This window comes from Amblyomma mixtum, chromosome 3 (assembly GCF_055824585.1).
Source record: "Amblyomma mixtum isolate Tamu chromosome 3, ASM5582458v1, whole genome shotgun sequence".
Lineage (NCBI taxonomy): Eukaryota > Metazoa > Arthropoda > Arachnida > Ixodida > Ixodidae > Amblyomma > Amblyomma mixtum.
This window is the reverse complement of record NC_143014.1, coordinates 252,816,660-252,877,607: the sequence shown is the minus strand read 5'-3', so window position 1 is coordinate 252,877,607 and position 60,948 is coordinate 252,816,660. Positions and strand designations below refer to the sequence as shown.

At 47.3% G+C, this 60,948-nt stretch overlaps 1 long non-coding RNA gene and 1 other non-coding gene across 2 annotated transcripts; both read left to right on the top strand.

Moving 5' to 3' along the window:
- The first annotated feature begins 7,855 nt into the window (after window positions 1-7,855).
- On the top strand, window positions 7,856-11,460 carry LOC149354381 (uncharacterized). Its single transcript, XR_016289655.1, has 2 exons — window positions 7,856-7,952; window positions 11,283-11,460. It is a non-coding gene; the product is annotated as an uncharacterized LOC149354381 (long non-coding RNA).
- Window positions 11,461-12,244: 784 nt separating this feature from the next.
- TRNAT-GGU (transfer RNA threonine (anticodon GGU)) lies at window positions 12,245-12,318 on the top strand. The gene has a single exon. It is a non-coding gene; the product is annotated as a tRNA-Thr (tRNA).
- Window positions 12,319-60,948: the final 48,630 nt, after the last annotated feature.

The window sequence follows — 60,948 nt, the reverse complement described above, 5'->3', positions numbered from 1 at the left end:
ATGTGCTCATCAGGTTGTAAAAAAAATCTTTCTTTGCTAGAATGAATTTAGAGCTTCATATGAGATCCTGAGCAAGTTTTTCGGTGTCGAATGTCGGGTCGTATGCTCTCATAAATGTGGCCCACATACCGTCGAAAGTCGAATTACACACACTGCTGGATAGCACAACCCTCTGAGTTTTATGCTGAATGAGTGTGCACGCATCTGCTTTAGGCTGAGTCGTGAACAATGCTGCCATGCATGTTCACATGATCACATCCAAGCTTAGTGTTCAACGTGCCTGTTGATGCTGCTCTTGTTGTTGAATGTTGTAATCCACCTCCATTTCGTATGTTTGGGTAGCTGGTTGTGTCAACAGTGCGTCTGCTGCAGCAGTGAGGACAAGAAAAATCCTGCAGTATTTTGTTTTTGGGCATGAATAATATTTATCTTCATAGCATGTTTTTGTGTGGCTGGCCCTGCCTCGAATGTTTTCTGATACAGCAGTGAGGATGGGAAATTATACTAAAAAGTTGAGTTCTTGACCCTGAATGCAAATTTTAGTGTCATAATGCGTTCATAATGGTGTCCGACCCAATTACTTTTGATTCATAACTCCAAGAGCCACTCAGAGAGGTTACAGAAATTGAGAGGGCAGAAGTGCCTACAGTAGATCGGCAGGAGAGGATGTATCGGGAGGGGGTGTCACCCTCCTCGCTTAGCCTGAAAGTTAACATAGGAAAACCGTGCTGTACCCTTTTTGCTCAACAAAAAAAGTGCAAGAAATAAATGTTCCAAATAAGACAGCCGCGCTGCCCCACTCCTTAAGAATTATCTATAAATCCACCCTTTGTAGCATGGCAACATAGCATGTCTCACATCGACAGGTCTAGTTTAGTGCATAACATATGTGATCCTAGCTGTTCAGACTCCTCGTAGAAGTTTAGGCGCACTCAGTTGCTGCAGTATGTTTCACAGCGGTGTGCACTATTCAACGTGTGTTTCATGTTTAACTTGCAGAGCTGCATGCAGCTCTAGGCACGAATTTTCTAAGCTTGGTGAAATACTAGCTTAATGTCACTGCATAGTACCACATTTTACTTGCGATCGCCAATACTGACAATGAAGGTCAATTTATTGCACCTAATGAATGCATTGGATTATTTTTTCTCAACATAACCCAGTAGTGAACGTTGTCAATGTCAACCTGTGAGCACGACCAAGAACAGACGCTCAAGTAGTTAATGAAAGAACGCCTACGCCGCAGCTCTAATGTTACGGCGCAGACTGCTGCTGCCACCCTGTTTGTAAATAGCAACTATGACGCCGTTGCTAAGCTGCGCTCGGACCAGATGGCCTCCCTATTGAGAAAAACCACGTGATTACCTCTACACGTTTCTCCCAGGGCGTTGTATTGGCAAGGCCTCACCTGAATGTTTCGCGACGTGCTCAGATAGGCTGTTTTCATTGGTCCCACCCATTAGCATCACTGGAGTAAGAGAACACGATACGCGATATACATGCAGACGAGCAAAAGAAAACTATCTTTTTTTCTTGATTTTCATATGGAGGATCTTATCTTAATGCCGTTTTAAAAAATGAGCCTGCCATGCTGCTGTTCGTTCATCTGCAGTTATCCTGTCCTGTCTATTGCAAAGGGGGGCAAATTAGACATGGAAGATTTGTTTGGTGTGGTGTCATGCGATTTTTGAGGCGCGTTTCTCGGTTCTCTCATCCCTGAGAAAAATTTTTTATAGCGCGGCACTATCGTGGAAGTATTGGTGCCACACCTTCCGTCAAAAAAAAAAAATGCTACAGTTTTCTTCTCTTCGACTTTCACATCACATCCTGTCTGTCTTGTGTGTTTGATCAAGATGTTTCAAAATAAGATTGTTGCTTGCTAGGCACAATGTTTTCCACCCTGAAACAACTGCTCACTCTATAGCATATTGGGACCGGGGTATGCAACTTCATCCTTCTCACCTGCGTATACTGCTGCTCATCCTTTTCCTGGGTGCGGGGCTACCGCTTGTGGTTGGAGTAAACCGTCTCTGTTATTTTGTTTATAATTTGAAGTTTATTCAAGATTCCCCTCAAATGTCAATTACAATGCACAAAGTTTGCCGTTTTCGATTGCCGTTTGCCGTTTTTGATGCGATTGAATTTTTCTAATTTGTAATGTTCCAAAGCATGGGCGTGCTATATCCTCAATCATTACTTGCACTGGTTGCCAATTTATTTTCGCAGCTATTTTTTGGAGCAAGAAGGCTGGTCTTACTGGTGCGCTTAGTGTTTTGAACGAAATTTCGGTTGGAGATGTAGCTGAGTGTGAAGGCAGGGGAAGGATGACAGAACTGATGTTCTCGCGTCTTTGTGCTGAGGGCTTGCATTATCAGTGACAAGTGAAATGTGAACAATGCAATTACGACATGAACAGGAAAACGAGATCATAGTCGGGAGACGATCAATACTAGCGTAGGTTGATATCATTTTGAAGGCGGGAAGTATGCCCTTCAGATGTGTTAATGAATTTCGTTTGCATTTTTTGTTGGAGGAATTGCTTGTGTTTTTGCGTTTTCATTTCTAGTTCTCATGTTCGCATTTCATTGGTTGCGAATATTACGGTGCCAACTGTGCCCGCAGTTGCAGTGTCCTCTAGGACAGACCACGTCAACTTGCAAAGAGCAACGTTGGCGCGCGCCTCTTCGTCTGAGCCTGTGTTCCGTGTGCGCAGGTTTCCAAGTTGCTTGTCCCGGTTTTTGTCCAGCATATGCCCGACCGGAGAGGTCAACCGCTACCGCAGTGTGCCTCCCACCACAGGCCTGTGGCCTTTGCTCGTCGTCCTCTTCTGCTACGCCCACCTCAGCGTGCAGATGAAGGGTAAGCATGTTTATGCCCAGGCAACCGTTATTCTGAGTGCCAGGTGAAGCGTAGGACTGCGTGGTTTTATGTTACTTAGCACGCACTACGGCAATCTCAGGGACTACTACCTTAAGACCGTTTCAATGGAAGTTTATATCACTGTAAGCACTGGCACCATGACCAAGACGGCTGTGCTACCCACATTCTTGTGCCAGGAGCGGCGTATTTCAAGAATTAGACCAAGTGACACCATTAGGCCAGACCTTAACAGGGAGAGGCAAGGCTAGAAAGAAACAAGGATAGTGGCGCTCTCGTGTAACTGGCTGAATGTTACGATGCGAAGGTCTTCATTGTGTACTGTTGCTGTGGTGCTACTACGAGAGTCGACCCCTGGGTTACGCTCACTGGACGAAACGCTGGGCCACGTATTGCAAAACCATATCTTCCAGGGGCACTCGATCAGACGCCGCCGAGAAGTACAACTTCCGCCACAGAGTTTGTAGTGGAAATGGAGAGCGAGGGTGGCAAAAACTGCTTCTGGATGGGCGGTTGTGATTTCTCCTGCTTATTCTAGTAACGTTGGTTGCAAACAAATGATTCCTTGCATACTGTGCAATCATGAAACGGTTTTCTTTTATTAATATGGTATGCTTTCAACTGCAAAATTTTGTCACTTTTCTTTGCCTTTTTTTCCCCTCTTCCCTTATAAGCCATGGTGCTTGCTAGAGGGTATTGAAAATAAAGGTGAATAAATTCAGTCCTTACTCTGTGCTTTCGTTTCCACGTGTAGACAAGCAGATCAAAAGCATGAACGAGCGAATCCAGAGACTCCAGGCAGAGAACTCTGAGCAGAGCCACTCCATCGCCGCTCTGCAGGACAGCCTGGCACAGTACGGATTTTTTGGCTTCTGGCTTTCTTTCTGGGCATTCTTTTTGTGCAGTGGATTATTTTCACTTCCTTTTCATGTATGAGTTTTCACTTTCCTCTTCATTCTTTGTAGGGAGTGTGCGAATATTGAAATTTCTGGATACGGAGCAAGAACTGCTTCAGATATCTGATATCTGTTCAGTATGAAACAATATTTCACAAAAGACATACAGGCAAACGTCATTGCCCTAATTCTTTTTTTTTTTCAAAATATTGGATTGTCTTTGCAACTGAAGTAAATCAAACACTACGGATTCAGGACAACATGGAAAAAGAAAACAAAAGCACGTAAATATACACTACTTGATTAGGGATTACACACTTGACACTACTTGATTAGAACAGTATGAAACCTACAATGTGGTCATGCAAAAGGAGTAACAAAACGAAATCCTTAAATTGGCACATCACTGTCAACTAAACATATCATTAGTGCTAATAAAACCTCATTATTCACATTTGAAGGGGCCAGAAGAAATGTCATAGGAAGGAATGCACGGCAAACAGCCGCCGTCGCCACGGGCTAAAGGCAAAGTTTAGAAACCGCAGCTATGAAACGGCCAGGCTGCTTTTCTGTCAAGTGAGAGGGGGACTTCCAATTGTGGCTGTGCCTGCTGTAACACGCAGTTCGGAGGTGCGAGGGATGCAATGCAGCGTGATATATAGGCCGCCGCAGTGGCTCAGTAGTCAAGGCTGCTGACCCAAAAGACGCAGGTTCGATCCTGGCTGCGGCGGTCGGATTTTGATGGAGGTGAAATTGTGGGGGCCCATGTACTGTGATGTCTGCAACACGTTAAAGATCTTCAGGTGGTCGAAATTTCTGCAGCCCTTCACTACGGTATTTATACCCTGAGTTTCTTTGGAATGTACCCCCATACATATTCATATGCGAACTTTCGACTATTCGCACACCCTTAATTCTTAGGCATTTCCAGCTGTAATCATACCTCATTAATGTGGACGCTGGTTCCCTACCAAAACTGTGTATAAAGCGAGTCGTCTGTTGAAGAACGGAGCGTTCAATGATATCAACCAGATGTTTTGTGTATATCTGCCGTTACAAAGGCATGAATATATGCCAGTTTTTTAAAGAAACACTGGTGAAATCGCAGCTCATGAATTAATTTTTCATTGACTGTTTAAAAAAAAATCTGCTAAAAGGCAATCGCATAATATTGCTCATTGGTAGTGTACAATACCTGAATCCTTTAGATCTGGAGCAAGCAGTTAAGGAAACCTGCCTATTTATAACCTCTGTTTTGTTACGGCACTTGTAAGAAATCACATAGCTATGATGGGGTGCATCTGATGGTAGCAACGAGAGTAGCATTAGCATCGGCATCAGAGGCTCCTGGTTAAGCGAGGTGTAGTCTGAAGAAAAATGCAATGTATGAGTTTAGCTTTCATGCTCTGTTTTGCTTCTGGACGTAGAGGTGGGGGAGGGGGGTCTCAACGCTTCCTTTCTTTTTCTTAAATGAGTTCCTTCTATTTTTTTCATAGACTGCAGGCACGGAACAAGTTCCTGGAGGACAAGGCCACCTCCCTGGAGAAAGTGCACGATCACTACGACGCAGTCATCCGCCAGAACATCTCGCTCCAGATCAAGGCAAGCTATTTAAAGCAGTTTGTTACGCACTGACAGCAAGAGGCGATGATTTGCAGCAACGTGCTGTTGCGTGAAGCCTTTGAGCACTGGGCTGGCAGCTTCCAAACCACTGTCACTTAGTTCGTCTCTCGGGTTCTGGATTTGCAGAAAATTTCACCTATCGCGTGGAAGTAGCTTGTGAGTCTGGCCAATAGCAGAAGACTTTTCAGTGTGTCTATTTTGTGAGTGAGGTTTTTCTCTAGCATGGTGTCCACAAAAAAAGTTGCCAACAGTCTCCATGCTGCTGACGCTTGCTTCTTCATGAGCATACTAGAGGAGGCATTGTCATGAGTCATGATTCAAAGCTGTTAAGTGAAAGCCTGATAGAAGTAGTGCTACGAGAAATGATGTGGGATGCGTGTCACTTCTCAAACACCACAAAATATAGTTTAGTGGCTCTACGCTGTGTCCTTTAGAAATGCAAAGTGTACCGAAGATATATTTTCATTGTTTCTATTGCACTTAGGGCCGTTTACTCCAAGCAATTCACCGACAATTATGGTATTTTGAAATGTGAAATGTGAGTGCAGCTCTTTAGGCGTTTTCATTTTGTGCACTCTTCTTTGAAGCTAGAACTTCAGTGCAGGCTGACCAATTTTGGTAAACGTCCTTCATATACAGGGCACGCCGCATCTGTTCGTCACTTTGTGGCAAAGCAGGTGCGCATGCACCCACATATCTTCCACAGTACAAACTCTCTCTCACCCTGCCGCTGTGTCTCGCGGCACCATTGGCCAGGCTAGGAATGAGGTTTCCAGAGGTTTTTGAGTTTCTTCTCTCCTACTCAGCGCACTATGAATATCCTGACATCATTCCTGGTGAGATAGCCTTTCCAATGTCCTTTTTTCAACAGTTATAGCTGTTGAGCTTCTAATTAGTGTTGGTATAGGAGACACCACTGGCCACAAAGACTGTTGAAGCCGCTGCGGTGTCTCAATAGTTATGGTGCTCGGTTGCTGACCTGAAAGACACTGGAGTTCGGTCCCAGCCACGGCGGTTGCATTTTGATGGGGGCGAAATTCTGGAGGCCCATGTACTGTGTGACGTCAACACACGTTAAAGAACACAGGTGGTCGAAATTCCAGAGCCTTCCTCTGCAGCGTCCCTCGTAGCCTGAGTCGTTTTGGTACAGTAAACCCTATGAAACAAACAAAACAAATGAACAGAGACTGTTCTCAGATTTTGATTTTGGTGTGCTGTATGATTGGTCCGCTGGTGGTCACATGATGTTAATGATGTCACGACCCTCCGAACCAATAGGGGCAGTTCATTACATAGTACTTTTCAGTTCGCTGGCCAGTGCACGAAAGCACTAAGCTTTCAGGTAAGGATAGAAGGTAAGGATAGAAGGTAAGGATAGAAGGTAAGGATAGAAGGAAAAGGTAAGGATAGAAGTGATTAATATGTCGCACAATTTCGCACCGGTAAAATTGAGAAAGTAAACTTGCCCCCTAGAGGGTGCCCTCTGTTAGGGTGCAGTGTATAGAAAGGTGTTTTGTAGGCTACGTAAAATATTCAAGTACTGTATTTTCCTGTCTACAACTCACATTTTGTGTAAGTTAAGCCCCTTGCAAACAGGTAGCTTTGCCAAAAAAAAAGAAAAATTTGCATTGTGCAAAATGGACCAGTCATGCTGTGTACGAAAGCTAACAAATGTGCTGAGGATATTTTTATGAAATGCAATGGAAATATGCCCTTGATGCACCCGACGCTTCACTGCGATTCCATTGGGGATCTGTGCTAGGACGCCTGCAGGTGGCTTTATCTGGCGGCGTCAGATAGAACCAAAGCGCCAATTGTGGGCTCAGAACAATGAATGCTTCCCTCCAAGAAAATTCGCTGCACCTCACCGCAGCGTTTGGACGTGACTATATTAAAAAAGAAACTGCAGCAGTAATCTGGAAACTATTTTTCAAGCAAAGAATTCCTCTTAAGCACCCGGCTTGGTGGGGAGCAAGCATATTGGGTGAAACTGGCACCTTACATGTGTTAACTTCTCCTATATATTTCGGAATTAGTGTGCATAAGAAACTGAGTGTTCATGCATACACGTAGACTGGTGGGAGAAATGGTACATCTTTGCGCAAATGTAATGCGAAAGCTTGCTAGAGCTGCTGGTGAGTTTCTTTTCACAGCGCTTATCTGAGAGGAATTAAAGGTTTGTATGAAATGGATGCCTGATATTTCTCAAGATAGATCTCTAGGAGATGCAGCTCGGTGTGAAGGGAAGAGAAAGATGTCTAAACTGCGATAGTTGCGTTTATGCACAGAAGCTGCTGCGTGGTACTATTTGAGGTCGCACTGACGGCGAACATGCCTACAACATATAAACAGCAGCGACTGCTGCGAAAGAGCGCCGTTTGTGCACGGCTCTATGTTCAAACTTGTATTTCCTTATTCGCAGGTGTGTGCGTCTCTCCTTGCGGCGTGGGTGCTTCCCAGCATGTACCCTGCTGTGGAAGATGGCTCCCATCGCCGGAATGCGGCCTTCGCTCGTCTTCCTCTTCTGCCGCATCGGCCTAGGCGAGGAGATGAGCGGTAAGACGGCATACATTCAGGCTTGGGTTCTGTAGCACCATGGCTCAGGCCACTGCTATTCCGGCAATATTTGGTTGTGTGCCATTAAGGAGCCTAGCACATTATACAACGAGAACCGCAGAAAACAAGGCCATGTGATGGGTCATTTGCAATATCTGAAGAGTTAACCAACGTGACTCTGAAGCTTGTCCTACAGCTGGTCTTGAAAAGTGTTTTTTTTTTTCAGAACGAAAATGGTGCGGTATCTGTCACAGATCTCGGTACACACCTGAACCGTGCCGTAAGGGAAGGGATAAAGGAGGGAGTGAGAGAAGAAAGAGGTGCTGCAGTGGAGGGCTCCGGATTAATTTCGACCAACTGGAGATCTTTATTCCCATGTGCCCACATTGTAAGCAAAAAATGTCGAGAAGAAGGCATAATGACACCAGGCAGCATTTGTAATTGCTGCCAAGCACCTACACTTTTGCCGCTTATGCCGACCACACACGAAACAGTGCTGTAGGAGTTATTTCTGTTCTCGGTATAATATGTGCATGGGGCGCCTATGTTAAGAGATCTCGAATGGTCCGTAGCACAGGATTTAAAGCGACATTTGACTGCTGTGACGTTTAAGCGTAGTCGATTTGTTATACTTACTTCGAAGTCTAAGTCTATGTGTTCCTACTCGTATGTTACAATGTGTTAATTATGAATACATTCAGAGTATACTGCCAGTTACTGTAGAAAATAAATTGACGCAGGGCAAGGTAGTTGTGAGGATGATATTAGGAGAATGAGATAAAGCTCACCTTAATAACCCCAAAAAGATGGTTTTTTGATGTGGCAGGTCAAAATGTGCTATTCGGAGACAGGAAACGGCCAAGGTGGGACTTAAGTTCTTGCATGGCTGATTATGTGTTCTATGGGCTCTCTGTTCTTGAGAACAGCGAACAATATTTAGCGACTATGAGTAGAATGAAGAACATTGAGTGCGTAGAAGAATGATAAATGCAGTCATCAGCGATAAGGGCACCATCTAAATTGCAGTGAGATTGGGTATCTTGACATCAGAAATGCGTAGATTTTTATCAATGCAGTAAGATTGCGGTCGGATAGTAAGAGGAGGAAGATAGCAAGAACTTATAATGAAGGAGCACGTGCTCATCGAGCCCTTCAGGCAAACCAGAATTTGGTGACCGAAGGCGTAGCCCCAAAATTCCCGTACATAAGGCACGGAGTGGATTACACCGGGGGTGACCGGCATGTTGGTGCATTGGGAATGCTTTTAGTGTGCTAGCATTAGACGTCCCATTCACAAGAAAAGCTGGCTCTCCTCCACGTCACGAAAGAGAGGTGGCAACCTGCCCACCGGGTTGTGGGCAGCCTGCACGCCATGTCAGGCAGCATTGAAATTCTAATAAATTCAATGCGATTTCCACCTTCCCACTGCAGCACTGTGTATCAGCTGATTCGTGGAAAGATAGACAGCCTCACGAAACACTGCCTGTGCAAAAATGAGCATGACGCGAGCTTGGGAACAGCACTCTGCATCTCACAAGCCCCAGCGTCTCGCAAGCACAGCCATCTGCCGGTGCGGCGATCCATTGCTCAACCGCTGCACCAGTAGTGGTATGAGGACTTCCCACAATCTATGACTCTCTGTTCATAAACAGGGGCACTTACACGAGAGGGATCTGTAATGCTATCGTATTGCACTGTTAATGGTAGGTTAGGCGTTGTCCAAGTTTTTTCCTCGCCCTCTAGCATCGTGAGACCGCGAGGTATGTCTCAGGTGTGGCGGTGTGGAGGTGTTGGATCATTAAGGTGAGTTAAAGGCCAAATGAACCTCAGGCTTCATGCACACGCTCGAGACATTGTTGTGCAGGGGGCTGTTGGCCGCGGATGAGCTATTAAGCGTTATTTTTTTTTTTAAGCGCTCGTGTGTCTGTCTCTTTCTGTTGTCCGTTGTTTTTTATGCGCTTTCCAGGTTTAACATGTCTAACCAACTCGCCCAAACGCAGCCATTATTGAACTATTAAGCGTGCTGCGAATAGACTTTACTTCTTCGCTCTCGTAAAAAAGACAGAAAGGCTGCTTTACAGTGGGATATGGCATGCCGTCCGACACAGACCTCAGTTACAGCGCACAGGAAAAAGCTAGCTGCTGCTTAACTACTGTTGAACCTGGTTAGAGAGCGAGAGCTGTGGTGTATCAGGCAGCTAGACGCGGCTTGGCATCTGTAACGTTGAGTGCTGTCCGGACACTGGATAAGCAGAGCGCCCGCCCTGCCACCTTGGCAGGTGGGTTGATCGCGAGAGGCTGCTCACTCCAGTGAACGGTGCGGCCTATTACTGCAGTGCCCCGTGTCTACCAGAGCATTGTCAGTGCTAACGCATTCAGCCCAAATCTCTCTCTCACCACCACAACGTACCTCAAAGTGCTATCTATCGGGTTGCAAATGAAAGACGGGACTCCATCGCATGCTCAGTGCGGTCTTCTTTTCATTGCGATTCCTTTTTTGCATGCAACAGTGTACTTTGCCAGTAAGTAAAACGTCTATTTCGAAAGGAGGTATTGCACCGAACGTTGTGTTGTGTTCATTGTGCCCCGAGGACACTGCGCGTTCTCATTGGCGATGATAAATAAGAGCTTGTGTAGTGCACACTGAAACTCTGGAAGCTTTAAAAGCTACGCAGAAACAGAGGCACTGAGGTGAGAAACACTACGGCCCGAAAGCGAGACTGCCGTACGGAGGCACTAATAGTGGCCGAGTGTGCACCGAGACTTTGAGTCGAGTGGTGAAGTGATGGGGCAGGGAAAGAATTGCAAGCTATCACCAGGTTGGATCACAGACTGTACTGGCATGTTCAGCAGCTTTCACACGTGCGATGTGTGATATGAATTTCGCTAAGTGTCTGTTTTGGTTATTCAAGCATGCAATTGTAAATCTGGTCAACTCCTGCGAAGCAATAGTCAGTAAATCTTCCCCACACTTTTCGTAAACTTTCACCATGTCTTCAGATGTAACGAAAAATTTCAGTCAAAGTGCATGGTTTCGTGCCCCCTAAATGTATACCACCGTGGCCGGGAATCCAACCCACAACCTTTACCTGCACCACTGAGCATCACAGCAAATGGGCCTTTGTGGCGAGTTTGTATGAGATGTTTGGGATTTCTGGAATGATACTATTCTTGCGGTACCTAAAGAGGGTGGCAACTTTCTCCATCACGTCGCTTAATATGAAACAGCCGTATGTATCGTTGAACTCCAGTTGGTTGTTTTGAAGAGATATATTTGACCTAGAGGAGGGCGTGAAAGCCACATCAATGTTTTTTTTTTTTTTTACGCAGTGCCTGCCAGGAGGAGGTAGCGGCCAGCCTTACTTCCCTGAATATCCACTGCAGGGGGCTGGGGGTTCCAGGGACCTTTGGAATCTGCTGATGTTCATATTTTTAGTATAGCGAAATGTTTGTTTTATGCGACTGATTGTGAAATTGTTAAAATGTAATTAAATGTTTTGTACGTGTCTTTGGACTTTTCAGCAAGTTCCTTGTAGCTTTTTTGCTACAATGAAAGCACGGACCCTTATTGTGTGTTTGCATGCTCTGTGTGATATCACACGTCACTGCAAGTTAATGCTTGGTCAGGCAAGTTATTACCCTGCTGTAAAATTTTTTGAGAACTGTTGACAAACGTGCAGAGTAGTAAGAAGGGTACGAAAATCACTTCACAAATAAATGAGCTATAATAAGGGAGTAATTACTCATTGCCATCCACCCAAGCGCAGTCATACGGCTACAAAGGAAAGCTTTACAGCTTTCTCAGAGACTTCGTAGTTAAAGAAAAATTCGTCCTGGTCCGGCGTTTGAACCCGGGACCACCGCTTCACCGGAGCAGTCGCTCTACCAATTGAGCTAACCAGGACGGCAAGCTTATGGTAGGACGAGAGCGAATTGATCAATAACTCGAAGTGGGAACTGTGTTGGTCAAATGTTTAGGGGAATCCCCCAAGGGAGTAATTACTCATTGGCATCCACCCAAGCGCAGCCATACGGCTACAAAGGAAAGCTTTACAGCTTTCTCAGAAACTTCGTAGTTAAAGAAAAATTCGTCCTGGTCCGGCGTTTGAACCCGGGACCACCGCTTCACCGGAGCAGTCGCTCTACCAATTGAGCTTAACTGGACGGCAAGCTTACGGTAGGACGAGATCAAGTTGATCAATAACTCGGGGGATTCCCCTAAACATTTTACCAACACAGTTTTCACTTCGAGTTATTGATCAATTCGCTCTCGTCCTACCATAAGCTTGCCGTCCTGGTTAGCTCAATTGGTAGAGCGACTGCTCTGGTGAAGCGGTGGTCCTGGGTTCGAACCCCGGACTAGGACGAATTTTTCTTTAACTACGAAGTTTCTGAGAAAGCTGTAAAGCTTTCCTTTGTAGCCGTATGGCTGCGCTCGGGTGGATGCCAATGAGTAATTACTCCCTTATTACAAATCTACTCCACCTTGGGGGATTCCCCTAAACATTTGACCAAATTAGCTATATGAGAGGTGCATTGCTGGCCTTGAAAAGGCGACAAAGGGGTTATTGTAAAGGTATAAGATTGTGTGAATTGTAACAACACTCTCAACACAGCAGCTCTCGCTCGATGCTCGCCATATAGAATATACGAGTGGCGACAACAGATACCCTTGGTGCCGACCTTTCATCACTGCGATGGGGCTGATCTAGGACCCGAAGTGCGCGACGATTGGTTTTTCTCACAGAGACGTAGAATGTCGGCCAGCAGAAGCTCCGGAGGCCCCATGTCAGAGTCCGACAGGGAGGTAAAAACATGGGTAAAAGCAAGGCATGGGGTACGCTGTCATGTACGCTTGCTCGACATCGAGTATAAACGTATGGGCGAACTAAATGCCTTTGAGCTGACGGTCTGGACGAAATTCGTTCATGTGTGTGAACTCTGCCTGACGCCATGGCTGCTGCCTCGCCTGAACTGATGCGCTTTAAAAACATTTAAAAGAAATATAAGAAGAAAACCTAACAATTGTATTATTACAGGTGAGTATTTAAGCTGTAACTGAATTTTCGAAAAGTTTTTGTCGATTGTATGCGCCCTTTTGTTTAAATATGTTGTCACGTTTTTATGACATACTTTCGTGCATGTCACGAGCGGTCCCCCCTACCTTGCTGTTGATAACGCGCGTCACCGGCGTGGCCTATCAAGAATTCGGCTTAGTGTTAACTCTTTCCTTACCATGGGGAAACTGACCATTTTCTGAAGGTTTCAGTAGATTTTTTTTCTGTAAAAACTATTGGATTCAATATTTATTGCAATAGGTGGTGCCCAACCTACGGCAGGCATTGCGTCATGGCGCAGCTTTTTCACGCGAATTTGAACTTCCGGGTCGTTCCTGTGGTTTGGTTTGTGTGCGAATTGCTTGCAGACATGCGGTTTCGGTCTTTCTCTCCTTAATACTGGCACTCACATTGCTGGAAAAAGGATGTTGTGCACTGCCTCAACCTGCAGAAACTTCACTGCAAACGGATGCAGCATGTTCCCGAGTGCCATCAAGTATAGGGATCGGCAAAAACTGTGCGCCGTTGCAATCCGCTGGCAGAGTGCCTGCGACGGTCAACCCTAGGCTATGCTTCGAACATTTTGTTGGCAGCAGAGTTTGAAAGCATTGTGGAAGTTGAAGAATTCTGTTAAGTAGGTTTTCTTTCCTTGAGGAGCACCAATTTCTCCCTCGGACAAATTTGGCTATGTGCCACATCTGGTCTAGCATGACAGCAGCAGCACCGTGCGAGCTATTTTTGCAATTATATGCGGTTCGACCTCTGTCAGTACCGCGTGACAACTTAAGATGTTAAAAGACATGACTATTTATTCCTCAGACATTTGCGCTGAATGCGAGTAGCTCGAATCCATAGCTAATAATTAAGGCATGTGTGGTCACTGCCGTCAGGTGTCGAAGCGGCTACACCGCGACCACATGCGGCGGCGTCTCATTCCCTTGCACTGCTCTGATCGCAATGTTAAGGTATGTTTACGACGACTTGTAAAAGTTATAAATTGTTTTATGAGGCCATTTTTGTTAATTTCATGCTCAAACTGAAACACGTCTACACCAGAACACTAGTCGACATCAGCGCGCAGCAAGTGTAGAAAATTATAATTAAGCAACCTGTTACACTTAAGTTGCCTGCTTGTGTGGACCCGCTTGTTGCAGTAATGTTTCTTCATTTCCTGTGTGCAGAGAGGGGCTGATCGCATTAAAAAGTGATAAGAATTATTTATCGCCTTTCTTTTCATACTCTGACTCAGTAAGTTGGGAAAAGCTTCACTTCAAGATAACATAATTAAGAAAATAGCAGCCAGCCTAGTTTGGCTGTTTTGCACCTTTCATTATACAGAACTTAGGCGAATTGACATCTGAGACATATGTTATAATACTGTACTGTCACTGTGCAGCAAAGCGTCATTCGTACACTATGTATGTGCTGAACATATGCATGTGAAGTAAATAAATGTCTACGTCTATAGCTGGCATATGTGACGCATTGCATGCTTGCATGTAGTAATATTGCACTTAATGATTGACTAATTTAGAGGGACATCGGTGATTCCAAGAAGTGCAAGATGCTACAAGGAAGGCAGAGGCTGGTCTAGTGGTCGTTGGGTTCATAATGATCAAGAGTAATAATCATGCTAATTACTTGTTTTTTATTAAAAAGCAAAGGAACACATTGTGTTCACAGACATTCCAGACTTTCTGGTATCACTAGTGTCTTAGGAAAGTTTATCAAAGTGCATGCTTTGTCGCATTGTTAACGCCAAAGCTAAAACTGGATGCGAATGCCTTTTGTTCAACATTGCACAAGACATTGTAACAGGAACTTGTAGAAGATGCTGAAAACAACTCGTATCAAGCTTCTGTGTGTGCTGTAAAAGCCGAAGCATGATATTTTTTTTACGCTCGAACATACTATTCATTATAATTTACTATTTGTCACACAGATCACCTGCATTAACCTCATTTATTACATGTTGCAGAAAATGTGTTGCATAAGGTTTTGCAAGACAAACATATGATGCTGTTACCCACAGGACAAGAAGAGTTTCCCATTAATAGCTGAGAAACTTGCTCCTCTTGCAGTTCAGCAGTAAAGCTCCCTGTGTCAAGAGCTTGTTCTGCTTTTGGCTGGTGTTTGCTTACTATTTTGTCTTTCTGCCTGACGTTGTTTACATTGCGGTGCCAGTAGCGAAGCTCTGCAGCAGGCTCTGATGCCTTGCTCTAGCTTTAGGTTTTCATTAGGAAAAACACAAAGCAAGCTGATCTTTTGCCTAGCTGCTAGTGTTGTTACTTACCTACCTTGCTTTGAACACTGGGCATACAGTACGTAAGTTATACATTTCCACATTTCTATACATAGCTAGGCATCAACAGCTGAGGTGCCAACCATTGGCAATATCTGTCTGTGCACTGGTGGTTCTCCTTCAACTAGGCTCAGAGCACAAAATATATGACAACAAAATGGCTACAGGCTCTCCTCTGCCTTTATGGGAAGCAACATTAATTTTACATCCTGAAGCTAGTGAACATTCAAAAGATGACGCAAAACAAAGCATTTATTTTTGTACATTTTTTTTCATCTACATAATGCAGCAACCAGCATCGGGAAATCGAGTATAGAAAGTAGTAGTAGAAGACGTTTATTCGGCCAAAATTTACAGGCCGAGCATATCGACCACCTGGGCGACCAGAAGTCGCTATTCTTCCTCCCCTTCAGCGCCAAGGCAGTCGAGCCAGGTGGTGATGGATAAAGAAGGTGGGGGGTAGGAACCCGACTGCTGAGCAGCCGGGCAATAGAAGAGGCAATGGGCAAGGTCCGCATAGATACAGGGGCAGTTGGGACAGGAAGGGTCCGATCGATAGCGATAGAGAAAGAGGCGAGACGGGGTGATGATTGCATTCATTTGAACGTGCCGAAGAAGGCGAGCCTCCGGCACTGTGAGTGATGGATGAGGGGGAGGGTAAAGGCGTTTGTCGAGGCGGAGCTCGAGGTAGACCTCTTTTATGGTGCGGCGAAGGGTGAGTCTCCCACCGTCCTCCGAGGGCTTGGGCCAGGGGATCAACGGTGCCCGGAAAAGTGTGTCACGGGCGAGCTGATGAGCCAGCTCATTGTCATCAATCCCTGAATGCCCAGGGACCCAGCGGAGGAAAACGATGGAAGGCTGCAAAGCGGAGACCGCTCGTTCGACCTCCTGTTGAAGAGAAGGGGTTAGGGTGCGTTTCTGTATGTGGTGTATAGCGGCTTGTGAGTCTGAATAGACTGTGTACTCTTGAAGAGAGGGAAGGAGGGCAAATGACTGGAGGGCATGCGCAATGGCGAGGACCTCGAGGGACAATGCATCCGGAGGGCGTAGAAACGGCCCGCTGGTGTGAGTTTCAGGAGCGGGGAGGTGGGGGTGGTACAGGGCGTAGCCGCAGGAACCTCGAGGAGCCACGAAGGAGGCATCCGTGTAAGCTACACCCTGGGTATCAAAGAGAGGGGAATGGTGCTGTGCGGCCGCATGACGACGGCCGGCGTGCAGAACGGGGGACATATTGGACGGAAGGGGGAGGATCCGAAGATTGGGAGCGGGGGTGCGAATAGGAGAGGTAAACGGGGCGCAGGGAATGGGCGAGATACCCGCTTGAGTCAGTAACCACTGACCCTGACGGGTAAGGGAAAGCCGGGCAATCTGCGAGTCATGATGGAGAGAGAGCAGAGAACGGAGAGGATGAAAGAGGCCTGTTGCAAAGATCTTTGCAGTAGAGGTAGTGATAGGGAGGTTGAGAGCTGCCTTGTAGAGGCCCACAAGGGCAGTCTCAAGAGCGTTAAGTTGAATAAGACCTTGTTGAGGGCCAGCGCGTGGGCAACTCGGCACGCATGAGCCTCGTGGAGACCTGAGCGCCGAGTGACCACGCGCCGCAGGAGGTGAGTTACGGAATGGCAGGTGGTGACAGCACGGTGGAGGGCTTGCACGTTCTTGGCTGCATGCAAAGGAAAGCCAAGAACTTTGGACTGCGTGACGACAGGAATGGGAGAGCCAGAAAGGTGGAGAGAGACGAATTGGTTGTGTGAGCGCTGGTATGAGGAATGGTTGAGGAGAAGGAGCTCGGATTTTTCAGGAGCAGGAGAGAGGCCAGCAGTGGTGAGAAAGGAGTCGATGAGATCTAGGCCACGTTGCAGGGTGTCCTGTACGTGACCGGGAGAGCCAGACGAACACCAGAGAGTGATGTCATCGGCGTAAAATATATGATGCAGGTCGGGAATTTCAGCTAGCTGGGAGGCGAGAGGGTCCATAGCAAGATTGAAAAGGGTAGGAGAGAGAACAGCACCTTGAGGAGTGCCTCGGGTGATGTTGTGGGGGTCGGACAGATAGGTGTCGACTCGAAAGCGAGCGACACGTTTAGAGAGGAATGAGCGGATATAACAGTACATGCGGGAGCCACAGTCTAGGGAGGCGAGTTGAGAAAGGATGTGGTCGTGGCAAACACCGTCGAAGGCCTTGCGAACATCGACGGTCACAAGTGCGTGAATTTGAGTGGGGGTAGGTGACAGAAACGTGTGCTGGAGAACCAGAAACATGTCCTGTGCACAGACGTGGCGTCGGAAGCCGATGAGAGAATGAGGGAAGAACTCCCTCGTCTCGAGAAAATTAGAGAGGCGAGTCAGGGCCATTCGCTCAAGGGTCTTACCAACACATGATGTCAGGGAGATTGGGCTGAGGTTAGAGAGAGAGGGAGGCTTGCCCGGCTTTGGAATCATAGAAATGAGGGAGGAGGTCCAGGAGCTGGGCAGGCAGCCGCTGTCCCATGCATCATTGTAGGTTTTAAGGAGGAATTCTTTGGCGCAGTCAGGAAGGTTGCGAAGTGTGGTGTATGTAATGGCATCCTCACCGGGAGCCAAGCGTGTAGCATTAGCAGCCAGAGCCGATTCGAGCTCCCGGAGAGTGAAGGATTGGTCCAGATCGGGGTTAGGTCCACCGCAGTACACCGGGTAGTAGGGTGCCAGAGGGGGCGGGAGATAGAGAGAGGCGAGCTGATCTAAAACATCGGAGGGAGTTCCTTGAGTGAGGGCTTTAGCTAGAGTGGGAGCAAGGGCAGGCTTAGTGCCAAGGAGGGATTTGAACAGAGACCATGTGGATCGCGAGTGCAATGCAGAGTCAAGACGGTCACAAAGAGCACTCCAACGAGAGTGCTCGAGTGAGGCGCAGTGGGCGACGATCTCGGCCCGCAGAGCAGTGATCCGGGAAGAAAGTTGGGCATTGTGGGGTTGGCAGCGGAAGGAGCGTTGAAGACGTTTACGGCGACGCCATAAACGGAGTAGGTGAACACTGCAGCGCTCACGTCCAGTAGCCGTCGTGTTCGCTCTTGTCACCCAGTCCCAGACCCAGAGTACAGAAATTCTTAACATTCAGAGCTGCAAGTTATATGTAAATGGCACTCTGTGGTGTGTTTTCTACATTTTGTCCTTGTCTGGCGCGCCGAAGCATTTCTTGAAAAATGTACCACACTACCATGCAGGATGTGAAATGCATTGCAGTACAGTTGCAGTGCATAACTATGCACAGTTGGTTTTGTTTGTGAGCAAAGAATTATTCATCCACCAAAGCCACAGTGAGTGGACGCCTCTCACTGGTGGAATAGCTGCGATGTAACTTGCCCATCCAGGCTCTTGCCGCACATAAGTAGAGGTTTTCAGCCACAGCTTCGGTGCATGCTTGTCGGCGCATAAAATTCGTACATGCAGAAAGACTACAGTAGTGCTGAAAATTCAACACATTTGTAATGCAGTTGCATTTTTGCATTGCAGCTCAACTAAAATTAAATCACTTGATAGAGTTGCTAAGCATGCCAGCTTCTGAAGTAATTATTTCATAAAGCATAGCAAATATCCAACGAAAGCAATTAGCTGGCAAGTGCAAAAACCGACAATAAAACAGATTGTGCCCCTTGCTAAGGTTGTAAAACATTGATAAGTCCATAGACTTTTGAGAGGAGGAGCGACACGTGGGCAATGAGGAACACCATAGTAGAGGCCTCCATATTAATTGAGACCACCGGGAGTTCTTTAACGTGCGCTGACATCGCGCAGCACACCGGCGCCTTTCGCCTCCATCGAAACGCGTCCGCCGCGTCCCGGATCGGGTCCTCCGACCCAGTAGCCGAGCGCCCTAATCGCTAGGCCACCGCGGGGTGTATATAGAAAAAGCACCGAAAGTCCTCCGAGGATTTGCACGGTTCAAGCTCTTTGCCGTCGCAGCCACCCTGCTACAATGTGCGCGCCAGTGCGCTCGTGCGTAATGCTAGGCTGCGGTTGCTGGTAGTCCATATATTCAGCGCCTGGAAGCGCGAAACCTCTAGAAAACATGTGCTCTGATATATATTAGAAAACTGTGTAGCAGCCACACGATAACCGTAACAACAGGCGGACTTTTGTAGCGAATGAATGAAGCGTCCTAAACTTCAGCGCGAAGAGACGACGCATGTCTCAACGTTCGCACTTACAACGCTTTTCCGCCCTTAATTCCAATACGGAACGTCGAGCGCAAGCATAATAATGCACGTAGAACATGCTGACCTTTCTTACGACTTCATTCGCGCGTATTAAGAAATTAAGAACGAGTTTAAGCTTCGCAATTCCGCATTTCAAGGAGAGCGCTGTACACGCGCATCTCGCCGAACGACCTGGAAGTCGAGTACCCAGCATGCCTTGAGGCTCGTTCAGATTGAACACCACCTAGTGAACAAAATTTTTCCACTAGAAAATATTAAACTTTGTACTCAATTTATGTTTTATGTTGTACTGACGAGGTGTTTAATAAATCTCTAAAAATAGGTGCTGCGTGAAAAGGAAAACGAAGCGCATGGCTGGCGAAGGAAAGGAAGACTGCACTGTAACACGCGCACCACTTTAAGCACTTTTTTATCGCTACTTCCATCGAATTTGAGCCTTGTTCACTTGATATGGGTACCCGGCCACAGCAGCGTGACTGTAAATAAGATCGCGGATAACCTTGCAAAGGCTTCCCTAGGCGGCCCCGCGTTGCCCACCATCTTGGCTACAGCGTATATGACAGCATTACAGTGCACTAGAAGGGGGCAGTGGGCTTACTCACCCGCTCCTTTGACGCAGTCAGCGTCGCATCCGAGAGGTGGCGCCACAGGCAACTTCAATGGAAACTTTGCCTGGAGCTCTCATCTCCTGCTGGTTCTGTTTATTTCAGTTCAAGCCGTCGACAGACCTGTTGGCTTTAATTTTAAAACACTTGAGAGTCTTTGCATTTCTTTAGCAATCAGCGCATCTTTTTTAGGCCACATGATATTTCCCACCTCAGTAACTTGCGTAAAAGTACGAGGGCAACTCCATCGGCTTGCTGCTTATCCTAACCGCGAGGCATTTTAACCAAATAAATCGTCGCCGACAGATTTTGCTTTTGCAGAAAGGGCCTTAAAATGTTCCAAATTATCAAGCAACCGTTCAAAATATGTATATATATAGTAGAAATCTTGAATTAGAGTGTCGGAGATGAAATATACCGTTTCATATCGTGTTGCACTAACCGGGAATGATTTTGTATGAAGATTATGTCTGGTAGTCCACACGTGAATTAGAAAACAGTGCGCCCATACCTCCTAGCCAAGCTAAAAAAAAAGCAGGCATGCTATGAGGTTGGTTTGCCAAAATGAAATTGCATATATAGCTTAAATATTTAATTGTTTCACCAATGTTGTTTCACATGTGACAGTATACTTCGGCATTTGTTACCAACCATGTAGTTACAATCGTGCCATGCTTGTCTACAGCAATGTAAGAGTAAATAAAATAAAGATAGCAGGGATGTTTGTTGCTTACACGAAGCTTTTATTTCAATTAAGTGAAGTTCAACCCCCGGCCAATGAGTCACGCAGCACCTTATGTGCAACGGCTCAACTCGAGCTGTTTGGCCCTCGGCCGCTTTCCTGCCTTGTCGCTGTTAATTCCTTTCACATAGAAATGCATGCAGACGTGTGAAAACATAAAAACTAATTATTTTTGCTGTGAGGGAAGGAGCATGGGAACTGCAACCGACCTTCTCGGAGAGCACTTCTGCATTGGAGGTAAACACGGCCGTGCAGTTTACGACATCGGCGTGACCTGGAAAACTGTTTGCTTCAGTATACTGATGACATTTCCAAATTGAAATAAAACTGATTTAAAACATCGCAATCGGAAGACGTACACGCTGGCTGGCATTTTTGACGGCTTGTTCGCGAAAGGACTTGGTGATCGAAGCTGTTTTCCTGCGTATCAACTGCGTCCTCGGTGCGAGAAGACTGCACGGCCGCAGCATTATCGAACGGGCAGTGTCGGCTTCGTAGTAAGGTAGGTGGGGAAATTAGGAAGACTGGATGGCACAGCATCGCCGCGCAGAATCGGCTCCACATGTGCTATCCTCCCCTCTTTGCTTTGGCTTACGTGTACATAATCCCTGATAACGCGGCTCGAAATGGAGCTAGCATACTGCGCTCGTGTCGTCCAGGGGCTCTGTGGAGGTTCTTCTCCCACTCTTGCCGCCTGTTTTCATCCTTCGGGACGCCAAAGAAAGAAAATTTCGGTTCACCCTTGACATGAACGTAGCTCGTTTGGCACCCGGACGCGTAATAGTGTTTTTGCCGATGTCGCGGCATAGCTCAGTCCCTGCAAAAGCACACTTATATCTTCTTGCTGTGCGCGACAAAAACACTGCACAAAAAAACCCACGCGACGACGTCCACCGCAAACAAACGCAGCGGCGCGGAGCTGAGGTAGCTGAGGGAAATGAGCGCGCGGGCCGCTGCTGCTACATTGAAGCCGACACCAGCGCCGCCGCTCGGCCTCTCGGAGAAGCACATATCGTCGACGTTCGCGGAGCCACCGCTCCGCATAGCATGTGCCGGCGAGTAAGCCCACTGCCCCCTTCTAGTACACTGTAACAGCATCTATAGTCGGATACAACTTAAGTCTGCAGTGAAGCTCCGCCCACATTCAGCCTCTGCGCACAGAATTCCTCCACGACAAAAAAGTAGTCCACTGCTTAAACGTTTCTTATTACCTAAACAAGCAGCTTATCACAAGAAAAAGAATTATGAGCTCTATTATTTTGATACGTGGATTGTTTGATATAGTCAAACATTAAAAAGCTGATTTCGTTTACAGTACTTGCAATTGGCTAACGGAGTAATACAGGACGCCGCGGACCGCGGCCCTGTGTTAGCAACTGCTGTTTTTTTAAGTTGTATCCTACTATAGGTTCCGGCGACGAGCGTTATTAAGCACGCAAGACACAACACTTTTAACATCGGCGGAATATTAGCATCTGAAATATTCCTGGAGCAGGAAAAATTTGTCCATCTCGGCAGCTAGAAGTATCTCTGACGAGGCTGCGCTGCCGCATCCCTCCTGTAAATTTCTGTGTGCGCAGATCTGGTTTGGCGTTATCTCCCCTCTCTGCATTTTGCCGTGAGCCTGAATCTATCGATCATTTTTGGCTCCATTGTCGTCGTTTCACCTCTTTGAGAAGAAGACTGCTGGAGTTGCCCTTACAGCAACTTCGCCTTAGTTTGAGCAGCCCACACTTGCTGTCATTTGGTGCCACCACGCTTGGGTTCAGCCACAGGTCTGTTTGTGACGCTGTTCAAAATTTCTTGCTGGAATCTCATCGACTGCCTTGCTAAAGCTTTCAGAATTTTCTTTTTATGCTTCATTATTTTTCGAATGAATCTCTCTTTTCTCTCTCTCACTCTCTCTCCAATCCAAACTCCTATATATATATATATATATATATATATATATATATATATATATATATATATACACCAGCTCGAGACCGATACCGACACCAGCTCGAGACCGGAAATCCCAAGCACCCCTCTGTCTCGCTACGATCTCCGAAAGCGATGTGGTTCCGCACAACGCGTTCGTCAACACTGACAATCAGGCCGCGTGAGTACGCCGACTCTCTCTTTCTCACCCTACCGACAGCCCTCCTCAAATAATTCCAAATTTTTAAAGTTGAGAAAAATCGTGGATAAACGAATAAGGCACGAACTCCATATCCATAGCCTAAAGATTTATATGCAATCCAAAATCGCACCAAAAGGTTTACAAATTTCACTAACAGCATCAATGGGTAACCTGTGTGATGAGGAAAAGGATAATAGACGATATGCGAAATTGCTTGGCGGTCTGGCAACACCGCGCCCACAACTTCCGGTTTCCATCTTGGCGCGGTCGAGCTCGTCGAGCTGGTGCATCGTTTGCTATGCGTACTTTCTTCTTGAGAGTGGAATTTCAACAGGCAAGCTTCAGCTGCTGCGTTGTTTTCACAGCTGATCTTTGACTAAATGTAGGTGCTTTCAATAAGCGCCAGCTTACTCCTACCGCGTCCTCAGCTTCGCTTCGCTGATGATCGCAATAATCGGCACTCGAAAGTGGGTTGGAAAGTCGAACCGTGACCGTGTGCTGTTGTCGTTTTAATGCTCGCATTAAAGCACCAGTTCAAGCATCACGCATTATCATGGCTATTTTATTCCCAGGTGGACGTGAATTCATCTGGTAGGGTAGCGAGCGGTTATTTTGCGGTGAGTGCGCACGTGTGTTGACAAACTTCTGTGATAGTGCGAACTTTCGTTCGCGCCGACGCCAGGAGCTTCGTGCATTGCAGTATAATCACACAAGACCCTCGACCAGCTGCGTAATTCGATTCCTTTACTGTAATGTGCAATGCGCATCCGCGGTTTTCAACGTCACCGTTTCAGAGCCCGGCGTCGGTTGATTTTCGCCGCAATTCGTTGAAACCGCGTCTTGCTTAAGACGCAGTTGAAGCGAGTATTGCGATGTTGTCAATCGATATTACCAAGAGGAAAGTGGGCATATATAATTCAAAATGTAAGCAAAGACGCAGTTTTTTTTTTTTCAGAAGCACTGAGCTACCGCGGCGGCTTGATTAGAGAAAGAGCGTACAGCTGTAGGTGCCTGCACGGACTCGATACGCTGGTCAAGTTGTGTGTACAGGGGCGAAATTAGCATGTTCGGTTGCTTCCGAAACTTAATTAGCTTACTCCCAAACATGGACAAATGGCTTTGTTGCGAAGCAAGCTGTTGAAGCTTGCCACAACGATAATAAAATCTGATGGCCTGAAGCGTTTTCAGAACAATGTTGCACGAACTTTCTAGCTTAGAAATGCGTCCCTCCTTCATAATAAAGTAGCTATATTATTCGCTTCTTTTTTTTTTTAGATTTTCGTCGCCGCAGATATGGAAGGTATAGGAATCCTCAAGAAATAAAGCATTCGCACCTCAGCTTTTATACGTATATAGGGTGTATTGCTTCACAAAGACTGCTTAACGCGCATAACATATGCGTATGGTCCAGAGAGTTTGCTCGCCCTTCTAAAACTAATTGAACGCGGGAAAAACTTAACTGAACACGTAGCAAACTAAGCAGTAATCGGCATATGGTTCTTCGAGTGAACTTATTTCGCCACGGCACGAGCGATTGGCCCGCTCAAAAAAATTACCTTTTCTATTACATTGTTCAAGTATGCGTCTATATATATTCACGCCCGACCGGGGAGTTGATGAATGCACGAAATCGGCTTCTAATTTTGATCAAAGACAACAAAGGCTGTGGTCCTTATCTTAACTTAAACGCAAATCACCTCGAGAGATTTGTCAAAAATCAGCGCAGAAAGCGAAAGCTGCGCACTGATCCGCGTGCTGACACATGATACCTCGCATGGCGTTTTGTGTTACTAAAACGTTGGGACGGAGTAAAAAAATAGAAAAGCGAAAAGCTGGAACGCACCTAGTTCTGGCACGCATCGTAGTGTCTTTTCACAGTGGAGAGGGTAGCGCAACACTGCATCGGCATTTTACTTTTCAATCGAAGCGCAGCCGTTTTAACCCAACGCTGGGCAGCGGTTTCGTTTTCTGTACCGTGCCAACATGGAGGACTTAGTTCTCGAAGCGTCGAGAGATGGCGCTGCGCATTTCGCATATCGTCTATTGGAATCGTGTGCTAGAATCTGCCTCTTTGGATTTGCTTGGAGTTACGATTGGCCATTTTGAGAGGGTCTTGGGGGCTCTGAAAAAAGAAGAGAGTCGTGCTCGTCAACACATTCCCCTAACCGCGCCTGAGGCCACCGAACTTACGCTCTTTGAGGAAAAGAGAACCCGCGAGGTACGCGAGATAAAACGCAAAAAATTCATTAGGGACGGGATTCCACACCTCGCGTGGACAAACCCAGCTGAACACGAAGAATCCGAAACGGAGGTAGCTACTAATAATCACCCCATTGTTACGGCAAGCCCCAACAACAAATTTAACGCAACGACACAAACGACATTAATACCGACAACACAAGCAGAACGCTCTGGAACGGGAGCAGCCATTAATGATAAACCCGTTGCTACAAGCTCTGGGTCCGGTTTCCAGGATAGCATTATTAATCTATCATCCAGCGCCCTAACAATTGACGAGAAATCAGTTCTTTCTCGAGGTCTTACGTTCTGCCCCACCACAAGCAAATACAATGAATTCTCAGTTTTAAAAGATTTGGACAATTTTGCACGAATGTTGCGACTGAAAGAATACTTTTGTGATAGGCCCCAACTTAGTGCAGACAGCAGAGAATTCTGCGTTACAAACCAACACTGGACTCCTAACATGGGAAGAGACAAACACTTGGATATGTATATTAATGCGGTCCAGAACGACATAATTCACGCTTACAAAAGCCACACTCCAGGGAGACCGAACCTGTCCAAAAAAGAACGGGACGCATTGAAGGCTCTCAGCAGACGGACAGATGTAACCATAAAGCCAGCAGATAAAGTAGGCGGTATAGTAGTAATGGATAGTGAAGCATACATTGAGGAAGGCTTGAGACAACTCTCTAACACTTGCTTCTACCAGCTTCTTGAAAAAGACCCAACTCCACAATACCAACAATATATAGCAGAGACTCTGGATCAGCTTGCGCAAAAAGGGGACATAACCCTAAGGTTATCTAAAGCCCTCATCGCACCACACCCGTCGCCAGGCCGATTTTACTTACTAACGAAAATCCACAAAAAGGATAATCCTGGCCGCCCTATAGTATCTGGCATTGGCACGATTACAGAACCGATTTCCAGTTACATTGACACATTAATCAGGCATATTCCAACAACACACCCATCCTACATACGAGACACAAACCATTTCCTTCGCGAAATAGCGGGCCTTAAACTTCCGGAAGGTGCCTTTCTGGTAACATTAGATGTAATCTCACTCTACACTAATATTCCTTTCCGACGGCATCAGATCTCTGACCGAAGCGTACAGACAAGATAGAAAAGAGGAGTCTCCTGCCACACGTGTTCTAGAAATACTTGCGAAAATCGTACTCGAATACAACAACTTTGAATTCAACGATCAACACTACTTACAAATTAATGGCACAGCCATGGGTACAAGGATGGCCCCCGCCTACGCCAACGTCTTCATGCATAGTATTGAATCTAAATTCTTGCAAGATTCTCTCATCAAGCCCATCCTATACAAACGCTATTTGGATGACATTTTTCTAATTTGGACTGACACAGAGCAAGAACTCCTACATTTTATTGAACAATTCAACCTTGTCCACCCCAACATATCGTTCACTCACGCGTACTCTCACACCTCAATTAACTTCCTAGATGTCGAGATTTCGGTAACGGAAGGCTCACTTAACATCAGCGTATATAGAAAACCGACGGACCGTCAACAATACTTACACTTTCAAAGTTGTCATCCTCGCCACTCCAAAACAAGTATCCCATACTCTCAGGCACACCGATTTAAAAGAATCTGTTCACAAGATCAAGACTTCGAGAGAAATTCCAATCGCATGCGAGAAGTCCTCACCAAGCAAAGATATCCCCCCGCCATTGTCGACGATGCAATTGAAAGGGCATCTAAACTCAACCGAGATGAAATACTAGATGGACGTCGACGCAGCGAAGAAAGAGATCACCGGGAAAACTTGGTACTCACCTACACAGGTAATCCCCCCAACGTAAACAAAATCCTTAAAAAACATTTCAACATTCTCCAACAAAGCGAGCGCCTCGCAAAAATTTTCACTACTCCCCCTCACGTAGTCTACAGACGACCGAAAAACATTCAAAACATTCTCGTACACTCAAAAACACATAACCACCTTGGGTTGGGTTGCCGACCCTGCGCCGAAAGTAGATGCCACGTCTGCAAACAACCAGCTGTGCGATAAGCACAGCCTCAGGCTTTAAATGGAAAATCAATGGCGACTTTAATTGTGACTGCTCCAACGTTATCTACCTCCTAGAATGTGGTGTGTGCAGTATGCAGTACATTGGGCAGACGGTTAACCCTCTACGATTTCGCTTTAATAACCACCGCGCTCATGCCCTATCTCTACCTAACCTCCCCTTGTCAAAACACTTTAATGACAAAAAACACCCATTTGAAGCACTTAAATTAACAGTCTTACAGGGTGGGTTCAACAACACCCGGGAACGGGAGCAACGCGAGTCGTACTTTATAAGTTTGGACCAATTGCCCAAGGCATTAATGAGAACCTGGGCGCTTTGTCTTCAATACGCCCCCTCAAATCCAGTACTGCCCTTGGAGTGCCGGCCTGACAGGCCTCGCAATCTTTCTCCCATACGCTTACACCGATGGCCTCATCGCACACCGCGTTCTTACCTTCCCCCGTTCGACCATCTTGACGAGAGCGGCGCCGTCAAAGAACCTAAGCACCCCCGCCATTCATAGTGGCCCCACGCGACGATTCTTCCCCAAAGTCGCCTCCGTTTCCGGCCTTTTCTTTTCCTTTTTTTTGTTGCCTCTGTGGCTGTGTGCAGGTACACTCCACGTGTGTCTCGTTAAATTCCACTCTGCCCACCTTGACTAATCCTGCCAAAGAAGTTGCACATGGCGGAAGTCCTTTTTTTTTCTCCCGCCCTTTTGCTCCATTGTATCTTGTTTACTCGTTTGGGTGGACAACATTTAAGTGCATCTCAAATCTATGCTGTGCGTCGGCCACTGTTTGTCTCCATACACTTTGCTAGCTGTCCGCTGTGTTAGGACTCAGTTCTCTGTCCATTCTCCCCTCCCGCTCTTCTTTTTTTTTCTCCCCCCTTTTTTCCTTTTTTTCTTTTCTCCCCGCGACCGCATACGTGGGTGGCGGGCGACGACATTTACCCTCCCCGCACCCTGTCCCGTTTGTGTATTTTTGTTAATTTTTTCTTTTTTTCTCTTCCCTGAGCTGTTCTTCCTTCTGCAGCGTCGGCTTGTTTTGGCTCATGTGTCGAGCACCTGTACAGATGGGGACCCTTTAGGAAGAGAAGCAAGAACCATGTATAGCACAATAAGATAAACGTACTTGGTTGCTAGTTTAAATAGGATGCGAAATTGAGAAACGCTTCTTTTAAGTAAACGTTTATTGGGAGTCGACGTTTCGGACGGAGCCCGTCCTTTTTCAGGACTGGGGTTGCATGGTTCTTGCTTCTCTTCTTGAAGGGTCTTCGTCTGTACAGGTGTTCGGCACATGAGCCAGAACAAGCCGACGATGCATTTGGCTCATGTGCCGAACACCTGTTCAGATGAAGACCCTTTAAGAAGAGAAGCAAGAACCATGTAACTTCAGTCTTGAAAAAGGACAGGCTCTGTCCGAAACGTCGACTCCCAATAAACGAAGCGTTTCTCAATTTCGCATCATATATATATATATATATATATATATATATATATATATATATATATATATATATATATATATGATTATTATTATTATTTATAATTGTTATTATTATAATTTTTGTATATATATAATATTTTATTTATTTATTTATTTTTATTTTTCATCCTCTCCCTGCCCTTCTTGTGGTAGACTCCCCCGGTTTTCCTCTCCCGTGTGTTTTCCTTTTGCCTTTACTGCGGACAGGTGAGTACCAACCTTTACCTCCAGATTCTTGGCCGATCCCACAGTGTGGGTATGGGCCATTCTGTCAAAGGCTACAACAACAACAACACTCTGGCGAAGCTCGCGCAATCTCGAAGACGCCGAACATTCGTGCGCTGGCTCCTCTGGAATCTTCCACTGGAGATTGCTGCGAGAGGAAGGTTCCAGATAGAGGTCAGCGAGGCACCTTGATCGAGGAAATCACTTAACACTGTCTTTGGAATCCTGGACTTCGAGCAGCTGCTGCCATGAGCCAGGGACAACCTGCCGTGGCGGCTGTTCGCCCCGTGTCTGCTTTACGAGGAGGTGCTCCCTGCTCCTGTTGCAGTTCAGAGGTAAGGCGCTAGTGTAAATTAGCCTGCTGGCGTTTCTTTCGCAAACTTGCCTGGAAAATTGGAAAATTGGTTTTTAGGGAAGGAAATGGCGCAGTATCTGTCTCTCATATCTCGGTGGACACCTGAGCCGCGCCATAAAGGAAGGAAGGTGGGAGTGAAGGAGAGAAAGAGGTGCCGTAGTCTCCGGAATAATTTCGACCACCTGGGGATCTTTAGCGTGCTCTGACGTCACACAGCACAAGGGCGACTTTTGCGTTCTGCCTCCATCGAAACGCGGCCGCCACGGTCGGGTTCGAACCTGGATTCTCAGGCTCTGTAGACGAGCACCTTCACCACTGAGCCACCGCGGCGGGTGAAAAAAATTTACTATTCAGCTAGCCTTTCTAAAAACTCCTGATGTAAACGCGGCACTGACGCTTAGGCCGTCGGTGTTCATTGTGTTCATTGGCGCTGGCGTTGGCAACGTTCTAGACTCCGACAATTTTGATGAAAGGAAGTGCGCATAACTAGCTCCCTGGGTCTGTGGACAGCTCAATCGCGCTTTGAGAAATTGCGAACACAATGAAACTCACGAAAAAATAGAAGTTACGTTTTAAAGTAGTTATGTTTTAAATATTGATCACAATAAAGTGCAACAAAGTAATTAATTAAATATACAACAATAAACAATTTAATCTAGGCCCAATTCTCGATATTCACATACGCCCATGCATTCGCCTGTGGCAGCAGCTGTGCATTTATACGCAATTTCACTGAACTAAAATTTTTCACCCTTCAATTCTGCTGGCGAAATTAACCTTCTATCCTGGCGATTAACCCTCGTCTACGACGAACTGGATGCAATATGCCAGTATATTTCGCCAAGTGCAGCCTGCAAGGACCCTAAGGGCGCCCTCGCAAAACAACGCAAGCAAAAGCAACGAAAGACAGTGTGTACCATGGTGGCCATAGCAATAACTGAAAGTGAATGTTCCTTCCAGGGTTTACAGCGGTTGCTATAAGTGCCTTTACCGAATGCTACATTGTGACCATGCAAGGCCGGACTGTTTCTTTCGAGAAAGAGAGTGGGGATGACGTGGAGACGACAAGGCAAAGGGCAATAATTGGTAGGAGCCGAATGTCTCGCACGAATATTTCTGAGGTCTTCCTGACATGAACAGTGGCCACAAAGAAACCGACCGCTACTCGCACTGCAGTCTGTGCGCGCCACGACAACATGGCACCAAGCTCTTTTCGGGCTTCCAAAAATGTCAGATGATTTGTCCCCTCTAAATTTTCCCTCATCCATGGAGGAAGGAAAATTTAGAGTCATGAAGGAAGGAAAGCTCAGGAGAGGCCCTCGCTATCCCTGCTGCACGCCAAGAAGTGTGCCGGATGTCGTGCTTTTGCAAGGAAAGCGTGGACTTATGGAAGTCTTTCGCCAACGGTGCTGCCAATAGTAACACTGGGCGCAGCGGCGTCATCTGCTGCTTTGCCTGCTGCACATGCGCATGGGCGCCGAGACAGCAGCCAAGAGGGGGGGGGAGGGGAGCGGCTTCAAAGCACGTGACGTAACTGCCTTTCCTTAGTTCTTTAATTCCTCTATGTTTAGAGGAGAGGCCGTCCCCTGGCTTTCTGTGAAGGTCATGGATGAAGGAAAAATTAAAATAGAGGCCGCCACGCGACTTTATTTGCAGCCGGAAACGAGCCCGGCTCCATGTTGTCTGGGCGCGCTCTTGTTTACTTTTCTCCGCACGCGCGTTTGAAACCCAGCGAAGGAGCTAGACTAAAGAGACCCAGGTGCGAATGGGGCTTGATTTTGTGGCCGTTGTTTATGTACGGGAGACCTCGTAAATATTCGCACAAGACATTCGTCTGCTTCCAGTTACTGCTCTTGCCGCGTCATCTCCACATAATCCCCGCTGTCTTATTCGAACGAAACAGACAGGACTTGCATGATCATAATCAAATAGCATTCGCTCAAGGCACTGATCGCAGCTGCGGTAAGCGGAAGCGCAGGAAGGAACTTCCGCTTTCACACATTGCCGTAGCCCTCCATGGTACGCAGTGTCTTTCGCCACTTTTGTCTGCGCCGTTTTGCGACGGTGGAGGCGCGTGCGTGTCCCTGGATTCCTTGCAGGTTGCACTTCGCAAAATATAGTGGTATACTTGCATCCGGTTCATCGTGGTCTCGTGTCAATCTAAGGGCTAGAAGGTTAATTTCACTGGACGAGGTGCAGTGCACAAAATTTTAGATCAGTGAAATTGTGTATACACAGCTGCTGGCAAATAATGGCAGGAGAAAACCATATCTAGCATACGTTTTGAAAAGCATGCCTGTCTGTGTTCTCTCTATTTTTTGATACGAACTCTCACAAATGGCCCCACTGAAATAGAACTTTCCTTCCTTTTATGTGTCTTGGATCGTCCTGTGCATTTCATGATGCTTCCGAACAAACTATCCCACCTTAATGCAGTATAAAGTACTGCCCTTAAACTTATGCTTCCTGAAAAACTGTAGTACATGGCTACCCTGGAAGATTTCCGTGTCCAGCTTGCTGACACGAGGCTTATATTTAAATGGCCCTCTGCAACACTGTATTTGAGAGCATAAAGATTTTTGAGTGGACAGGTTTCAAATGTGCTCATCAGGTTGTAAAAAAAATCTTTCTTTGCTAGAATGAATTTAGAGCTTCATGCATGAGATCCTGAGCAAGGGTTTTGGTGTCGAATGTCGGGTCGTATGTCCGCATAAATGTGGCCCACATACCGTCCACAGGTGAATTACACACACTGGCGGATAGCACAACCCTCTGAGTTTTATGCTGAATGTTTGTGCACGCTTCTGCTTTCGGCTGAGTCGTGAACAATGCTGCCATGCATGTTCACATCCAAGCTTAGTGTTCAACCTGCCTGTTGATGCTGCTCTTGTTGTTGAATGTTGTAATCCACCTCCATTTCGTATGTTTGGGCAGCTGGTTGTGTCAACAGTGCGTCTCCTGCAGCTTTGAGGACTAGAAAGATCCTGCGGTATTTCGGTTTTGGGCTTGAATAATAATTATCTTCATAGCATGTTTTTGTGTGGCTGGCCCTGCCACGAATGTTCTCTGATACAGCAGTGAGGATGGGAAAATATACTAAAAAGTTGAGTTCTTGACCCTGACTGCAAATTTTAGTGTCATAATGCGTTCATAATGGTGTCCGCACCAATTACTTTTGATTCACAACTCCAAGAGCCACTCAGAGAGGTTACAGAAATTGAGAGGGCCGAGGAGGAGGAGGATATAGAAGAGGAAAGGCAGGGAGGTTAACCGAAATAATAATCGGTTTGCTACCCTACACGGGGGGAAGGGGGTGAGGGGATAAAAAAAAGAAAGAGAAAGGAGAGTAACAGAAAATTGAAGACACTATAAAACGTCACTGTTCGTTAAAGTCACAGCCTATCGTGCAGGCCAGAAGTTCTCAAGAAGCGGAGCAGTGCCTTGCAGGCCTTCTCCGCCGACGACCGCCGCGGCCAGGGGCCGAGAATCTTCATTTCCGTGAAAGGGGGTGTATCCAGGCGCTCCAGCGCACGGCTGAGAGACTGCCTTTCGGTGGTGTAGGCAGGGCAGTCACAAAGAATGTGGGTTATGGTCTCGTCTTGCCCGCAGATGGAACATGCAGGACTATCAGCCATACCGATTAAGAATGAGTAGTGATTGGTGAACGCTACACCAAGCCAGAGGCGACACAGCAAAGTTTCTTCTCCTCGTGGTAGGCCTGATGGTAGCCGGAGCTTCAGGTCTGGGTCCAAGGATTGTAAACGGGAATTGCAAAATTGGCCGGAATTCCACGCGGCAAGCGTGATGTCCCGCGCAAGTGCGCGAAGCCTGCTCGCTGCATCCGATCTCGAAATGGGGATCGATACAAAATCGCCGTCGTCGTGCGCAGTTCGCGCGACCTCATCCGCGCGGTGATTACCTGCTATGCCGCTGTGCCCCGGTGGCCATTGGTAGATAATGTCATGCCCTTTGTTGATGGCAGAGTGATGTAGCTGTCGAATTTCTGCGACCAGTTGTTCATGGGCTCCACGGCGAAGAGCAGCTTGTAAGCCTTGGAGGGCAGCTTTCGAATCGGTGAAAATAGACCACCGCTGAGGGCGCTGCTGACTGATGCATTCAATGGCGACACGAAGAGCGGTGAGTTCTGCACCCGTCGAAGGAGTGCGGTGACCTGTCCTAACTCTAATTTCTGTAGTGCTTGCGGGTATGACGACGGAGCCAGAAGAAGATATAGGGTTCACTGAGCCGTCGGTGTAAACGTGCACCCGGTTTGCATGGTGCTCATGTAAATATTCAAGGGTGACTTGTTGTAGTTCTGTCGGCGATAAGTCTATCTTCTTCCTGATGCCAGGTATCGAAAGAAGCACACGGGGATTATGCAGGCTCCAAAGTGGCGAGGGCGGTCTAGAGGCAGGTGTAAACTGGGACGGCAGAATGGCGGGATGTGCGTCAATGACGTCTGTAAACGATGTGCGCGGCCTGGTAATAGGAAGACTGGCAAGATGGTGAGAGGGAACCCGGGAAATGTGCCGGAAATGTGCCCTCAGTGTGTCAACTGTTAAGTAGGTAGGGATTGGATGCTCCTGGGCGATAAGTACAGATGCGGCCGTAGAGGCACATTTTGGCAATTCTAGGCAAGTCCGGAGAGCTTGAGCTTGAGCGCTCTGCAGACTTCGTATGTTTGTTTTTCGAATATTTCCAAGTACAGGGAGGCTGTAGCGAAGAAATCCCATGAATAAGGCGTTGTAGAGCTGCATCATCGACCGCACCGACGCTCCCCACGACTTTCCCCCAAGAAAGGTGAGAACGTGAGAAATCGCTGTCAGTCTCTTTTTCATGTATGAGATATGAGGGGTCCATGATAGATTTCGGTCGATGATTACTCCCAGAAACCGATGGCTCTTTACGTAGGGTATTGCTGTGCCGTTTATGCATACGGTATAAGGAGACATGTTCTTTCGTGTAAAGGCAACCAGCGAGCACTTTTCGGTTGAAATCTGTAGGCCTTGCTGGCGAAGGTAGGCAGCAAGAATACTTGACGCCTTTTGAAGTCTCGCTCGAACTTGTGGGCGCGTAACTCCAGATGCCCAGATACAGATGTCATCCGCATATATTGAGAGTTGCGCCGACTGTGGTAGTATATCGACAAGCCCGACAAGTGTAAGGTTGAACAGCGTTGGGCTCAGCACTCCACCCTGCGGGACTCCACGGGAAGTGAAATGAGAAGATGTTGGGCCTTCCTCTGTCTGCACAAAGAGAGATCTGTTGGATAAATAACTACGTATCCAGCAGAATACGCGGCCACCAAGCTCGGCAGTTTCCAGAGCGTCCAAAATAGCCTGGTGGGTTACATTGTCGTATGCGCCCTTTACATCCAGGAACAACGCCGCGGTCAAGCGCTTCAAATGTTTTTGGCGCTGGACGGATGACACTAGGTCGACCACGCTGTCGATTGAAGAGCGTCCACGTCGAAACCCGGACATTATATCCGGATATATGCGGTAGCGCTCCAGGTACCACTCAATGCGTGTAAGTACCATCCTTTCCAGTACTTTGCCAACACAACTAGCCAGCGCAATTGGACGGTATGATGTTAGGTCAAAAGGCGATTTCCCTGGTTTCAGGAGCGGAACTAGACGACTGGACTTCCAATCGTCTGGGACTGTGCCCTCATTCCAAGATTTGTTGTAATGCTCCAGAAGTACACGCCTAGCTTCTTGTCCAAGGTTTGCAAGTGCAGTGTATGGCACACCGTCGGGTCCCGGCGATGATGATCGTCTGCAACAAGCCAGCGCAGAATCAAGTTCCTCCACGGAGAAGGGAAGGTCCATCCGAGAATCCCGAGAAGCAGGAACATCGCTGCAATGCAGCGTCGCAGATGGGGAAGATGGTCCTGCTACCCTAGCGCAGAAATCCTCAGCTACCTCGACCTCGCCACGTCGTTGGAAGAGTGAAAGAGACTTGAAAGGGTGCAGCTGGTGTGGGGATGTTCGAAGGCCACGAACTACATTCCAGATGCGTGACAACGGTTTCCGTGGATCAAGCGTTTCACAGAATGACCTCCAACGTTGTGCCTGTACTGCTTGAATTCTGCGCTGAATTTTCTTTTGCATGCGCCTCGCATCTCTGAGGTCAAGGCTCGACTTTGTGCGTCGGTACCTACGCTCGGCCCTACGCCGCAGTGATCGCAGGCGTTGCAATTCCATATCGAATTCCGTGTACTTTTTAATTGGGGTGAATAACCGTGTCGCGTTCTCCATGGCCTCCTTAACTTTCCCTTCAAAACTTGCGGATGAACCTTCTCTTGATGCATCTTCCATAAGTGCTTAAAACACTGACCAATCGATGCGTCGCATGCGTGTGGCAGAGGTGCATGTGGAAAGGCCAGTAATGGTCAGATATGTAGGGATATGGTCACTGCCGCGGGTTTCAATATCCGAAAACCACCGTACATCGCTGATAAGGCATCGAGAAATGAACGCCAAGTCAAGGCAGCTGCTGTAAGTTGTCCCTCGAATATAAGTTGGAGAGCCGTCATTTAAACACTGAAGATCATGGTCAGAAGCGAAGGACACAAGTTTCCGTCCCCTAATGTTCATTCTAACGCCTCCCCACATGGTGTGGTGAGCGTTAAAGTCACCCATGACGATCCAAGGGCCGGGTGTAAGCGCGATCAGGTCACTCAGTCGTGCGGCGTCAAATCGACTTGATGGAGACAAATACGCACCCACAAGCGTAAACGTGAGATTACGCCTCTTCACTGTTAGACAAACGTACTGGTTGTCGTTATTAGGGGGAACTGGATGAAGCACATATGTAAGTTCACGCCGAATGTAGATGATGACTTTACTGTTCCCTCGGTGCGTGGGAGATGCAAACGCCTCGTAACCTGACAGTCGCAATATCTTCGGCACATTAGGCTCACAAATGATAAGGATGGGGAAATTGTTTACGTAAACATACTGCCGAATATCTGAAATTCGGGGCTGAAGTCCGCGGGCATTCCATTGAAAAATAGAGGCTTGCCTCAGCTGCTTTTGAAATGTTAATGCTGGGGGAGCCATTGTTCCTGCTACTGTAACGCCGCTAGGACTGGTGCTAGCGCGTCTAGTACTTGCAGCGCATTCTGTGCCGCTGGCGTACGCAGGCCTGCCAGCACAGCGCGGATGGCACTCAGGATGGACTTCAGCATTGCCATAACCTGTAGTTCTTGGCCATGGCTGAGATCTTGGCCTTTCTCCGGATCAACAGTAGGCGCCGAACTTGGAGATGGCATTGACTTTCCTGACCCAGTGGATGTGGGAGGTTTCGGGAGTGACGGCCAGGTAACGGCCGATGCAGCAAGTCCGGCCTCATCAACTGTCGGGCTCCCTTGGTGTAATACGGCAGGCGGAGGAGGAGGACAATATGCAGCAGTGCTAGAGACCTCTCTGTCAAAAGTGACGGCTTTCTTAGAGGACCTTCGACGACGCGACCGACGTCGTCGCACCTTAGCAGCGGCCTCTCTGTGCGTGGAATGGTCTCGAACCATTTGTTTCAACACTGCTCGTTCATTCTTGAGGCGTGGGCAGTCTTTCGAAGAGGAATCGTGAGGGCCACGGCAGTTGGCACACTTCAGGGTAGTCGCGCGGCAAACGTCGCCGCAATGTGCATCAGAGCATCTAGAGCACAAAATGTTGTTCTTGCAGACGCCACTCACGTGTCCGATCTTCATGCACTTTCTACATTGCAGTGGCTTGGGCACGAAAGGTCGAACTGGGTGGCGAAAATGCCCAACTTTCACATACGACGGTATGCAGTCGCCCTGGAATGTGAGCTTGATGCACTGGGATCTTCCAAGGCGCTGAACTGCCATTATAGAGATGCTGTTGGACGCTGGCTTGATTAAAATAGGCAAATCAGCGTCAGCGATGGAAATGTCGACGTTGTAAATGACGCCTGCTGTAGTGCCGCTGTCTTGGAGGACATGGGAGCGTACGCTGATGTCGCCGAGTTTGGTAACGGCGGACAGACTTTGCAGTGCGCTGCGCTCCGTGACATCAATGGCGGTAATGTTCTTGTAAGGGTTGACTCGCACGTCTTTAATCCCCCCAGGCACGAGGCCCTCAAGGAACATAGACGTGGCTTGCCTGTTCAGGTGGTTGAGGTTTCCGGTTGGCGTTTCAGGCACAAACAAGATGGTATGCGTCGGGGGACCTCGCGTCTTGATGACTGTAGACGTGCTTGATGAGGACGACTCCTCACGTCGGCGCAGTCTTCGCTTGGCCTTCTTGCTGAGGACTGGTACGAACCCGTCGTCCGTCGAAGAGTCTTCACTGGCCGCCGAGTACACCTCAGTAGCCTGGCTACTTGCGTCACTGAGATGGTAGAGACGCTTCCTCTGGGCGGCCGCTGCCGACCCGCCGGGTTCCAAGGGAGGCCCATGAGCCTCCACTTCCATCGCCGTATGTGAAAGGGAGCGCCGAGGGAGGGCCGAAGTGCCTACAGTAGATCGGCAGGAGAGAATGTATCGGGTGGGGGTGTCGCCCTCCTCGCATAGCCTGAATTTTTACATAGGAAAACCGTGCTGTACCCTTTTTGCTCAACAAAAAAAGTCCAAGAAATAAATGTTCCAAATAAGACAGCCGCACTACCCCACTCCTTAAGAATTACCTATAAATCCACCCTTTGTAGCATGACAACATAGCATGTTTCACATCCACAGGTCTAGTTTAGTGCATAATATATATGACCCTAGTTTTTCAGACTCCTCGTAGAAGTTTAGGCGCACTGAGTTGCTCCACTATGTTTCACAGCGTTGTGCACTATTCAGCGTGTGTTTCATGTTTAACGTACAGAGCTACATGCAGCTCTAGGCACTAATTTTCTAAGCTTGGCGAAATACTAGCCTGTAATGTCACTGCATAGTACCTCTGTTTACTTGCAATCGCCACTACTGACAATGAAGGTCAATTTATTGCACCTAATGAATCCATTGGATTATTTTTTGTCAACATAACCACAGTAGTAAACGTTGTCGACGTCAACCTGTGAGCACGACCAAGAACAGACGCTCAAGTAGTTAATGAAAGAACGCCTACGCCGCAGCTCTAATGTTACGGCGCAGACTGCTGCTGCCGCCCTGTTTGTAAATAGCAACTATGACGCCGTTGCTAAGCTGCGCTCGGACCAGATGGCCTCCCTATTGAGAAAAACCACGTGATTTCCTCCACACGTTCCTCCCAGGGCGTTGTATTGGCAGGGCTTCTCCTGAATGTTTCGCGACGTGCTCAAATAGGCTGTTTTGATTGGTCCCACCCATTAGCGTCACTGGAGTAAGGGAACACGATACGCGATATACATGCAGACGAGCAAAAGAAAACTATCTTTTTTTCTTGATTTTCATATGGAGGATCTTATCTTAATGCCGTTCTAAAAAATGAGCCTGCCATGCTGCTGTTCGTTCATCTGCAGTTATCCTGTCCTGTCTATTGCAAAGGGGGGCAAATTAGACATGGAAGATTTGTTTGGTGTGTTGTCATGCGATTTTTGAGGCGCGTTTCTTGGTTCTCTCATCCCTGAGAAGAATTTTTTTATAGCGCGACATTATCGTGGAAGTATTGGTGCCACACCTTCCACCAGAAAAAAAAAATGCAACAGTTTTCTTCTCTTCGACTTTCACAACACATCCTGTCTGTCTTGTGTGTTTGATCAAGGTGTTTCAAAATAAGATTGTTGCTTGCTAGGCACAATGTTTTCCACCCTGAAACAACTGCTCACTCTATAGCATATTAGGACCGGGGTATGCAACTTCATCCTTCTCACCTGCGTATACTGCTGCTCATCCTTTTCCTGGGTGCGGGGCTACCCCTTGTGGTCGGAGTAAACGGTCTCGGTTATCTTGATTATAATTTGAAGTTTATTCATGATTCCCCTCAAATGTCAATTACACTGCACAAAGTTTGCCAGTATATACGTATAATGCCTGCTATGTTGCAGCATTGAATTTTCTCATTTGTAATGTTCCAAAGCAGGGGCGTGCTATATCCTCAATCATGACTTGCACTGCTTGCCGATTTATTTTGGCAGCTATTTTTTGGAGCAAGAAAGGTGGTCTTACCGGCGCGCTTAATGTTTTGAATGAAATTTCGGTTGGAGATGTAGCTGACTGTGAAGGCAGGGGAAGGATGACAGAACTGATGTTCTCGCGTCTTTGTGCTGAGGACTTTCATTATCAGCAACTAGTGAAATACGAACAATGCAATTATGACATGAACAGGAAAACGAGATCATAGTCGGGAGAAGATCAGTACTAGCGTAGGTTGATATCATTTTGAGGGCGGGAAGTATGCCCTTCAGATGTGTTAATCAATCTCGTTTGTATTTTTTCTGTCGGAGGAATTGCTTGTGTTTTTGCGGTAGCATTTCTAGTTTTCTTGTTCGCATTTCATTGGTTGCGCATAGTAGGGTGCCAGCTGTGCCCGCACTTGCAGTGTCCTCTAGGACAGACCACGTCAACTTGCAAAGAGCAACGTTGGCGCGCGCCTCTTCGTCTGAGCCTGTGTTCCGTCTGCGCAGGTTTCCAAGTTGCTTGTCCCGGTTTTCGTCCAGCATATACCCGACCAGAGAGGTCGACCGCTACCGCAATGTGCCTCGCCCCACTGTCCTGTGGCCTTTGCCCGTCGTCCTCTTCTGCTACGCCCACCTCAGTGTGCAGATGAATGGTTAGCAGGTTTATGTCCAGGCAACTGTTATTCTGAGTACCAGGCGAAGCGCAGGACAGCGTGGTTTTATGTTACTTAGCAAAGACTACGGCAATCTCAGGGACTGCTACCTTAAGACCGTTTCAATGGAAGTTTAATATCACTGTAAGCACTGACACCATGGCAAAGACGGCTGTGCTACCCACATTCTTGTGCCAGGAGCGGGGTATTTCAAGAAGTAGACCACCAAGTGACACCATTTCCCGCCGCGGTGGCACAGCGGTTACGGCACTCGGCTGCTGGACCAAAAGACGCGGGTTCGATCCCGGCTGCGGCGGCTGAATTTCGATGGAGGCGAAATTCTAGAGGCCCGTGTACTGTGCGATGTCAGTGCACGTTAAAGAATCCCAGGTGGTCGAAATGTCCGGAGCCCTTCACTACGGCGTCCCTCAGAGCTTCAGTCGCTTTGGGACGTTAAACCCCAATAAACCAAACCAAGTGACACCATTAAGCCAGAGCTCAACAGGGAGAGGCAAGGCTAGAAAGAAATAAGGATAGTGGCGCTCTCGTGTGGCTGGCTGAATGTTACGATGCGAAGGTCTTCATTGCGTACTGTTGTTGTGGTGCTACTACGAGAGTCGACCCCTGGGTTACGCTCACTGGACGAAACTCTGGGCCACGTATTGCAAAACCATATCTTCCAGGGGCACTCGAGCAGATGCCGCCGAGAAGTACAACTTTCGCCGCAGAGTTTGTAGCGGAAATGGAGAGCGGGGGTGGCAAAAACTGCTTCTAGATTTGCGGTTGTGATTTCTCCTGCTTATTCTAGTAACGTTGGTTGCAAACAAATGATTCTTTGCATACTGTGCAATCATGAAACGGTTTGCCTTTATTAATATGGTTTGGTTTCAACTGCAAAATTTTGTCACTTTTCTTTGCCTTTTTTTCCCCTCTCCCCTTATAAGCCATGGTGCTTGCTAGAGGGTCTTGAATATAAAGAAGAATAAATTCAGTCCTTACTCTGTGCTTTCGTTTCCACGCGTAGACAAAGAGATCAGGAGCATGAACGAGCGGATCCAGGGACTCCAGGCAGAGAACTCTGAGCAGAACCACACCATCGCCGCTCTGCAGGACAGCCTGGCACAGTACGGATTTTTTGGCTTCTGCCTTTTTTTCTGGGCATTCTTTTTGTGCAGTGGATTATTTCTACTTCCTTTTCATTTATGAGTTTTCATTTTCTGTTCATTGTTTGTAGGGAGCGTGCGAAAATTGAAATTTCCGGATAAGGAGCAAAAAACTGCTTCAGATATCTAATATCTGTTCAGTATGAAACAATATTTCACAAAAGATATAAAGGAAAACGTCATTGCCCTTATTCTTTTTTTTTCAAAATATTGGATGGTCTTTGCAACTGAAGTAAATCAAACACTGCGGACTAAGCACAACATGCAAAAAGAAAACATAAGCACGGAAATATACACTACTTGATTAGTGATTAGACACTTGACACTACTTGATTAGAACAGTATAAAACCTGCAATGTGGTCATGCAAAAAGAGTAACAAAACGAAATCCATAAATTGGCACATGACTGTCAACTAAACATATCATTAGTGCAAATAAAACCTCATTATTCACATTTGAAGGGGCGAGAAGAAATGTCATAGGAAGGAATGCACGGCAGACAGCCGCCGTCGCCGCGGGCTAGGGGCAAAGTTTAGAAACCGCAGCTACGAAACGGCCAGGCTGCTTTTCTGTCAAGTGAGAGGGGGACTTCCAATTGTGGCTGTGCCTGCTGTAACACGCAGTTCGGAGGTGCGAGGGATGCAATGCAGCGTGATATATAGGCCGCCGCAGTGGCTCAGTAGTCAAGGCTGCTGACCCAAAAGACGCAGGTTCGATCCTGGCTGCGGAGGTCGAATTTTGATGGAGGTGAAATTGTGGGCGCCCATGTACTGTGTTATGTCTGCAACACGTTAAAGATCCCCAGGTGGTCGAAATTTCCGGAGCCCTTCACTACGGTATTCCTCATACCCTGAGTTGCTTTGGAATGTACCCCTATACATATTCATATTCGAACTTTCGACTATTCGCACACACTTAATTCTTAGGCATTTCCAGCTGTAGTCATACCTCATTTATGTGGACGCTGGTTCCCTACAAGGAGGATATATAAGACTTAAAAATTCTATATATCCTCCTTGGTTCCCCACCAAAACTCTGTATAAAGCGAGCCGTCTGTTGAAGAACGGAGCGTTCAATGATATCATCCACATGTTTTCTGGATATCTGCCGTTACAAAGGCGTAAGTATATGCCAGTTTTTAAAGAAACACTGGTAAAATCGCGGCTCATGAATTAATTTTTCATTGACAGTTTAAAAAAATCTGCTAAAAGTAATCGCATAATTTTGCTCAGTGGTAGCGTACAATACCTGAATCCTTTTGTGCTGGAGCAAGCAGTTAAGGCAAACCTGCCCATTTATAACCTCTGTTTTGTTACCGCACTTTTAAGAAATCACATAGCTATGATGGGGTGCATCTGATGGTAGCAGCGAGAGTAGCATTAGCATCGGCATCAGAGGCTCCTGGTTAAGCGAGGTGTAGTCTGAAGAAAAATGCAATGAATGAGTTTAGCTTTCATGCTCTGTTTTGCTTCTGGACGTAGAGGTGGGAGAGGGGGGTCTCAACGCTTCCTTTCCCTTTCTTAAACGAGTTCCTTCTACTTTTGTTTCATAGACTGCAGGCACAGAACAAGTTCCTGGAGGACAAGGCCACCTCCCTGGAGAAAGTGCACGATCACTACGACGCAGTCATCCGCCAGAACATCTCGCTCCAGAGCGAGGCAAGCTATTTAAAGTATATTGTTACGAACTGGCAGCAAGAGGCGATGATTCGCAGCAACGTGCTGTTGCGTGAAGCCTTTGAGCAATATGGGCCGGCAGCTGCCAAACCACTGTTGCTCAGTTCGTCTCTCGGGTTCTGGATTTGCAGAAAATTTCACCTATCGCGTGGAAGTAGCTTGTGAGTCTGGCCAATAGCAGAAGACTTTTCAGTGTGTCTATTTTGTGAGTGAGGTTTGTTTCTCTAGCATGGTTTCCATAAAAAAGTTAAAGATCCCCATTCTCCATGCTGCTGAGCTTGCTTCTTCATGAGCATACTAGAGGAGGCATTGTCATGAGCCATGATTCAAAGCTGTTAAGTGAAAGCCTGATAGAAGTAGTGCTACGAGAAATGATGTGGCATGCGTGTCACTTTTCTAACACCACAAAATATAGTTTAGTGGCTCTATGCTGTGTCCTTTACAAATGCAAAGTGTACCGAAGCGATATTTTCATTGTTTCTATTGTACTTAGTGCCTTTTACTCCAAACAATTCACCGACAATTATGGTATTTTGAAATGTGAAATGTGAGTGCAGCTCTTTAGGTGTTTTCATTTTGTGCACTCTTCTTTGAAGCTAGAACTGCAGCGCAGGCTGACCAATTTTGGTAAACGTCCTTCATATACAGGGCACGCCGCATCTGTTCGTCACTTTGTGGCAAAGCAGGTGCGCATGCACCCACATAGCGTCCACAGTACAAACTCTCTCTCTCACCCTGCCGCTGTGTCTCGCGGCACCATTGGCCAGGCTAGGAATGAGGTTTCCAGAGGTTTTCGAGTTTCTTCTTTTTAACTCAGCGCACTGCTAATATCCTGACATCATTCCTGGTGAGATAGCCCTGCCAATGTCCTTTTTTCAACAGTTTCAGCTGTTGAGTTTCTAGTTACTCTTGGTATAGGAGACACCACTGGCCACAAAGACTGTTGAAGCCGCTGCGGTGTCTCAATAGTTATGGTGCTCGGTTGCTGACCTGAAAGAGGCTGGAGTTCGGTCCCAGCCACGGCGGTTGCATTTTGATGGGGGCGAAATTCTGGAGGGCCATGTACTGTGCGACGTCAACACACGTTAAAAAACACAGGTGGTCGAAATTCCAGAGCATTCCTCTGCGGCGTCCCTCGTAGCCTGAGTCGTTTTGGTACATTAAACCCTATGAAACAAACAAAACAAATGAACAAGGGCTGTGCTCAGATTTTGATTTAGCAGTGCTGTATGATTGGTCCACTGGTGGTCACATGGTGTTAATGATGTCACGACCCTCCGAACCAATTGGGGCAGTTCATTGCATAAAACTTTTCAGTTTGCTGGCCAGTGCACGAAAGCACTAAGCTTTCACCACAGCCTCGTGTTAAACTGCTGCACTCTCGCGCTGTGCAGGGCACGTCGTTGCCTTCATCAGCTTCCATGTGTGCGCAAGTCACGAGAGGAAACGCACTTTCAATCCTAACCACACAGTATTTCGTGGTTAGAAATGCTAAACCGCCAACAATTTTTTAACGTTGGTTTTCGCAGTTCTGTGATTAAATAGCTCGTCATATACAACATAGCCGCAAATTGAGGCCGTGGAAATAAATATATGCATGGACTTTTGAGAAGACACCCTTATTACTTTGCGATGGCCACAGAAATTGCTCTTTTTGTCTGCGATATAAGCAGTAATTGTTAAAATTGCTACATCTTTGTAGTTAAGAGAACATATCGCTGAAATAAGAAGCGCCAAGCAAGCGAACTGTGTTTTCTCCTCATCTCGTCGGCTCCGGCTGAACATATTGCAGCCTTAAACTTGCATATTTTGGCATTCTGAACATGCTTTTCGCCTTGGCAATCAAGTTGGTTGACCCCTGCTACTCTCTGCAGTGAGGTTAAAAAGCAAATGGCGGGAGCCGGGACGTTTAATCCGATTTAATAGGGAAATCGGCAACACAGGACATTAATTCGAAGTTTCTGAGAATGCTTGAAGCGTGTAGATCGAGCTCCCGTGAAAAAAAAGATCAACTCAAAATTATCTTTATTTCATCTTTAATACAGCGCTGGCGTCAAAGTTTTTGGTCTCGGAACGCAGCTCTCTTGTAATGAAAAACTGATCCCCATAGGAGTTTGAGTGTTCGTACTGCTACATGTTCTGGTTTAATTCGATATGTGTTTTATTGCTTAGCTGCTCTCGCATGTGGTTGTTATCTTGCATTGTATAGCCTGAAGGGCTTGTATAGCCTGAAGGGAAGAAAAATGGCTTTTAACTTCAGAAATACAGTAGCACGACGCAATTACTGAGAGAAAATGAGGCCGGCGTTTTGCGCTTCAGTTTCTAGTGTGGAATCTCATTAAACATGCCATTTTAGAAAAAAAAAATAAGATAAACTAAAACGTTGAAAACAGCATTATCTACTACAATTTTATGAGGATACTCATTGCACTACCCTCAAGAAGTGCAATCGAGGCATAATGGGGGCTTTATGCTCATATTAACAAGACACAGCACAGTGACTTACGGTTTTGGTTCAGCTGGTTCATACACACTCTCTGGTAAATAGTAAGGATAGAAGTGATTAATATGTTGCACAATATCACACCGGTAAAATTGAGAAACTAAACTTGCCCCCTAGAGGATGCCCACTGTTAGGGTGCAGTGTATTGAAAGCTGTTTTGTAGTCTACGTAGAATATTAAAGTACTGTATTTTCCTGTCTACAACTCGCGTTTTGTGTAAGTTAAGCCCCTTGCAAACAGGTAGTTTTGCCAAAAAAATGAAAAAAATTTGCAGTGTGCAAAATGGACCAGTCATGCTGTGTACGAAAGCTAACAAATCTGCTGAGTATCTTTTTATGAAATGCAATGGAAATATGCCCTTGACGCACCCGACGCTTCAGTGCGATTCCATTGGGGATCTGTGCTAGGACGCCTGCAGGTGGCTTTATCTGGCGGCGTCAGATAGAACCAAAGCGCCAATTGTGGGCTCAGAACAATGAATGCTTCCCTCCAAGGAAATTCGCTGCACCTCACCGCAGCGTTTGGACGTGACTATATTAAAAAAGAAACTGCAGCAGTAATCTGGAAACTATTTTTCAAGCAAAGAATTCCTCTTAAGCACCCGGCTTGGTGAGGAGCAAGCATATTGGGTGAAACTGGCGCCTTACATGTGTTAACTTTTCCCATATATTTCGGAATTAGTGTGCAGAAGAAACTGAGTGTTCATACATACACGTAGACTGGTGGGGGAAATGTCAGCCGTACTTTTGTAAAGTAGGGGCTGAAAATGTACTGAAAGATTTTCGGATTTTCCTTGATTGTAAAACATAATGCGAGTGTCAAGGGGTTAAGTGTCTGATTTATGGCCAGGTCACCTTATTGTAGGTTGTTGGTCACATTTCGCATAGGTTTACTTTTCCACTCGACTCGTATTTAACAAACCACGCCAACAGTTGTCAGCCATTTTCTTCCAACCGTTTCGGTGGTGCTCTTCAGTAGCTTCTGAAGGTGGCAACATTGACTAGTGATTTTACTCGCCCGCAAGCCGGGCGTCGATGGTCCATAACAGCTGAGTCAGGCTCGTGCTTGGCCTCCTTACGGAGAAAAGCCACGCGATCGTTCATTTCTCCTCCGAGTTTCGCCTCTGCAGGTGGCGGCAAGCGGATTAGGCATACAGTAAATCGGCGTGCTAAGTTCAGCATAATCGCGGGCCAAGCGCCAACCTCCAGGAAGAGAAGTGGAATTTCACATGTCGTCTGGTCGCTAGCCGATGGTGCTTGGTATGAATCTACCTTTCGCAGCCGGTCCTTTACTGCGCTCTTGCCACCCAGTCATGAACACGGCGCCTATCGGAAATCCGAATCTCGCCATCAGCTCGAACTTCGCGCGGGTTAAGCAAAGCGAAGACAAAAGGTGCGACATGACCCCGAGGTGCGAGCGTGAGAGAAGCGGTCCATAAAAGCAGTCAACAATGTTGCACAACTAGCTAGCGCAGATATTAGTCGCATCAGGGAGGTGAGCGCTGTGCGATTTCGATTCTCTGATGCATGAGGGATCTACTTCGCGAACCAACTTTTATAGTTCATCCACATTTTGCAGACAAATGACATGCGCAGAATTCTCTCCGCTTCTGTGTGCTTGTTTTTCTTTCGGGCACCCCCAATCCTAACGTGGATGATTTCGAGGTTCGTCTTGGGTAGGATACGAGTCCTTATCTCTTGCATGAACCTTGTGTTGCTTGTTGGCCCGGCGGTGTCGGTGAAAATGGATCGCTGTACCGACGTGTTACGAATTAAAGGAATGGAAGGCAGTCTCGAAGCAGCGCGGAGAAGTGTGAGAACACTTAGAGAGGCCAAGAAAGGTAAAGCCGTTTGAAGAACCATGAGCCCAACAAGGCAGCGTCGATCAAATATGTAAAATTATATTATATGAAATATAGATAACGTAGGCGGTGTCACTGGCGCTGACAAGCATCCAGGCTCCAAGGTCCATGGCCTACTCGCACACTTGCAACCTGGGAGAGAAAATTAATGGAAGAGATGTGAAGCAACGCTAGTCGACAAGCGCAATCTGAATCCGTAACAGCGATGCGCCATCTTTGTGACATAGGATGTGCGCTTGACAATACGAATGAACAGCACAGCACTTCACTGCTGTATTTCACGCACCCGAACGCTGGCTTCTGGGCGTGGTTAATCTACAGGCCTCGAAGAATGGCCACTGATAAGTTGTTGCATCCTAACCATTTGTATCTACAAAATAACGCCATAAAAGAGGGAGATTTAGACACCCAATACTCGATCTGATTGTGGCTCTGTTACGACCGGGATTGCGCGAGTCACCGGAAGGAGCCGTCAAACGTTGACAGTGTCGTGTTCAATGATTGACAGTGTTGTGACGCATTCACGACAGCGCCGCATCGAACGCACGGCACGAACAGTGTATCGATAGCGTGCCAAGAACATCCTATGCGTACAGTGCGCGTCCCATCGCGCGTAACCTCAAGCGCCTCACCCGCACCCTTCTTGTCCTTGACATGACCAACAGCTTCTAGGGGACACTGGGGGAGCACCATCGCTTATAAGGCCCGTGGTTGACGCAAGAGGGTTGACTCATCATGGACAAGTGAGGTGCAGATAAATGTGACTTCATGATGTAGGCTCTTTTGTGAAGACGGATCTCTCTGCTCCATTCGATATTCTTGTTAATAATGCAAGCATATACGTTTCTTCTTTCTTCCGTTAAGAAGCACTCGGAGTGTCCCTTTTTCGCAAAGTCTTGGGGCCTACCTCAACGTTAATCGAGAACCGCATGAACAGCCATCTCAGAGGTGAGATTACGCTTAGTGACCAAGCAGCTCAGCGGCGTCTTTTAATAATACTTTGTTTGAGTCCCTACGTTTTTTAACGCTGGAACACTGCCAGAGCTGCCACGTCGTCTCAACCATCTAACTCTGACTACATTTCACGTTTTAAGAGGATAATCTTTTTCTTCAAGAGCACTCGACTTTTGTGTAAAAGAGTATCAAGAGTCTATCCCACAGAAAAAACACGTGTTTTATACGCATATAGGGCGACCCAGCTAACTTTAGCCATGGCTTTAAAATATACCGACGCACTCGCACCCGACGCGACCAAATTCATGTTGCTGGCTATTCTATGGAGCAAGTCATACTATATTTATCATTGTGCCTAATTGCATAATTAGTCGTCATTATTTAGCCAACTTTGCAAGCAACGAAGGTAGGCTAAATATTCCAGTGACAAAGTTGCAGAACGGTCCGTCAAAGTTGTAGAACGGTCCGCAAAACGTCCGATTGACCATTTTCTAACTTTCCATCTTTTACGTATTACAGCTTTTTTCGCTCACTGATCCCAGCGAAATACAACAAAGTACCGCTTGACGTGCCCTCTTGCTCGCCGCGATTGCAGCGCTCTCAAGCCTGGCCCGCATGGAGCGTTTTTTACCCGCGAAATCGCGTCGCGCGCCCAACGCCCGCGCCGGCGTCGACGAATTCACTCCCGCATGGTCAGCAGCCGAGCGGCGCGCGCTACGGGCGACGTTGACAAGATGGTTGCGCCCTGCTCGCCCACTTCGGAATAAATACATGTCACCGCTGGATTCTTCGACGTGATAGCTCGCTCAGATGGTAGCGGTTCGCTTTTACTTCGCACAGCTCGCCCACGCGTAGAGGTATAAGCGATAACTAGCCTTTGTTTTTCAGATAATTTCGCGATTTTCAAGCTCTTAGGCCTAACTGTGTTTACCTCGCAAGAACGACACCTGGTGAAGCAGTTGTCTAGCTTTTATTCACTTGCTATATTTTCATCTATTAGCAGTTTTTCTACTTGGAACGAAAAAAGGCTCGCAATGCACCCATCGTAGTTATCAGCAATTACAGATAAAAAAATTCTTCAACACAGCGTTTATGTGCTTTGGCGTCTTGTCACTAGATGGCGCTACCGTTTACGCGTGCCCCTGATGGACGGCGCGGCCAGCTAAAAGCGGCTCCTCCGAGAGACAACACGCTGCTCGGCCGTTTCGGCCGAGAAACCTGAAGCCCAAGCCTCGGTACTATAGTGAACTAGAACTCGGTACCCTCGGTGTGTCAAACGCCCGTGTTTCCGGATAATAACTATGCTTTCCGGGAAGCACGACGCAGTTTTGGTGGTCAAGCTACAGTGCCAGAGAGAGCTCGCAAGCGCGTCTCTCTCGACCGGCGTGGCTCCGCCCAGAGTCACGTGACGCCCGTTCCGGCTCTCATTGGCCCTCTGTCGCTGCCCTCTCCTGGCGTCGGCGCGGCGTCGACGTTTTTATCTGTTTCGACAGAACCCGACGATTTGGCAAAAACGTCCTCTCCAGCCTGGCCCGCATGGAGCGTTTTTTACCCGCGAAATCGCGTCGCGCGCCCAACGCCCGCGCCGGCGTCGACGAATTCACTCCCGCATGGTCAGCAGCCGAGCGGCGCGCGCTACGGGCGACGTTGACAAGATGGTTGCGCCCTGCTCGCCCACTTCGGAATAAATACATGTCACCGCTGGATTCTTCGACGTGATAGCTCGCTCAGATGGTAGCGGTTCGCTTTTACTTCGCACAGCTCGCCCACGCGTAGAGGTATAAGCGATAACTAGCCTTTGTTTTTCAGATAATTTCGCGATTTTCAAGCTCTTAGGCCTAACTGTGTTTACCTCGCAAGAACGACACCTGGTGAAGCAGTTGTCTAGCTTTTATTCACTTGCTATATTTTCATCTATTAGCAGTTTTTCTACTTGGAACGAAAAAAGGCTCGCAATGCACCCATCGTAGTTATCAGCAATTACAGATAAAAAAATTCTTCAACACAGCGTTTATGTGCTTTGGCGTCTTGTCACTAGATGGCGCTACCGTTTACGCGTGCCCCTGATGGACGGCGCGGCCAGCTAAAAGCGGCTCCTCCGAGAGACAACACGCTGCTCGGCCGTTTCGGCCGAGAAACCCGAAGCCCAAGCCTCGGTACTATAGTGAACTAGAACTCGGTACCCTCGGTGTGTCAAACGCCCGTGTTTCCGGATAATAACTATGCTTTCCGGGAAGCACGACGCAGTTTTGGTGGTCAAGCTACAGTGCCAGAGAGAGCTCGCAAGCGCGTCTCTCTCGACCGGCGTGGCTCCGCCCAGAGTCACGTGACGCCCGTTCCGGCTCTCATTGGCCCTCTGTCGCTGCCCTCTCCTGGCGTCGGCGCGGCGTCGACGTTTTTATCTGTTTCGACAGAACCCGACGATTTGGCAAAAACGTCCTCTCCGGCGGCAAAAAAACGCTCCGGTGCCGTCGACGCCGACGAATCGCCCGGAAAAACGCTCCATGCGGGCCACGCTTCCGGCGGCAAAAAAACGCTCCGGTGCCGTCGACGCCGACGAATCGCCCGGAAAAACGCTCCATGCGGGCCACGCTTCAAAGGTTCCGCGTAGAAACGAACATATCGTTTGGCCGGGTGGGCTGCCGCTTAGAAAGCGACAGGGCTGCGATGCAGGCGCTGGCTGCGCGATTTACGCCAGCGGTGAGCTTCCATCGGGGCGGTACATTATAGCGGTAAGAAAAGAGAACCCGTATCGGCTGCGCTGGCGTAAATAGCACAGCCAGCGCCTGCATCGCAGCCCTGTCATTTTTAAGCGTCAGTACCTGGATAAATTAGGAGTTCGTTTGTATGTGGAACATGTGAGACCACTGCAATCGCGGCGTGAAAGCGGACATGTCACGTGGGATATTTTGGCATTGAGCGGCCATCTGTAGTGAGCGAAAAAAAAACAAGCTAATGCGCAAAGGATGGAAAGTTAGAAACTGTTCAGTCGGACGTTTCGCCGACCGTTCGACAACATTGTCATTGGAAGTTTTCGGCCATCTTCGCTCCTTGCGAAGTTAGTCATTTATCTCGACTGCTTATGCAGTTAAGCCCAACACAAAAAACTGTGTGACTTGTTCCATACAACAGCCAGCGACATGCATTTGGTGGTCTCTCCTTAGAGTGTTGCGGCATATTTTTAAACCCTGGCTAAAGTGTGCTGGGACACCCTGTAAACTCGCTCGTTTGTGCTGTCCCTCGCAATGCCAAAGCGACCTTGAAGCTTTCGGCTTCCGAATGTGTAAAACTCCAAATTTTACATTCAGTAAATAAGCATTCAAGCATTTACTATTGGGGCTATGGCGCATATAAAAGGCGAAATTACGTCAGTGGCAGCAGAATGAGCGGACATCTGCTATGCAGCGTTACCTGCGTGGTCCTTCAGCAGGTTTCGTCGCTGAAAAAAGACTTGGTGGCGCCGATAGCCCGACCGGCCCCGTGTAGAGCACCACCGTGAGCCGCCGCCACAGCCGCCCAACGATGTTCGGGAGATATTCGCGAGGAGCGGAACCGCCGCTCCTTCGGGACCTGCTCCGCTGGTGTTGAATCAGCCGCGGCTGGTGCAGGCCGCGAGGCAGCGGAACCACCGGAGAACGGCAGCAGCTTACGTGCCTGGTGATCACTGGTGAACTGATGGCTTGTGCAGGGCGACAGCAAGCTGCACCTGTGCCAAGATTGGGAAGGCCGTGTGCACGTACACCAATAAATACTCTGCACCAGTGAAGATAGTCACAAATTAAGGCGGCCCTCCAACATTTTCCTCTAGTGGCGGCAGTCATGCTTCAGGTGAATTCTAAATACCACTCAGATACATACAGAAAGCGAAGTACAGGAATCTATTCGCGCGAACTGAACCAGTGATGAGCAGAGAATAATAATTTAAGCAAGCAAAATGCAGCCTTCACCGCTGGTTTCTGGGTGCTTCCATTTTGCGTTTGACTCCTCCCCCGAGATGCGAGTTGTTGGGGACATGTTCAAGCACCCTACCAGGCAAACAACATCGGGTTGGAAGAACCTCAGGGACGCTGTGGCGGTGTGCGCCATGTTGGCTGAGGAGCACCGCCGTCCACGGGATTAGCTTCCGTAGTTACATTCCGTGGCATGGAAAGAAGGATACGCCCTGGAAAATTGAGGCAGTGCTCGACTACCGTCTGCAACGTTCTGAGAGTAGTCCTCCAAGCGACGATGAAACTCAGTAGCTGCTGCTGGTGGTTATGGAAAAGGGCGAGCTTGCTGCGCTGTGGCAGTGCATAGGATCCCAGAAAAGCACTCGCGGCATTGTTGAAAGCTGCGAGCGCCAAAAGATGCTTCTCACAAGTTCGTTTCGCTCATACGACTCGAGTTCGTAGTTTTCACTCCGCTGCGCACAAGCTCACGAAGTACGTGCGCTGCTTCTGTTGGCAAGGCACCGGTAGAGGCACGGTTAGGACGACCAACCTCGGGAGTACAGGACTAGACATCCTGACACTGCCTGCCACATGATTCGTAGTACAGTTTCTTTGTCTTCATATGCGCCCATGCTGTTCGCATCGTGTAAAACGTCACAACGCAATTTAGCTCATGGTAAGTGAGAAAATTTACCATAGAATTAGCATGTATCCATCAATTTCTCGCCTACCAAGTAACGTCACATCGATACCCGAAAACTGCCTGTGAGGGTCGCTATCGTGAGTGCGATGAGCTCTGCTTCTACAGCACAATAAACGTAGCTGCGTCGATATCGCCGCAAACCCGACAATCAAAAAATCCTCTGTTCTCACTTTATTCAACGAATAAGCACCCACTTCCTCAAGGCGCTCTGCATGTTTACAATGTGTTTGCTCGGTGTTAACAAATAAAAAACCTTACTTTCCATTCGACATCTACTGAGAAGAATATGTGGGAAGTGTTGAACCAATTTCGTCGGCTACCACCGCTAGCATTCCGCAAAGAGACAAAAGAAGACTAGCATTCCTAAAAGAAGGAAATCCAGCCAAATATTTCCTCATTTCAGTTAGGATGAGCGAGAAAATATCGACCACAATACATTTTTCCTCACTCGTCACTAGATTGAATTCATGCTTTTGTGCCATAAACAGGAAAAAAAAAATCGTTTCTTAAGCGCCCGTAGATGACAGCCTCCCACCAGGCATGTGTCCTTCTCTGCAATGGCTGCGGGTCCTCGGTGCCGTCGTGAGCAGCTTTCGCGGGCGAGCGGGTCTCGGTGTGGACCAGGAACACGCCGAGGTGGTGTACTCGAGTGAGCTGTGCTTGGTGTCCGCGTCGGCAGATGAGGCCAGCTCCGTCTTGAGGTACGCGCTCGACAAGTCGCCCAACTGCAATCTCCGCGCGAACTGCGTGCCTGCACAACGGTCGATTTGCGTAGTTACGAAAAAGGCGAATTAGGTGCGCTAGCAGGGGCCTCAGTTTTCACTTCGGTTCCGGTGTTCGGCTCCATTGTCCGCAGATGGAAGCTGTTCGGATAGCGATAAGTGGTTAACGCCTGTATTGCGGAACTGGCAAGTGTCACTGTGTACTTTATATTCATAGATGCCTGGTAGTCCTCATACCACTCTCGACGTGTTCCGCATCGCTTAACCGCTGCGCCACTGCGCCAGGAGTGATACGAGGTGTCCCACGGATATATATGAATGTAATGTACGGAATGAGCAATTCCGCATATATTGGCGTATGAACCCGCTAACGCTAGCGCGTCATACTCTTAAGGCGGAACTTAAGTGGCCCCTCCAATTGCACTCCTCCAATTTTCCATCTTGCCCATCCTCCGAAACTTCGTGGATTGGAATAATGATACCCCTGGTTTTTGTTTTGTCTACAGACCGCAAATCAACACGTACTTTTTCATTAGCGGCAGCTTTGGCAAGCGCGGCAATTCCTTTCTGGAGAATAAAATTGCCTGGAAAAATTGTTCCCGAGAATTTCGGTTTCGAAAAGATGTGTTTTCGATCTTCCATTGCACACTACCGAATGACTAGTATCTGCTTTCATACGGTATCTTTTCTAGGTCACTTGTACCCACACTGCTCTGTGCAGGGTACTAAATAGTGCACGCGCCACTGCAGGTCTTCAATACATGCTACTAACGTCCAGGAAGTGTACCGCCTTTGCCAAAAATAACCATGCTTCATGGTTTGCTCCTCACTGGTAAAGATTGAAAGGACTTGAAAAGTGAGGAGATCGGTTTTCCTCACCTTACACTGATTTAGAGCTTAGTAGGAGGGCATAAGTCATCCAAAACAGGGCTGAATTAAAAGCACAACATACAGATCGTATGCTTCTTGGTCTGTCAGGGGTTGATTGGAGAGAAGCAACTTTCAGGAATACAGACGTGGGCGAAGAAAAATTCGTCCCCACACCCTTGCGAAACATTTCACGAATTTCCCACAGATGTTTTTAAGGACCTCACCAAGAGACGCTACTTGCGACTATTCGCGCTAAAAAGTTTAATAAACCAGGGGCCTCGTGTTTATGGGGACCCGCATCTGCACAATTCACCAAGGCGTGATCGTATATTATCCTCTAAAGATGCAGGGGTTTGGAATTAAATTAAAAGAGTGCGCCAAATCTTCTCACTAGGCTGCAATAAATGTTTTTGGGGGAGAAGAAGAAGTGAATGTTCTCTGCATAGGGCCACTCTTTAAACCTGCAGGAAGTCGGCAGCAAAGCGTCCCTAGTTCCCTTCTATGGGGCCAAAATGGAAGTCACTAGTCTGCTCTCCGAGTTTAATAAATTTTTCTTAATGCAAGGAGCAATCAAAAAGGAACCTTGGAAATTTTATACATGAAAAATTATTAAGTCCAAAAATATTTTGATTTTTTCGCATAGACCGCAGTACGTCCCACTTGAGTGGTTCATCGTTACTGGATTGGCTAGATTTCGTAAGCACAAATTCTATTGGGTGACACTGCACGCACATCTGCGTAGCTGCTTTCACCTCACTGTCCATGGTGTACTACGTCGTTGCAACTTCGCTTTTAAAATTGGTGTGCTGCTCGAAAACTTGCTCAAGTAGAAGAGGGGTGACAGCACACTCTTTACGACGTGGGAACGCCTGTCTTCTACGTCAGCACTTTCATTCGTCGATGAATATCACTCGATATCGACAGGTTCCACCCTAGTTTGAAATGACCACAGAACTACTCTCTCGCGCACAGTTCCAAAGAGTCGGCCGCTTTCTACATGCTCTCGAAATATAAGTTAACAGCACGCTGTATTGGGTGAGTTGGAAGTAGTTCACCTTGAAGACCAGCACAAAAGAGACACCAACAAAAGGCAAGACGACACAGCGCCCGTGTGGCGTTCTCTTTCGTTGATCCCTTGTCTGTTTTGCGCTGGTCTTCAAGATTCTCTGCAAGCTGAAAATCTTTCATATCATCCTGATGGAACGCAGCACACTGCCCAGTATGGGGTGGGGAACCTTACATCCGGAGTTGGAACCGTGTACGACAATTCTTAGGTTTTTAATCGGCATTTAATGTTTTCTTTTCATTAAACCTCACGTATGGACCGCAAGCAGCCTCTGGAGTTCGCGACTGAAATGGTTGAAATGCTCGCAAACGCTCAAATGCGAAGAAAAAGAAAAACTCTAGAAGACTGAATTTTGTACTGTTGATCAGGAATTATGTGCAGTAATTGTATCTTAACGTAAGTCGCCATGAAAAGAGCTCCTTTCACATAATGGATGCGCAAATCTTGCCATAAGCCTCACAAAAGTGTATTCAAATCAAACCGATTTCCCTAAAACATCACTACCGCAGGATGTCACTTAACTGTGATGCGGAACGATCGAGCTCTTTTGTCAAAATAAATGTAATCTGCACATCAGAGCAGTAATGCCAACATGTTTCTGCCTTACACAATTGATGCGTGTGGCGCTGTGCCTTCATCGGGAACAACGTCGGTACGCAGCCGCGATGAACAACATGAACTCTGGCGTGACTAAAAATTATATTTGCTACACTGTGCATCCTGCGAAAAAATGTGGAACCGGCATCAGCTCCATCAGAGGCTTCTGAGCTACGGCGGCAGCGCTTCAGCAGACTTTAAAATACTTTCCAATACTCTCTCGGCAATACTCCGAGGGCTTTTAATGGCCCTCACGACAAAACTTGCTAGGCACGAACGGCTCCTCCTCAAACTGTTCAGCTGCCTTCGCCTGTCATCAATGGTAATGGTGCCCTCAAGCATGGCGCTAGAACGGTGACCTGGATACAAGCGTGCGTACCTCTCATCTCCATGCGGAGGTGGGCTTGGCAGGAAAGGAACACGAGCGAGGGCAACAGGCTGGAGACGAGAGGCACGTCGCGGAGGAATGTCTCCTTGAAGCCGGAAACCTCTGGGTCGGATGCATGCTGGGAATTCGCGACACTGGGAGAAGCGTCTTCGTGAACTGCGCATACAGGAACAGCCATGTACAACGTTTGTTGGTAATACGCAGTGGTCGTGCCCCTTCCATCGGTAACGGAGACTGATAGGTCCCTTTTAGCGCGAGTACAGTTCGCGCAGTCCATGACCTGATTAGCACTAGGTCGAGAATGAATGGCGTACTTAAGAGATTCCCCAAAGGTGGAGGCAACCCCCGAAAAAGGGGCGAACAATGCGAAATATGTGAAACAGCTGTGCAGAATTCTTTTTTCGGCGTACGGCTCCTCTAAACTTGAAAAAAATGGAGAATTGGTTTTAGAGGAACGGAAATGGCGCATTATCTGTCTCACATCTCGGCGGACACCTGTACCACGCCTTGAGGGTAGTAATTACTCCTTTAACTGAAGCACGAAAGTAGAAGTGCCTCATTATTCTCTGTGCCATAAAAACCATCAGTCTAGGAAAAAATGCCAGCATCTATATGAGGGCGATGCCTTACCTGTGCTCTGCTGAAGACTCTGAGGGCCACCTTGCACGGCAGACCCATCGTGACGGATTCCCGCCACACTTGGCTCACCGCTGCCCATGGGTGCAGGCTGCGGTGGGCAGGTACCAGGGCGCGCTCTCTGCGTCGAGGTTCCTGGCCCAGATGTGGGAAATCTATCAGGTACCCTCAGGAGCAGCCTTCCTGCATCAACAAGCCTGGGGGAAGATTCCAGCAAAGCTTCGATGCTGCGCGAGCCTTGGCTGAGTAGCGCATCTTCTTCTTCTTCTTCTTCGCCTCTTTATAATGGCACATACCCACGTGGGGGGATTGGCCAAGGTGTGGTGGTATACATAAGAAAATTTTCATAGGATTAAACGTGAATTTTGAAAAATGTATTCATGAAAAACGACAGAAGAATATTTGAAGTGAAATAACAAAGAACATTTTGGCGAGAATAATAATAATTAAAAAAAAACTCCGAGACTTTTAAAGGAGTTAGCAAATCAACCTACCAGTTGCAATTATGTAATCATGGAGATTCCCACAAATTGAACTCAATGCAAATCCTTTGGCGCTCGCTCCGAACGATAACAACACTGGCAGAGATAACGGGAGCCCTAACCTGGAGAGAGGGACCTCCAGGTAAATCTTTCTCTGAAGTGCGAACTTTGGACAGTAGAGCAGGAAATGGTCCACAGATTCAACGACCCCGCATGAGTCACATAGGTTTGTCGGAGACCACCAACATCTGCATAGGTATAAATTTAAACTGGGAATCCTGCACCGCAGTCGCGTCATTGATACCTCACACTGCCTGGTTTTACACGAACGGACGTTCCATTTATACGCTAAGTGCTAATAATCAGCAGTATTTAGTAGGGGATCGCGTAACCTGGCTGATATGTGTTGGAACCTCTGAAACCTGGAGATCGCCAGCAGACTGAAATTCGGGACTGGATGCGTTACTGGCCCGTCAAGAGCTGACCTTGCTAAATAATCAGCCACCTCGTTGGAATGAGTGCCTGCATGACCAGGAACCCAGACAAAACGGACCTCCTTTAAAGTGGACGGGACAAAAAATCGCAGGAAGCGGCACAAACAATCTTTTTGGGAAGTTTCAAGGGAGACTAAAACTGACAAACAATCAGCCAGGATGATAACGTGAGATACATGACACGGAATTTTGTGCAGGGCCATTCCAAGAGCCAAAAATTCCGCAAAGAATATGGGGATATAATCTGGGATGCGGACAGAATAGCTCCATGCCAAATCCTGCGAAAAGATGCCAACTGCAGCTTTTTGGCAGCTGACGAAGGCATCAGTAGAAAGCACCACATGATGGGGGAATTCCGCTATATGACCAGAAAGAATGCTGTTTAAAATGTTAGTGGGCATGTGTTTCGCATGAGATGGGAAGATGTGGTCAAAATGGAATTCCACTGCTGCCGGCGTGTCGTCAACCCACTGCAAAGAACTGAGATCAACACCAATCGGGGTTAAAAGTTTCTGCGTTAAGGTAATTTGTGGCATTTGATATCGTGGCCAATGATGGTAAAAAAATAAGGCTTGCTGAGACACAAAAACAGGAGTACTGACATTAGTCATCGGGTCCAACGACCTGAGGAAAGTTCGCACCGTGAGTATTTGAAAGCGGGAAATTAAATCGGGCATACTGGCTTCGAGATAAAGCAGGGCGTTTGAAACTGATTTTGGGAGACCAAGACAGAGACGTATAGCACGCCTTTCCAGTAAGATTAAGGGTTGAACCTTGTAGTTTGCGCTACCAGAGAACAAAATGCAACCAAATTCAAGTATAGGTCTTACATAAGCTTTGTAAAGTAACAATAATGTGTCGCGGCGCATCCCAAACCTTTTATAGGCGATTCGTGTCAGCCGGCCTAGAACGCGTTCTCCTTTACGCACGTTGTTCTTGATATGAAGGCTCCAATCTAAGGTTGGATGGTAAGTAACACCTAGATATGTAACAGATTCCACTTGTGGAATCAGATTAGAGTGATGGGCTAATGAAATGTACAAAGGCGTGTCTGGAGGAAATACCAGTGTGCCACATTTGTTAATGGAAAGTGCCGGAAAGTACCGCTGCGCAAAGTCTGTCCCTTCAGACAAGAATTTCTCCTTTCCATCATCATTTGCATGCTTTGGACAGCGCAATTATGGACCTACGCGAAACTCAGGGAATCAATAGAATTACTTTACTCAAACCTAGGAATCAGCGCCATCTTCCCCCGGGCTACAGAAGGCTGTAAGTGCATTTGCGCCATGCACAACCGAGCGGGCGTGTAATCTCTGTGGGTGCTTAAAAATGTCCGTGCCATTCTCCTGCAGATATAAGCAGCAATCAGGGAAGCACAGCATTGCCTACGGATACAGCAATAACCAGGTGAAAGAAAGCAGCTTGTTGTTGAGGGCTGTGTGCAACGTGCACGACGCGTGCCGAGAGCTCTGCCGCTGCGGAGTGTTCATACTGCACCTTTTCCCATCAGCCGCTAAAAATTCCGGCCAGCGTCAAGTATGGATTGCTGCCTGCAGAAAGAATTACGAGCCAAGTACGAACACAAGGATAAGTATGCGTTTGAAATACTTGGCCTGACTGCGTGCCCATCGCAATACGTTTAGTATTCACTGACTGTATTACGGGGACATGCAGGTATCCTCGGATAATTTTTACAAACAAACAGCGACAGGGGAATAACCAACAAGCTGCAGCGGGATGCGCCGGACCAAGTCGGACACCATGCGCCGGTATCATCGCTCTGGCGATACCAGAGGCGCACCCGTGGTAATGGCACCGGATGTAAAACTTTCCAATACCGACATCACTACAGCCACCACCGAATTCCGTTCCAGTTTTTTCCGCTCCATACGAACCTTAATATTTGCCGACATGGGGAACCAACCACAACGGCAGAAAACTAACAAAAAAGTAAAAATGAACGAAAGCTTGCCCTGCACGGTGTCTTGCTTGGCCCCGCCAAAGTACTGAGTCGATTTATCATAGCGCCATTATTGCGGTCGCTGAGAATATGAAACGTTCTTTCTCCGTCCCAGCTTCCTTCTGATGTCTTTTATAGCACAATGAGCACTGCTTGCCGTTCACACAAGTTTAACATTTATGTAATTTTTTATTTCATACCACGTTTGTTGTCCTCGCATTACAATAACTGGTGAAGAAACTCGGAGCTCTGATCAGTCATTTACGTGTCAGAATATAGCGGGATATAATCGTCTCAAGTGATCAACTTGAAAGGCAGAGGAATAAAAGTTGCAATCAGTAACTGAATACAATACACGTTTTGACAGCCACGACAACGAGGCCCGCCTGCAAAGCCAAAAATGTGTCTCAAATGACTCTGCGTCAAGTGTGTGCCCGATCACATTATAAACCTGATCGGATGCACATAGTGTCGCATGTTGAGGACTCCTTCACCCGTAGATCTACGCATGGGACTTAAACCTATTTGGCAGGTAAGGAAGCGCTAGACTATTTTTAATTCATGGTCAGAGAAATATTTCTATTCCCCTTATCCAGGACTGCACAGCTATCCTCTGAGAATGCCTATTTCCTTACCAACCGAGAGTTTCATGATTCGTTTGGTTTAAGCGTGTCTTCAACATCGGGTTAATGATGGTCCATCGCTACCACGCTCTGCAATACGGCTGTGCGCACCTGATTGGAGCACAGCAAAAAGACGACGGACACGGAGAAAGACGACGGCAGAAGCGCTTCGTGTCCGTCGTTGTGCTATGGTCCTAACATTTGTGTTGAGGTGTTGGATCAACCAGTCCGACGATCCGCGCTTTTCGAGCGCTGTCAGCTAGAGCTCTTTCAGAAGGCCGCAGACGC